Here is a 70,320-nt window from a genome sequence, read left to right on the forward strand (position 1 = left end):
GGAGCGAATCCAGATATAGTCGGACTTCAATGTAGATACCGGGTGGAAATCAAGAAGAAAAGGGGAGGGAAAAAAAAAAGAGATTTTAACCTTAGAAAGAAGTTGATGATGTGAAGATTGAGAGGAAAAATAAAGAGTAAATAGCTCTTACCTAACTAATCGCCTAGTCCGGAACCAAAATGCCCCCAAAAAAATTATTTTGAACCAAAATACCCCAACAACAAAAAAATGTTACAAAACTACATACAGCGCGATAAAATATTCGCTAAAGCACTAACTTAGTAACGGATGCGTTAAGTGCTTTAGCGCGATCTTTTAATGTCTTTATATTGTCCTACACATAGCGCATTAAAATATTCTTATTTATAGGACTCGCCATTTTCCACTAACGACCTCTTATTACATTTTCACTCCTTTTTACGTAGTTTAGTCGTATATTAATCATGCTTTGAGACTCGGAGCTTGATATTTTATATAGAACCTTACTTATATTTGTACAATTAATAAGATAGGCTCAATACATCAAGAATACACAATACTTTGGATTGTCGTTTTAGTGGTTGAAAAGTGCTCGAAGTCCTTTTTTATTTGAAGACTTGTAGTCATTAGCTTTACGTTATTTATCTTTTAGGATTTCGTCTTATTTTTAAATTAATGCTTAACTTTATTTTGAATGTGTCACGTTTTTTTTTTATTATCAATTTAGGATGTGAAACTATAAACAATAATAAAGACTAAGATAATATTTACAAATATGCGAGAAAATATATAATATTTACGATAAATTGTCTGTATTAATGTATATATGTTTATCGAGGATGGGTCCCACATGGTATGCGGGAGCTGTCACTGAGCCTAAGGCTCGTACCATCCCCGCCCCCTCGCCGTCGTCTCCCGCCATACTTTTTTTCTCTTAATAATAGGGCGCTCCAAGTCATCATCTCATCTCTCTTCCCGCAGCGTGCGCCCTTGACGACGAGAATGTGCTTCTTCTTGGGATGCGGTCCCGCTCGCACGGGCGAGAACCTCATGATGACACGGGTGCGGAAACTCGGACTCTTTCGTCGGGAGTTGCCCCGCGAGCGCTTAGAAGGATGAACTTAAAAAATATGTAATAATTAGTACCATTTCTTATTTATATTGAATACATTAACGTTATTTATTTAATCAAACTTGTGTGTCGACGGGCGCGAGTAGGCTCGAGATGGGTACGTAGGCTGCGAGATGGGTCGGTGGTGAATATGAGGTAGTCTCCTGGACGAGATCTTTGTTCGAAGCCCAAGTAAAGGTTATAAAAATTAAATAAATATTTACTTCATATTGAATAAAATTAATTTTAAGTAAAAAACTTACATGCGCCTCGGTAGTCTCATGAGAAGACACCTCTGCCTCGGGTGATGAGAGAAGGCTCCTGAATGGGTCGCTTACGTGGACCACATTTGGTGCCAAATCCTAAAATATGAAAAAAATGAAATAATAAATAACATACATATTTAAAATAAGTAATTTAAATAATCAAATATGTATATTAAATATTGACCTTATATTGAATAAAATATTATTTTTTTTTAAAATAAAAAAGCTTACCTATGGCTCGACAGTCACATGGGAAGACATCGGCGCTCGGCAGACCTATGAGAAAACGCCTGAGTGGGTGGCTCTGGTGGACCCGGCGCGCGAATCTAAAATATAAAATATTACTAAATAATGAGTAACATATATATTTTTAAAATAAATAATTTAAATGAACAAATAAGTATTTTAAATACTAACCGGAATCAAAAACTCATCGAAGTCAAGAATCTTGGCTCCCTCTAAATTCCCACAGGTCGCTCATCAGCTAATGAAGCGCGTAACGCCGCCCAATCAACGTTATCATGCTCCTCGTATGCGTTACGCTCGGTTTATGATGAAGACCGGGTATCTCGGAAGTAAGAGCGCGGCGTAAACGTAAGTGAGTCCCCGGGTGTTGCCCGTCGATGCAGAATAGGCTGCGGATGGACTAGACCAATGAACGCCCTGCGGAATGGGATCGGCCTCGTCGCCTCATCTACCAGATGGTGTCCTCCGCCTCCGGGTCCTCTGCAACGGCGGCACGCGTCCTCTACGCGCACGGCATCCTCTGGCAGCACGACGTCCTCTGCCAGCATGGCCTCCTCCTCTGGGAGCACCACAGCCTGTCCCCACACTGGCGGCGCACGATACTCGGCCTCCGAACGAGGCTCCTCCTGCGCCTAATCTCTCACACTGCCGGATACCCGTCCTCGGATATCCGTGCCATCTCGAACGCGAGCCGCAAGCTCGGGGTAAGGCATATGCTCTAACCCCCGAGGTGCGTAAACGTTGTACGGCCACAATTTGCATTTGTGTTCAACGAGAAAAAAGAAAAAAACTATTTTTTAAAACGTAACAATTAATGCAATTAAATAAATCTAAATACGATAAACTTACCAATGCCTCGTGCGCCGCGAGTGCGGTATCCTACATCCCTAGGGACGCGGGCGGGTTGCCGATCAATCGGCGTGTGATCGATGATACCGGCCCGTATGATAATGCTCGATGGGAGTCGAAATGGGCGACCACGCTAAAGTGCCCGACTTTGTTCTCCCGACGATGGGTGGACATCCGTGAAAACGGAAAATCATCATCGACGGCGGCCGATCGTCCCGTAGTAGTGTCGGAGCTCATGACGGTCGTCGGGGGTATACTGTGTGTGCCCAAACTGTCGAAAGACACGCTCGGGCATGTGGTCCTACGATGTCCGGGTGTATCAATGGACACGCGACCTCCCAAACCTCGACACATACCGAAAAGGCCGGCAAACCATCTAATATAGCGGCGTACGGCGTCCGTATAAATAGGCGCATAACATATAAATACAAATCGGTGACACACAGTAGAAAAGATGTTTAATTAAATTATTAATGTAAATTTAAATAGTTTTACGCGTCGTCGAGTCATATGATCAAGGCCGGTCCGGAATGCGAGAATGCGTGGTGCGTATCCATATCCGGTCAAAACCATTTGTCCACCTCCTCGCATAAGGCATGTCGATCTCGAGGGGTGATGCCTAGGTACGGTGAAAAGGCGACGTCCTCTCACGCCCATAAGCTGTGGCGATAATTAGAAAATACGATTTTTAAGTCGTCGTTTCAAGAGGTTTGTCTACATTAAGGAAGGCACGCTTAAAATATTAGCGGAGAAGAGTAAAAAATCCACACGCGTCTCGCGCGCTGAAAGCCAGACGCTCGGCACGGGCATGTGTAAAGATGCGCCAAAACGCGCCGCCCCCTGTAGTCTCCCAAGCGGTCCGGATGCTCGAAAACGAATAACGTAAGCGTGAGGCACCGGATGAGTTCGGGAGCAAGATGCCCAGAATATAATAAGATGCCCCGAATATAATAACGCGGTACAAACGGGCATGACGATCAACATCGTCTGCGAGTGCGTCCACCCCGGATGCGGACCACTCCGAATAAGTGCGAGTGCACTAATCTTAACCGACGTCGTACGAAATCGGCCCTCGGCATCGGGCGTGAAGTGGGTGAGCCTGAAATTGACTGTCGCCAGCGTTTGACCGGGGAGGAGGCTCGTATCGAGTGTATAGTGGCTCTCCGTCTACCCGTAATCAAGAGGACCTCGACGTCACGAAGTGTAATCGTGGTCTCGCGGTGCGAAGATGGAAGGTATGTATCTCGGCTTCGCCTCGGCCATGGTCGTGATGAGCACCCGTCGTGTTGAACGACCAACGGACACGCGACGGTAGATGCCGCCCCGAAACAATATCTCCGAAGACGCGAGGGTGTGGGGGGTGCTCGCGTAAAAAGTCCGCGCTCTGCGGCTACGGGGACGGAGCCTGGTAGATATCCCTATATCTTGAAGCCCATTAATAACTGCGACGCTATGATTGTCTTGCAAAGACAATGCGATCTATCAGTGGGCCACGGGTGAACGACGGGCCCCGGGGGAACATCGGAGCCCAGAGGAACATCGGGCCGGAGAGAACATTCGGATCCATGAAAGAGTTGATGCAGCAAACTAAATTAGTCATTATTCTTGAAGTGAAAGATAAATTATATTAACTAATTAACAATTTGTAGGGAATATGTGAATTATGTAGTATTATATCTTGTGAATAATTAACATGGGATATGCAGTAAATTTAATATGTGATAGTAAGGACACGTATGTGATGGCAAAGACTTTTAAGTTAATTACTTTTGAATTATGTGATGGCAAAGACTTGTTAAGTTAATTAGTTTGGAAATCGAAATTCGGTAATATTTGCTTAGAACTCGATTTTGAATATGTGATATATTTTTAGTTGACCAAATAGCCAACACGAGCTACGATAAAATTAGATTAAAAGAGTATATTCGTCGACCACATAGTTTCCTACAAACTTTACATTTTTTTCGTTAACTTATGTATTTATGAAAAGAAGAACTTTAACTATTCTTTTTTAGATAATCTTTTTTTATTTAACATATATATTCACGCTTTTAAAATAATATAGATTAACAATTCATAATCATTTACAACTTGTTTGGATGGTTATTACCTATTGTATTATATTATGTTGTTAGTTTAAATACAATGTTTGCTTTGATTGTTACTTTAATTTTATTGTTATGTAACGACGAAAAGGTCTGTTACATGTAACTACGGTTGATCCTATACTGATACAATACAATACAATACAATACAATACGATCTGATACGATACGATACAATGTCGATACAATACGATATATTATGAAGCGGTACATAACAATCATCAAACAAAGTGTTAACAACATAATAATTCATTACCAATCAGCTTCTTTCAATTCATAAACAATATTTAACGGCTAATAAATTCATAATCAATATTTAACAAATAATCAATTAATAGAAATAATAATTCATTAACAATTCATAAATAATGAACAAATTAACAACTCATAAACATATAACAAATTAACAATTCATAAATATTTAACAAATTAACAATTCATAAATATTTAACAAATAATATGAATTAAACCAAAAAAAAAAAAAATCGAAACGAGTGGCAAAAGCCAGCACAACGAATCGAAACAAGAACAAAAAAAAAAATTGATTTTTTTTTTTTTGAGAAAAATAACGGAACTAAATGTTAAGCGTGCTTAGAATATAATGTATATAACAAAATAATAACAAAAGTTCATAGTAGAAAACCTTAATCGAAGATTTTTTGTAGAGTTATTTTTAATCGAGGTTATGTCAGCTTTTTCCCAAAATTCAAACTTAGAATCTTGCTCCTTGACTTGAATATCCGAATCTAAAACTTTTGACGAAATTTAATAGAAAATGACGTTTTTGGATGTGGGGACTTTAATTTCGCCTCTCCAATGGCGTTTTCAATTTTTTTGGCCTTTGGGGACCAAAGTGGTGGAACCCGACGGGTTTTAATGTGGACTACTATAGCGCAGTATTTTACTGCGCTATAGGTGAGAGAAAAATTTCTATAGCACAGTAAAATAATGTGCTAAAGCACTTAACGGGTCTGTTACGGTTAAGTGCTTTAGCGCAGTATTTTACTGCGCTAAAGATAGTTTTGTAACATTTTTTTGTTGTTGGGGTATTTTGGTTCAAAATGATTTTTTTGGGGGCATTTTAGTTCCGGACCCACTAATCGCCCTAGTGATGAACTAGATGTCTTTGGATGTGTAGAGCAGTCGCGGAGCTAAAGAGATGGCTAAGGGGTTCAACTGAATTTTTTTCGCCAAAAAATTATACTGCATAAACAGATTAAAAACAATTTTTTTATTAGTATTATATATGGACAATGGAATCACTTAGCATAAGAAAAAATTCTAGTGTTGTGGTAAAAACAATTCCTCTGCCCTCATGCCAAAGTTATTATAAACTCCATCAATTATGATTCTTTGCACCTAAAAATTTAGAAGGTTTATTGTAAGAATTAAATCGGGTAGATCATAAACAAAAACTCTACTATAACAATAAAATCTCAATCAATAAATTTATTCTTAAGTTTACTTTGAACATCTTGGGAATAAAGTCAGAAATTCACGAACTAAGTGTCTTTTATCCTTCTATGGTTATTGAAGAGGAAGAAGCGAGTTAGCGTTATAAGACGTTGTAAAAGAGAAGTTAACGCTCACCAAAACTGAATAATAACCCCGGAACTATTAACCATGTGTAGTAGTTTTATTTTGAAAATATTTTCTTTATCTTTAATTTTATCAACTGGTCAAGTCAGTCCACGTGGAGCGACTCACAACCCAAACTCAATATCCGACATTTTTTACCTAAAAAAAAAAAAGTTATAAATTACATTTAAAGGATTAGTTGACATTCAATATTTGAAAAGACTTTTTGGATCAATTTTATTTTATGTATAAGTTGTTGCATGAGGGCAAAGGAATTGCATGATCCCTTTACTTTTCCCTGCATAGGTTTCCAGTTTTGTCATTATCAAGCATTGAATAACGGAAGCACCACTTCAATTTTGGATATCAAGAATTTTAATTAAAAATATTTCCCTTTCCTAATGTAAAATTGAATTAAAGAAGTTTCTTGAAACCAAAAGCGTGTACAATTATAGCATTTTCAAATGATAGACATGGATGGTTATATAAATTGACTATGGAATTTTTCAAAGATATGCATATGTTGAACAATTAATGAGGAACTTGAAATCCAATTAAATAAAATTAGTCGAAGGTCTTGTTATTAAAAGAACGTGAACTTTTTTTTCTTCAATTCATATTGTTGATCGTTACAACAACAACAAGGTGAAATCACGTCGTCGTCTGCGAAAAGGAGTAGAGTGTGATGCAGATCTTCTCCTATCAGCAGTGGGGCGGTCGTTTACGAAAAGCGCACTTTCTATAATAAAATAAAGAAGAGATCAGATGGCCAAAATTTAAAAGCATACTAAAATGAAAATAACGAAAACGTAGCGGTGGTAAAATAGTTTGCAAAGGACGGTGCGTCAGCGAGGATAAAATAAAGATAATCAACGTACATAAAATAACATCTTATTTATGTACTATTTGGCAAATATGACTCCTAACATGAGACGGAGAAAAAAACACATAAATTCAATATTAGTTCAGCGTAACTTTATGGGTAACATATTAATATTGAAAATTGAAAATACTCCCTTTAAAAGAATCGATTTGCATGATATCCAGAAAAAAATGACATTCAGTAAAGCCAGAGATAGTTGTCAAAGGACAATGATTCTTGACCTTCAATAATCATTGATGATAGACCCGAAACAAAAATACTTTTACTAGTACTACTATTTTATTAGGCATGTTGAGTTTCACTCTTTCAATAATGTTTTACTATTTCGTTCTTATCAATTAACAGGTTGGGCCGGTCGAATTGGCACCCACTCCAATACTTAAGTCAACGCCTCATTCATTCTCAGTCCATTGAATTCGAGATTTCTGATTAAGAATGGCGATATACTTTTCATTCCATCGTAATTTTTAGTGTAACAAATATAATCTATATTGCAGCTCAAATTAATTGCACATATTGTCCAATTTGATCTAACCGACTTCCATCAATTTATCCCCCGGTTATATCATCATGAGTCCAAAAGCAGCTGTACTATATGGATGGGTGTTATGCTCTATAAAACTGTTCATTTTACTCTCTCGCATTTTTCATATGAAATTTGCATAAAATATCATGTAGACGCTTTCTTCAAAAGCTTGTCCACCTAAAATCCTATCCATCCTTCTCTTTAACCCACTCTCGTGTGCCCACCTTCTATCATGGGTCACACATTTAAATAAGAAAAGTTGTAGATAAAATAACTATTATGAAAGTAAGATGAATGGTTATTTACGCATTCTTAAGAGATGATAGTACTTTTAGTCGAACTTTTAACAAAAACTTCCAAAACATGTACTTTAAAAGGTATAAAAGTTCCAGCAAAAGCAAGAAAAGTTATATCATGAAAATATTTAGGCCTCGTTGCAATAATTGAAGTGATACGATTTTTTTTTTTTTTTTTTTTTGCGTTATATGCAGAGTTTTTAATATAATGAATCAAACATATTTTTTTAGTTATGAGAAATATATTATTTTTAATTCATAACACAAAAGTTTTATATTACAAGTTAAATATTATTACTTGTTATTATTCTTTCGTATGTAATTAACCAAACGACCCTCAAGAATACAAATCAGAACAGTACAAACTTCCCCGCATTTACACTAAATCAATGAATATATGATATTTATTGGAATACACACAACTATATATGATTAATTAATGAATATTTTTATTTTATTAAACCACTTAATTATATAATAAATTGCATTAATATCCAGTAAAATTCATATATTTAGGCGAATGTGATTTAGGGGATGTATATTTCTTTTATAGTTTTTCATTTGATGTCCAGTATCTGCATTGGGATTCGAATAAATTTGTATTCTTGTCAAGAAGTCTCACATCGGGAGGTAACTACGATCAAACTCGAAAGATATGGTTAAGGATAAAAAATAAAAAAATAAAAAAGAAGAAGAAGAAGAGAACTTACCACTGTACCAGAACCGGCTATTGACGGAAAAATACTCCTCCCTCCGTTCCAAAAAGATTGTCCTCTTTTAATTTGGCACAAAGTTTAAGAAACAAAGAAAGACTTTTGAAATGGCAATCCAAAATATTTCGATATTTGGTGTAGAATCATCTTATAATGTTAAATTGTTTTTAAATATAGTAAGAGAATAATTTTTTTGAAACAGACTTAAAAGGAAAGGAGGACAGTATTTTAGGAACATCGGGAGTATATTACAAAATACGGTTGCAAGTTGCAACAACTTAAGTATTAATGAAGTAGCCAGGTCATGACTACTTGTAAAGCATATAGTATTGAGTAAAGAGATATCATAGGCACAAGACAGGCTATGAGTAGATCATGTGACCTACCAATTAATTTTTTTTATTTAACCGTATGTTATTAGGGAGCGTTGATCCATTTAATTCAAATTTGATTTTTGTAGCGCTCATTTAAAGAAGAAATACTCTGTATAAAAATAAAAAGTCTTATTTCAAAACTCGACCGAATTATTTTTTGTAAGAGAATAAAGAAGAGTTATGGCTCAACTCGAAATTAAATAAATAACAACTACTAATACTTAGCTTATAGTTTACTAAGAGTAACAGTTATGAGAATCTTTTTCACTTGCATAATCCTAATATGTTAGGTAAAACACTCTTTGCTTAAGGTATATTTCAAAATGTCAGAACTGCGATATCTGATTACGAATCAAGAATATTACATGTTTTTTGTGATAAAAATAAGAAAAAGATGTCTTGAAAAATAAGATGACCTCATGCTATGCGTAATCTTAAGATGACCTCATGCTATGCGTAATCTTAGGAGAAATATTATTATCTGTAGATAATTCTACCTAGAGGAAGAAAAGAAGAAGATAATTCTACCCTAAAAAAATAAAAAATAAAATTCTACCCTCTCAAGAAAGTTATGGAAAGGCCAGAAAGACTTTTTGAGTGTCGAACAATCACCAATTGCCAATCAGAAAATGATATTTCTTCATTTATTACCTCTTTTTTTTCTTTCTTCTTTTCACTTTTTTCTTTTTTCTTTTTCATTTGATTTGTTTATATGTAGTTATTTTTTATTGCTCTTTTGTTTTACTGTCCATTTGTCCTCTTGTACAAAGTGGACAAATGGGTCCCCTATTTGTTCTCATGATATAAAGCAGGGTGGGTCCAATGTCACGTGCTTCACCTGCTATTTGACGGGTCTAGGGAATTAAATTTTTTTTATTAAACTTATATATATGGAAAAACTTTTATCTTATTCGTCCTATATAATTTTTCGACGAAAAGAACTCAATTAAGCCTCGTTAATGTCCACCTAATTCTGGCCCCTTGTTGTGTCCTAGATTTATAAGATAGTGTGTTATTGTAAACTATTTTGCTAGACTGGTTCATTTATACATTCTTTTTGTGCGGATTGTCCTTCAAATGCGCTAGGCTTCAATTTTTGCCCCTCAAATTGCTGGTCAATAATTTTTGCACTTCGCCTACAAAAATGAATGAAATATTCTTAGATTTTAGGTTCGAATTTCAGCTCAACAAAAAAATTCACAAAGCAAGATTTTGCAAAAGTTCTGCCTTATAAGGCATAATTTAGTTATGACTTAAGGAAAATTATGCCTTATAAGGCAAAACTTAGTTATGTCTTAAGGCGAAAGAGGCATTAAATTATGTAGTTCTGAGTTATGTCTTAGAAGCTAAAAGTTATGCCTTAAGGCATAACTTAGAACTACTGAAGTTATGCCTTAACTTTTGCCTTAATGCATAACTAAGTTCAACCTTATAAGGCATAAATTTTGCGAAACTTTTGCTTTGCGATTTTTTTTTTTTGACTAAACTGAGGTTCGATCTCGGGGTATTTTCAGCTACTTTTTTAGGCAAAGGACAAAAATTAAAGACCGACAATTTGAGGGGCAAAAATTAAAGACCACCCCAAAATAGGGGCAATTGTGCGAATTGCCCTCATTTATATTTCAGTTAGGAGCAAAGCTACAGTTCCGCTTTTGAATTCGGTAAATTCCGATAGTTTTGATCTAAATTTTGTATTTGTGCTAAAAAAAATCTATTTAATATGTATAAATAATTTATTTAAAATTCAATAAGTTACAATTTTTTTAGAATCTAGAGCCTATAAACTCAAAAATCCTAACTCCACTTATGACTGATTTTATTTGGAGTTGTCAACTTGTCATGCGTCAATGTTTCGATTGTCATGTTGGATTTTAAATCTTTTAGTTTTGTGTCTTTTTTGTTTAACCAACTAGTATTCAATATTTTCTAGTAACTAGATTAATTCGAATTCACCTTGCGTAGAATCTATAAACGGGGAAAGTGTACCCTACCAATGTTTTTCCATTCCTCGTGTTTGAATGCAAAACCTCTAGCTAAGGTTAAAAGGACATCATTCAGTCTATCACATTCCCCACTCATTTTTAGCTTCTTGGCTCTTCTCTGAGAAAAGCTCACCATCTTCTCTAGAGAGAGACTATTTGTTAGTTAAGAGTGTGTGCCATGACGGTCGTGTGCTCACACGAGGATGTGTAAATAACATAAATTACCCACAATCGATTCTTACACAAAATCAAACAATTTATTCTTAACAAATACAATATAAATTAAAGCGACAATATATATGAAAACATATATTTTGTTTTAATTAGTTTAATGTAAACGACGAGTGCGAATAATTATTTATCATGTAAAAGGTGAGGAGTGGAGAAACTAAGCCTTAAATAATTAAAATTTGGATAGGTGGAGAGCACCTGTGATTTTGAATACTTAGGGTTTGCGTTACATATGTATATATTTCAGTTCCTATGAATAACAAAATCATTAGTTTTACGAATCTTCAAGCAATTTGAGAATTTCAACGCTTCACATACAAAAGAAAATTTTCTTTTGTCTGTAGAGAAAGAAGGAAGACTAATCCTTGATACTGAAATTTATACTCCACCAAGATATAGGGGATCGTCGATTTTTTAGAAGAAGCATGCAACCCTTGTTAACCTACTCCATGATAGCCGATCCGACCCTAGTAGATAGGGTCGAGACAATAACTATCCCGTACCCCACCAGACAGTGGCGTACGCAGAATTTTTAATAAGCGGTGTCTCTATTTATAGAAGAAAAGTCAAACATATTAATTATGCGTTTAAAAGCAAGAGATTGTTTTGACCCATGGGTTAAGTCTAATTTTAAGCTAGAAGAGGTCTTGGGTTCAAACTATATAACAACAATTTTAAGCAAAGAGCTTATATTTACCAAAAATATGTTTAGATTCAGGTTTGAACTTCCAACATCAATGAGCAAAATCAGGCACTGAACCAACACGCCAAGCGGCATTCAGTGTCAAGGGGTGTGATTTTTTTCAGTATATCATATATCCATAGTATTCACATACATGTTTAGTGAAAAAAAATCCCGCGAAGCAATATCGCTTGACACCCCTTCGTACAACATGGGTCCGTCCCTGCCACCAGAAACAGGGTACCTACAGCCAATACGGCCAGTTGTATAGTAGTGTTACTAGTTGATCTGTGGCTCTTCCTATTTCCCTGCTTCCATGGCAGTACCCTAACAGGGTCAAATATCGTAGTACGTGCCTACAAGCTCCTAAGGTTGTGCATACTGCATAGTAATTGTGATGTCCGGATTACCAGCCGGATGACCATCTTATTATGTCACAATCTCAAAATCTCCATCCTTGCAGAAGAGGGGGGCCACTACACTATTAGAAGTGTGTTGGACATGTTGGGCTCAGCTTGAGTTCTAACATCATTTTTTTGGTGCGGTTTGACCTTCAGAGGCACTGGTTTTTTATTTTTGTCCCTCAAATTGGTGGTCTTTAATTTTTGTCCTTCACCTAATACCCTGAGGTTCTGGATCAAGCCCCACCTCAATAAAAAAAATAAGAAATTTCGCAGGGCAGAAGTTTGGATTTGCAAACTCTGCCTTAGGTAGAGTTTTGCACTGAGGTAGGGTTTTGCATTCAAAACTCTGCATGAGGCCTAACTTTGCTAAGAAACTCTGCCTTGCGATTTGTTTTTTTTTTTTACTGAGCCGGGGTTCGAACCGCAAACCTTATGGTATTATGTGAAGGACAAAAATTAAAGACCACCAATTTGAGGGACAAAAATTAAATACCTGTGCCTTTGAAGGTTAATCGTGCAAATGACCCATCTAACATTGGGCCTGCTGAGAGGCCCAAAATACATTGAAAACACCTATGTGACAAGACCTCCTTTCTGTTGGGTTTACCTAGACGCAAGCTAACTACATTTATTGAGCTCATTTAATTTAGGGACAACTATGTATATATACATCTTAAGGAGAAATATTTACAAAATATGGCGATAGTTTTATATTTACAAAATATAACATTACAAACCCTGTACAAAACATGCTTTTAAAAAAAAAAATTATTATTTTGTTATAATATTTTTTTATTTTTTTATATATTTTTTCGCTCAAAATTTTATGTATGAAATGTGTATATCTCGCTCAAGGCTTAAAAAGTTCGCTCAAAATTTAGTGTATGAAAACGGTATGAACAATGTATGAAATGTGTATATCTCATTCAAGGCTTTAAAAAGCCGCTCAAAATTGTGTGTATGAAAACAATATGAAATTTGTATCTCACTCAAGTCTTAAAATTTCACTCACATTTTTGTGTATAAAGTTCATGTTAGATTTCTGTAAAATTAATATAACTACAACAACATTGTATACAACTTTGATGCAACATTCAAGACTTAAAATAATCGCTCAAATTTTTGTGCATGAAATGTGTATATCTTACTCAAGGCTTAAAAAGTTCGCTCAAATTTTATGTATGAAGAATGTATGAAGTGTGTATATCTCGATCAAGGCTTAAATATTACACTCAAAATTTTATGCATGAGAATGGTAAAAAATGTGTATATCTCGCTCAAGACTTAGAATTTCATTCACATTTTTCGTATATAATGTTCATATTAGGCTTCTAGAAAGTTAATACAACTACAACAACTGTTACATTCCGTATTTTGTACCCTCGGGTAAGTCAAGGCAAGTGACACAAGTTGCTTATGAAAAATGTTAAAGTTGGAATATTAAGAAAGACCAGGGGTAAAAAGGTAAATTCGCAAAACGACTCATGGAAATACGGAGAAAGGCTAGGGGCAAATTTGGAACTACGGGAAATGTTTTTCATGAATTAAGAGAAATTGCTAGAATTTTCAAGAAAAGGGGCCACTTGGCCGTGGACCCCACTTGCAATATTTGGCCAAATAGAATCAAGCCAAGCTTGGGGCAAAATGTTCAATTATTATTGGAAGGGACTATATATATATATATGGGGAAAGATGACTAATTCATCTTATTTCCCCTAGAGTTTTCAAGAGACAAGAAAATCAAGAAAGAGGAGAAACAAGGCTTGGCCATTCGGCCTTGGAGAAAAAAGAAAAAAAAATCGAGAGAAAAAAAAAAAGAGAATTCTCAACTTGTCCTTCATAGCCAAACAATCCCTTGAAGGGTTCCTAGTAAGGTGAAGTGAATTGTGGAGCAAGAAGAACTCATAGTCATACAAGTTGTTAATTTGAGACAAGTGAAGAATTGAGGAAAAGGTAAGGTTTAATTCCTCTTTTGTATGTTATGAGTGTTTATGCATGTTGTGGAGTATGAAAATGGATGAAATTCATGTGTTATGGAAGTGTGTGTGTGGTGCCGTGAGTGTATGTGTGTGTGTTGTGTGTTGCATGAAAGATTGAGTTAGTTTTATGTTGAGTGTATGGAAATATGGAAATCCATGAAACACATGCATATGGAGGGTCGGCGAATAGTAGGTGGTAGGTGTGTGGTGAATTGATTTTATTTAAAATGGAAATTGTTGTTATGGTAGGTTCTATGATATTAGAATAAAGATTTAATGGTTTGGAGGAATGAAAATTGGGTTGTTGTGATTGAATTTGAAAGAAGGAAAAATGTTGTTGTTTCATAAATTGGAAGATATGGGTAAGTAGTATGTAGATGGTATTGTTGGAATATCATGTGAATTACATTGTATTGAGTTATATTGAATTGTATGGAATTGTATTGACTTGCATTGAAAAGAATTGAATTGAGTTGAATTAAATATAAGTGGCTTGTTGGTATTGTTGGTTGACGATTTGGCCGAGTTTCATTCTCGGATTTGTTGAGTGATAATATGGCCGAGTCGAATTCTCGGAGATGTTATATGTATAGGGGAGGTGCTGCCCAAATTTTGTTTATAAACAAGTATTGGTTGAGATTAACAATTGGTAATTGTGACCAAATTGTAGATTTTGGCGAACTTGGAGCTTGAGTTTGGAGACGTGTGCAAAGCGGAAAAGGTATGTGAAGTCCACCTCTCCTTCCTTTGGCATTATAGGCTGAAATCCGACCCTCGGGAAAAGCCCTACTCCTCGGAAACGACACCTAAATTTGTTCCTTTTTCGTTCAATAGAATTGAATCCATAACTTGTGCCTTAAGGTAAAGTAATGTTCAAACGTCCGAAACCTTTGTAAATGAAATCGAAATGCCTTGAAATCTCGTGGATGACCCAATGGGACATAATGACCATGTTTTTATGTTCGTTACTCGAGCCTCGACGTACGTGCTTATCGCTTTCCATGACTTCTTTCATAGAAGCTTTATAATTTTATTTTATGTTTTCTCGTGGTGTTGTCGTTCATTGATGGTCTCGCCTTATAATGATTGTTCCTTCAAGGCGGGACGAAGCGACCGTGGTTATTCCATAAAGTGAGCCTGGGGCTACCGACCTTACGTCACCCCGATGTACACACGACTTTCCTTCGGGTTCTTATGCACACGCTTATATGATATGTACATGACATGTATATGATATGTATATGAAAATGGGGAGGTTTGGGGAAGGGACACATGTTGCGCTATAGACGCATTGCCACCGGTCGGTGGCGTAATTCCATCCCGACGCGGACACACGGCGAGCCGACGCACTTCGCTATGACTTGTTCTATTTTCACATGTATATGACAAGAAATGTTTTGAAAAATATATATAATAAGCAAGCATGACATCCGCACGAGAGGCACTTACAGTACGTATTATCCTTTTATATCGTTATATGATCTTGGGTCCCACATGTTGTTATCGCTCATATGTTACATGCTTCATTGTATTATTTTCATGGCTTACATACTCGGTACATCGTCGTACCGACCCCTTTTCTCCGGGGGCCGCGTCTCTCATGCCACGCAGTAGACAGTTGACGGTTCGACCCCCTAGGAGCTTTTCCAACCAGACGTGCCGAGAGGCGCTCCGCTTGTTCGGAGCTTCGTTTTGGGTACTATTTTTGTATATGTATATGTAGACGCAGCAAAGTCAGCTACTTATAATTACATGTATCGTGTTTAGAGGCTCGTAGACAGATATGTACAGTCAGATGTTTTATAGTTTAGTTGTCCTTGCCGCCGTGCAATATGTCAGCACAGTTGACCACTACTTGTTTATATGTATGCTGCCATCGATGATGTGAAAAAAAAAATTGCTAGTGTTCATACGGCCCACTTAGTAATAAGAATAAGACGTATGACAAGGGGGTGCCCGGTACAAGTATCGGGTACTCGTCGCGGCCCCTAGTTGGGTCGTGACAACAACATTGTAACAACTTTCATACAATATTCAAGGCTTAAAGTTTTCGCTCACAATTTTGTGTGTGAAAATTATATTAAAAATTTTGCTCCTACATACACATTTCATACATTTTTCATACAGCTTTCATACACAAAAATTTGAGGTCATTTTTTAAGCCTTTAAGCAAAAAAATTAATTTTTTTTAAAAAAAATATAAAAATTATTTTAAAAAAAATTAAAATAATTTGTTTTAATTTTTTTAAAAAAAAATATATTTTCTGAAAAAATATATGAAAATCCGTCATGTTTAGTAATATATTGTTATGTTTTGTAAATAAGGAAAACTATCGTCACGTTTCGTAAATATTTCTCCTTAACATGTATATATATGTAGTTTTCCCTTTAATTTAATGTAAATATGTAATTAGGCAGTTAGTGAAGTTTTGTGTCGATTCTCCTGTAAATGCAATGTAAGTCAGTTGTTGGCTTCAAACCTCATTTACCATTTCATCGATTCTTTATGAATCTTTCAAAGATAATTTTTACTTTTATGAATTTTGGCCCCAAGTTTTAATTATTAGGTGGCACGATTCCAATTAGGATTAGCACTGATTAATTGGAAGGAATTTCTCTGAGCGTCAAAACAAGCCCCCAAGTTTTAAAAATATATTTTTGTCCAACGATTTTAAAATATAAAATAATAATTAATCTAAGCTTCCAAACCAACCCCAAGTTTTAAAAAAATACATTGTTGTTCGAATCTAATTATTAATAATTTCCCCAAAATAGAAAAAAACCAGCTGCCCCAACTATTTCTTCTTTTTCACGACTGCCGCCATTAATTCCCTTCCTCTAGCTTGTTCCAGATTGTAAAATTGTTCAAATTCAGCCCTGTCCCCTTCATCTTGCTTGTATTTGTCGCCCTTAGCTCCCTCTACTCGTCCCGCTCCTTCATTTTTGTTTCGATAATTTTCATTCAAATCGTCGAAATTGGTCACCATTAGTGAGTTCCATTGCTTGTGCATTAATCGCAATAGTTATCGTCGTCTATATTTGCACCTGGTAAGTTGTAAAATTCGTTATTCCTGTGCATTTGTGAGGATTTGATTTTGTGGTTTTGCAGATCTCTACAAATTCTTTTTAATAAAAAATTAATTTTTTTCCAGCTATTTCGTGTTTAATCAACCTCAGTGTACAAGATTTATTTGATTGAAGTTATTATAGACGAGTTATTATTTTATTAGTTTAGTTTAGTTGTTATGGAGGACGGTATAATACTAGGGGAGAGTATTTTGGTGAATGGGTGGAGACTTCAGATTGTTGGATTTCGCATTTAAGAACAAAGATGACAAGTACCAATTGAAATTCAAGGTCATGTACATATAAACAGTTGGTTGAAAGCGTCGTTGAAAGTGGTCACTGAATTACTCGCCGAGTGACATGACGATTAGTGTTGCGTCTGCAAGGGAAAAAATAACTCCTGCATTCATAAAGATAGATTATCATGTCCGTCTATATCTTCTTGATATTGCTAGTGATAGTTCTAAACCCATTCTAAGGATAAATGTGACTAAGAGCTTTGTTGGATGTTCAAATGCCACGACAAAGACATCACCCCCTCCCACCACTACCATCTTTTGTTGAAGAATCAAAGAATAATCCTTGTCAAGAAAATGACGACGTTTTTGCCGTTGGTTTCAACAAATATGGTTATCAGAGGATGCTACAACACAACTCAACCAAAGTCTTACAATGACACATGTTGTTTTCATGGGCAAACATCAATGATCAAGAAAGCGTTTGTAAATGCATTGATGCTAGCTTTCATGAAAATAAATTATCAGTCGCGAAAAAGGTGTCAACGCCATACTACAGATACTGGGGAAGCATCTGTATCCAGAAAGAGGAGATATAAATGCTCAATTTGCAAAAAGTATGGCCACAAGAAGACCACCTGCCCAAAAGCTTTATCACACAATGGAGACTAGGGGTGGGCGTTCGGTTCTTCGGTTCGATTTTATCAAACTTCGGTTTGGCTATTTCGGTTTGGATTTTTTGAAGGTGGACACCGAACACCGAACCAAACTAGTTCGGGTCGGTTCTTTCGGTTTCGATTTTTTGAAGTTTGGTTCGGTTTCGATTTTTTCAATTCGATTTTTTTGATATGATATTAGAAGCGATTCCATTTACACTAATTTATATTCTCAAAAGCAACAAAACATAAAACTAACAAATTAAAATCAAAATCAAACAAACAGGATACACAAGAATAGAAAACCATAATCATAATATAGGATTACTAGGTGTTATATACATACAGTAAGAATAATTAAAAAAACACATAAAGGACATACATTAATCTTAAAGACACATCCTAGTCACCTTTCTTTGTTAAGGATATTTGATTTTCTCAACTGAAGTGGAAAATTAGGGAGACAAAAGCAAAAGAGAGCTTATTACAATTGAGTTTTTTTTTTTTTTGCTTAAACTTAATAGGTCTGGACTATTTTAATTTTTTTGGGTAATGTATAAATTTCGGTTTAAATTTTGGTTCTTCGGTTCGGTTTCATCAAAGTTCGGTTCGGCTATTTCGGTTTCGATTTTTTGAAGGTGAACATCAAACACCGAACCAAACTAGTTCGATTCGGTTCTTTCGGTTTCGGTTTCTTGAAGTTTGGTTCGGTTCGGTCCGATTTTTTGATTTTCGGTATTTCTGCCCAGTCCTAATGGAGACTGATTTGTTTCCTTCAAGAAACAAAGGGAAAGCAAAAGGACAACAGGCCGAGGAGACTTTCTCGACTCAACCCTTGAAGAGAGTGAAGGCTGTAAGTTTGAGATCAAAATTTTACCCTTCTCCCCTATTAGAAGGAAAAATCAAATAATAACCTCTGTTTTAGTAATGTTCCTTCAAAACTAGTCCTATTAAGAACTTTTTTTTTTTTAACTAACGAATAATCATGCTAAGGAAGGTAGTTGGAAGTTACTATCCAAGTAATGATGGATTTAAAACTTAAATATTGTAGGATTGAATTGGGTAAGTAAATTCTAAATTGTATATCTAACTTAGTCTATATACATTAGGTTATGCAAAAATGAGTGTGTATATGTACCTATTGTGTTGTGTACATGTATACGTATATTGCACACAATTGACTTCATGGATGATATTCAAGGGTTAGTGTCTGTTAAACTTGGTTTAGGTAGGCTTGGGCAAGTAAGTTTCCAGTCACATCAGTTATCCTTATTAAGAAGTTAAAATCTGTTTTGTTGTTTTCTTTAATTAAGCAATTGATTTTAAGGAAAATATTCAAACTGAGGTTTTTAAAGCCTTACTTGCTACTATATTGCGCAGTGCATAATGCCCCTGATAGAGTCAGATTGCTTAAAAAGTGGATACCTGAACCAAGAGTTTTGGAGTGTGTTCATAATAGTTGCTTATATAAATATGCAACTTGCTTACAAGATGTTTTTACTAAGAAAAAACTTGTAGGAATGATGTTAGTTTCTTATGATTATAAGAAGGAACATGCTTTTGTAATAAACAACCAAAAGCTGAATATAGGATTACACCTCATCTTCTCTATAACGGGACTGTCCGTCAATGGTAGAGCTGTGGTCGGTAGAACCGACGAAAGCAACAAAAAATGTATGGAGTTGTTGGGAGCTCTTCCTCCACCAGAATACTTGGATGAGAACAATAACTTGACTGTAGGTTTTTTACCTTTTGACTGGTTGTATAAAAGTTTGCTAAAATCACCGAACCAGACAGTGATATAGAGCGATATGTTCGGGCTTATTACCTCTATGTCATTGATTGTGTAAGATGCCCTTCTTTTGAGAGACGCAGTGTGATGGTGGATTTTCTGTACTCCTTGAAGGACACATAAAAAATAAATGAATATGCTTGGGGGGCAACAGTTTGGGTCCACGCTTGTGATGCTTTGGAACACAATGGCAATGCTCTTAGTCATTTTCTGATTCAGGTAAGAAAATGTTATTTTATGCTTTGTATGCCTCTATTTTATTTCAGTATTTTCAAATTTTGTTGACTATTCTTAACCCTGAGGGGGTCTTGGAGATATGGAGATATGCCATTTGGTAGACTATTTGGTAGGTCGTTCGCTGGATCCACTCAGATCGATATGTCTCCAAGGATTTGCATAGTTTATCTTATACTTGAGCTTCTACTCTTTTTTTATTTGCCTGAGTTATAAAATAGAAATTCATGCATAAAATAAAACTATTATAATCTTTTTGTTTTCATGTTTGTAGCTTATAGTTGTAGTCTCCTTAAAAGAGATAACTCTTAGTTTCACATGACTTTTTCTAGTTATATTTATTCATGGTAGGGTTCTTTCAAATTAACGAAATACTAGCCATGTGGTTCAATACACAATCTTAGTTCTTTTTGTTGAAAATCTTGTCGACGTATATGAAGATCCGAGTAATAATTCAATGTTCTAAAATATTGGACACAGTTCTATTGTTAAAAGTTTGAAAAATTAAAATAAGAAAAGGTCTTTGCCGAAGAACTAAAGTTAGTTGTAACTTGGGATATTGAATTAAAACTTGGATTGTTTCAGGGAAGAGGTATTTATGGTATTACTAACGTAACCATACAAAAGACAATATTATCTTTATTAATTGTTGAGTTACTGCTTAATTGTGAACTTATTAAAAACTTGGAAAAGAAGATTTATTGCATTGCTAATACCACCATGCAAAGAAAATAATGAAATTCTTTATTAATTGAAAAGGCTAAATAATGAGCACAAGAATACTGATGTTTTTAGGAACTAATTATGACTTTTTAACAAAGATGGTAGTAATTTTTGTGGCAAACAAAATGCCTCTATGGGAGAAATAAAAGTTAGGGAAAAGGAATCAAAACACACTCTAACTTTGGTCGAAATTGCTATAACACACTCCAACTTTGCAGGGGGAATATGACCCCCCTAGACTATTTTTTGTGCATTATTGAGGCTATTATCGGGTGACGTGGACAAGCAAGTGAGCACATGTTGGTTGAATGCGCAAGGGTGGACTTAAAACTGAACAGACCCGTCTCTATTTGTCATGTTGAATTCCAAATAATCCTTCTTTATGTGCTCACTTTTTTGTCCATATCACCTGATAATACCCTCAATAATACACAAAAAAATAGTACAGGGGGGTCATACGACCCCCGCAAAGTTGAAGTGTGTTATAGCAATTTCGGCCAAAGTTGGAGTGTGTTTTGTAACCTTTTCCCTAAAAGTTACTTGTAATTACCACCAAAGGATATGGTGCAGTGGATGTGGCTGTTCCTCCCTTGCTTAGAGGTCTTGAGTTTGAGTCCTAGATATGAAAAAATCCTTGACAAGGAGCGGTTCCCCCCAAATGGACCCTATGCAGCGCGAATTTAATTTAATCAGGGTCCAATGCGGATACCGAACATCGAGGGGAAACCAAAATAAAGATACTAGCATTTTGAGAAATTAAATCAAAAACCTAGAAAGGAGATCCATTATCTTCCTAATGTCACTTTTACAAGAAAATAATTTTGTATTAGAAAAGGTCAATAAACAATACAAGAAAAGATAAAGATTTAATGATTAATTGTAATTATTATTTTATCCAATATACAATGTGCTTATGAAGGATTAAAATATCAACCAATATTTTTCTGTTGGAGTTTTCAGCTTTTATAATAGCATAGATTACAATACCGTCAAAATCCCTTTGGAGAAGCACTTCCGACATATGACTAAAATGTAAAAATAAACATATATATAAAATAACTTAATTTAGGTCATGGTTTAGAGCCTCAACTTGGACATGTATATTTTATTACATTTTTAGCCTCATTTGTGAGTATAAAGATGATGTTGAAAAGAAATAAACCTCTAACTTCATAACCGTAAAATGTCAACTATATTATATTTCCTTTTTATGGAAGAAAAATAAATTCCTTTTCATGTTTTAATGAGGAAAATATTTTTTTTGAATTGTATTTCTAATGATATTATCATTCATAACATTTCTTTGGAAATAAAAACTAGTTCAGAAGTGTTGTCAATATACTTATCGCTTCTTAAACACCACACCTTTTGCCAAAAAAAAAAAAAAAAAAAGAAGAAGAAGAAGAAGTTGCATACGTCGTTGAAAGTGACACAAAGTATGCAACATGCCATGCTAGTGATGGATTTTGGGGTAGAAGAGAATGACGTGAAATTTTCCATAGTAAAGAGCTCTTTTGAAGTCACCATAAGATAATAGATTTTTACAGATTACCGACCTTGTGAACGTATCTGTTAAAAGGCAATACCGGCGGACTTTCTCAATCTTCAATCTAACTTTAAGGATAATAAGATAAGCCAACTTGAGAGCTTAGATCTAATTTCTCTTTCTAACATTTTTGGATTGAGTAAAAGAAAGACAAAAGAGGATCATTATATGAGTACAGAGAGGGGGTGAAATATAAACATGGGCTGATTGGGCCAAATACAGAAATGGGCTAAAACAAATATGTCCTAATGAAATTAACAGCTATTAATTGCTATTGTGGGTGTTGGATTGATGATTGATCTTGTAGAGATTTGTTATAACATAAAAATTTGGTGTGTATTTTTAATGTTTAAGTCCTTTCTGCAGATGAGCATATGGCTTTCATAAACACGGTGCTTTAATTAGGTAAGGGTGCAAAACATAACAGTGATGAAATCAAAGTCATACTTTAATCAGTGGTAGTCACTTTTTTAACTTTCTAAATCAACAAAATAAAGTTTAAGAAGAAAAAAAGGTCTTTCTTATGTTTTTAAACCTTTCGAACTATTGTTTGGGTAGGCAATTGCGATGTTCGACTAGAGACAGAGTTTAAGGAAGAGAAGAACCTTTGAAATATACCAAAATATCATCTCTAGTCTTGTTGTTTAAATATGTCAGGACATTTCTATATAGCAAGCTAGAAGAGCATGCCATTAAAGATAAAATGTGGGGAATCCCAATGTGTTAAAGTGTGGATGTCATATAATAATAAATAAAAGATATGTTACACTTGGACAGTACGAAATATAGTAAATATTGTAAAGGCAGACGTAGCGTGGTTGTGAATCGAACGGCACACAACTTAGTTTTAGAAGATACGAAAGTTTGTAGAGTTGATCATCTAGTTGATCATCTTTCATATCGAACAAAGTTAAAGAAATGTATCGTTCTTGTTTAACAAACTAAAAGCGAGAGGCATCTAGGAATAATGGAAGTTCATGTGGTTGAATTATTTTCAGTATTAATAAACACAAGATTGAGAGAGCTACAAAACCTTGCTAAACTAAAGAATGAGGAAATGATTTAATTGATGTCAAAATTGAACATTGTTATGTTCTCCACTTTGTAATATGTGATGATCACCCGTCTCTTCTGGGATTCATTAGTGATAGATTGTGTAAATATTTTGTAATCTCTTACGGATTTAGAAGTCTAGGGTTTTCTTCTCTCTCTCCTCTCCGCTGCCCTAGCTCCGTCGACTGCCACCTCTCTCTCTTTTTTTTTTTTCCGCCACCATGTCCACCTCTAAATCATCCTTCCACCCCGCTTTCGCCGTCTCCAACATCCGTAATCACATTCCTGTGGTTCTTGAAATGGAGAATGCACAATACGGCACATGGGCGGAATTGTTTAGGATCCACGCCATATCCCATAGGGTCATACACCATATCATCGCACCAGAGAAAGGGAAGCAGGCGGCCCCTCCCTCCGATGACGACAAAGAACTTTGGTCGACCCTTGATGCGACTGTGCTCCAGTGGATTTATTCCACGATTTCGAATGACCTCCTTACAACTATTCTTGAACCTGGAGCAACGGCCATGGAAGCCTGGGATCGCTTGCGTGATATCTTCCAGGACCATCAAAATCATGCCGTTATGCTCGAACAAGAGTTCTCTACAACTAGGATGGAAGACTTCCCGAACGCGTCTGCGTATTGTCAGAGGCTCAAGAGCATCTCCGATTAGTTAAAAAATGTGGGGGCTCCGGTTTCCAATTCCCGCCTTGTTCTTCAGTTTGTTTCGGGTCTCACCGACGCATTCGGGGTGTGGGAACGCGATTCGTCACAGCAAACCATTGCCTCCTTTCCGAGGCGCGCTCCTCGCTCGTTCGGAGGAACGAGAACAAGAGCGATGCGGGCGGCCACTCTACTCCTTCGGCGATGGTGGCTGCCACATGTGGTGAGGGTTCGACTAATTTTTTTGATAATACTCATTTGTCTGGTCATGCTGTGAATACCAGGGGCAAAAATAACAACAACAAAGGCCGCAATTCTGGCCGTCGGAACGGCGCTGGCGGCAAAGCTGGCCGTGGCGACAGCTGTGGTCACAACGGCGGAAATCACCGCCCACCGCCGAGCCGGTGGCCGCGTCGACCCTGGCCGGCCGTGGCGACTTCCCAATTATGCTTGGGGATAGATGCCACAATGGGTCGTGCCACCGTGCCCGTATCCGTCCACTTGGCCGACGTCTTCGCAATGGCCCTCGACCAAACAGCCGGGCATTCTCGGCCCTGCTCCCCGACCTCCCGCGGCGGGCGTATGCGCTGCCCGTTTCGACGCATGTATGCCCCGTCGTCTTATGCTCCCACGGACATCGAATCGGCCGTACGCATACGATGACTTTGAATCCTTCGGACCAGCGGTGGTACATGGACACCGGTGCCACATCTCACGACATCCACGAATGGTAATCTCTCGTCTTATTCTAATTTGAGCAATAATCATCATGGTATTGTTGTTGGTAATGGTCATTCAATTCCAATTCGCGGTTGTGGTCATACTCATTTGCCTCCCCCAAACCCTCCTTTCTCGTTGAAAAATGTCCTCCACGCCCCAAAACTCATTAAAAACTTAATCTCTGTTAGAAAGTTCACTACTGATAACTCGTAATCTCGTTAATTTTGATCCATATGGGTTTTTGTGAAGGATTTTCGGACGGGGATGCCACTAATGAGATGTGACAAAGGGGGCGATCTATATCCCATCACCACCACCATCACAAACAAAGCCAATTCTCCATCAACCTTTTCGCTTTGTCTTCTTCTCTTGGTACGCATGATCGTTTGGGTCACCGGGAGCGTCAGTTTTGAATTCTCTTAGGATAAATAAAAGCATTGAATGTAATAATTCTAGTTGCTCTAGTATTTGTCGTTCTTGCGTGCTTGGAAAACATATTAAGTTGCCTTTTGTTCCATCTAATTCGAACACTTGTATGCATTTTGATATTATTCATAGTGATTTATGGACTTCTCCTGTCTTAAGTTCCATGGGTCATCGATATTATGTTCTTTTCTTGGATGATTTCTCGAAATATTTGTGGACTTTTCCCTTAGCTAGGAAATCTGATGTCTTTGCTAAGTTTTTAGAATTTCGGGCCCATGTCCGAACGCATTTTGAACGAGAAATAAAAAATGTCCAATGTGATAATGGGAAAGAATATGAAAATAATGATTTTTGGCGTCTTTGTGAGTCGAATGGGATGTCTTTTCGTCTTTCTTGTCCTCATACGTCCTCACAAAATGGGAAGGCCGAAAGGAAAATTCGGTCTATCAATAATGTCGTGCGCACTCTTCTTGCCCACGCTTCTCTCCCGCCTTCCTTTTGGCATCATGCATTGCAAATGGCAACTTACCTACTTAATATTTTACCAAGCAAGTTATTGAACCATAAATCTCCCTTCCATGCTCTATATCGTAAGGAACCGACGTACTCGCACCTTCGGGTCTTTCGGTGTTTGTGCTACCCTCTTTTCCCGTCAACTACGATTCATAAGTTGCGGTCGGTCTACACCTTGTGTATTTTTGGGGTACCCATCGAACCATAGAGGCTACAAATGCTATGACTTATCATCACATAAGATCATCCTTAGTCGTCATGTTGTTTTCAATGAGACTCGGTTTCCCTTTGCTAACTTGTCTACTCCTCCACCCTATACATACGATTTTTTGGATGAAGGGATCTCTCCTTATATTTTTCATCACCTCCAAAACCTAAGAATCGCCCTCCATCGCCTCCCCGCCCGCCGCCCGGGCAGCCATCGCTCCTCCGCCGCTCCCGTCACCGCCGCCGGTCCCACGGTGAGCGACCCCATTTGGACCGACCGCCGCCCGGCCTAGCCCGACCGCCGCCCCGTCCACTTGCTCCCCGTCCGACCACCTATCCCCACTCCCCGTCCCACCGGTCACCCGCGCCCAACGGGGTATTGTCAAGCCTAAACGTCTGTTTAACTTACATACCACGGTTATGAAATCTCCTCTACCTCGTAACCCATTGGCCGCTCTTCGTGACCCGAATTGAAAAATGGCTATGAATGATGAATTTGATGTTCTTGTTAGGAATAAGACGTGGGATTTGGTCCCCCGTCCACCTAATGTTAATGTTATTCGTTCTATGTGGATTTTTACTCATAAAAAAAAGTCTAATGGTGATTTTGAGAGGCATAAAGCCCGACTTGTAGGTGATGACAAAACTCGGCGGGTTGGCATTATTTGTGGTGAGACGTTCGATCCGGTGGTGAAACCGGCAACTATCCGCACTATTCTTAGTCTTTCGTTGTCAAAGCATTGGCCTATACATCAACCGGATGTGAAGAATGCTTTTTCTTCACGGTGAGCTCAGGAAGCGTGTATATGCATCGACCCTATGGGTTTTCGGGATCGCACACATCCCGATTATGTTTGCCTATTGCGTAAGTCTCTCTATGGGCTTAGCGAGGCTCCGCGTGCTTGGTATAGACATTTTGCGATTTTGTGTTTTCGCTTGGCTTCTCTAATAGCAAGGTCTGATAATTCGTTGTTCATCTACCATGCGGGGACTGAAATGGCATACATATTACTCTATGTTGATGATATTATACTCACTGCATCCTCAGACGCTCTCCATCGTTCCATCATGGATAGACTTGGTTCCGAATTTGCTATGAAGGATTTAGGTCCTTTGAATTATTTTCTTGGCATTGCTGTGACCCGTCACAGGGGGGGATGTTCCTCTCTTAACGTAAGTATGCCGAGGAAATCATTGATCGCACGGGTATGTCATCTTGCAAGCCCTCTCTCACTCCGGTTGACACAAAACCGAAGGTCGGTGCTACTTCGGGTGCTCCTTGGCGACGATCCCACTCATTATCGTAGTCTCGCGGGTGCTCTTCGGCATCTCACTTTCACGAGACCGGATATTTCATATCTTGTCCAACATGTGTGCTTACATATGCATGACCGCGGGACGATCATATGCTTGCTCTTAAGCGGATTGTGCGGTATGTTCGTGGCACTCTTGATCACGGGTTGCATCTCTACCCATCATCGATCACCGACCTTGTCTCCTACACTGATGCAGATTGCGGTAGCTGTCCGGACACTCATCGTTCTACGTCGGGGTATTGTGTCTTTTTGGGTGACAACTTGATTTCTTGGTCGTCAAAGCGACAACTAACTCTTTCTCGGTCTAGCGCTGAAGCAGAGTATCGGGGTGTAGCTAATGTTGTCTCTGAGTCTTGCTGGATTCACAATCTTTTATTAGAACTACATTGTCCGGTTCGCAAAGCTACGTTGGTATATTGTGACAATGTGAGTGCCATATATCTGTCTAGTAATCCGGTGCAACATCAACGCACCAAACATATTGAGATGGACATTCATTTTGTGCGAGAGAAGGTTGGGCGGGGACAAGTTCGAGTCCTTCATGTCCCGTCCCGATATCAGATTGCAGATATTTTCACTAAAGGTCTTCCTCGTGTCCTTTTGAAGATTTTCGTGACAGTCTCAGCGTTCGTAAACCTCCCGTTTCGACTGCGGGGGTGTGATAGATTATGTAAATATTTTGTAATCTCTTATTTAGGTTAGAATATTTTGTAATATTTTGTACTCTCCTATTTTGAGTAGGATATTTTTGTATATTAACCAATTCAAGGAATGAAAGGAAACTACGGGAAAATATTCTTTCAATTAGTATTATCAGCAGCCTCATTATTCTTAATACAATTACTAACTCATAATATAAGTTCAGTACTAAAATGCATTAAAGATTTAGGTTTAAATTTTAGATTCGCCAATTTTTAGAAACAAAAAGTACAAAGGACTCCATGAGACTTGAGATGGATAAATTAAAGGAGAAGTGAAGCACACGCTTCTTTGAAATGAAGCACACGCTTCTTTGAAATGAAGCACACATTTCAAAACACTAAAAATATCAAATAAGAATGACTTATTTAAATATCCAATATATTATACCTTATGTCAATATTAATTCAATTCTTCAACGTTGAGATTCAAAGAAACAAGCTCTTCTTGTTGGGATATTCACTTTGTGTGTCATTGTTTGAAACACACAGAACGAAGAGATGCTTTTTAATATAGATTCCATATATATAACTGATCTTCTTATCCGGGAGGTTCTCTCTTTAATTTCATGCTTTGATTTATTAACCAGTGATTTGCTCTAAAAAGAAAGAAAAACTTAAAAAATAAAAGAAGATTTTTTTTACTGTTTTCCACCTTTTGAAATTTTAATAATAAGCATACATTTAAAAATTACAAAGTGCAAACATATATGGAAGATATCAACCAGGATATGTTTCTTCTTTTGGTTTTTGCCTCTCTTATTGTCATAAATTCGATGAGAAGAGCAATAGAAATCTAAAATACAAAAAGAAAATGTTCATGTGTTTGTTGGTTAAAGTAAGGTTTTTAATGATTAATTGACGTGCCTGTTCAACACAAACCCGGTGATCATAAATAAATAAAGAAAATGAAAAAAAATGAATTATAAATATTGTGTTTCCGATCTCTAACTTTATGCCGTTGCATCTTGTCACACCCAAACTCATATAACGTATTATTTGCTTTCACATAATAAGCTTTACTTATTTGTCGTTTGGTTTTCAATATTATCAAGCCCAAAAAGGTTCATGCCATGTGCACTTGTGCTATATCTTACAAAACTCTTCAATTTCCCCTTTCATTTCGATGTGAGATTCGCCTAAGGTATCATGTGCAACTCTTCTTAAGAAACTTGAAAACCTTTTTTTTTGACCACTCTAATCGACTCGCCTCTTGATAGACGTCACATGTTTAGATACTTATAAAGCTGTTGAAACACTATTTAAAACCTCTTGGTCTGATCCTCATATTCACGCTCATTATAGGCATGAAATAGATACTATATTTTGTCCACCTCAATCTTCATGTTGCCACATATGCTCTGTTAACAGTCATTTTTTTTTTTTTGTGCAGAATGCCCTTCAAAAGCACTGGTCTTTAATTTTTGCCCCTCAAATTGGTGGTCCTTAATTTTTGCCCTTCGCTAAAAACTCCTTGGTTCCAGGTTCGAACCCCGCCTAGTCAAAAATAATAAAAAAAAATCGCAAGTTAGAGTTTGGATTCGCCAGACAGAGTTTTGCCTCAAACTCTTCCTGATTAGGCAGAGTTTTGCTATCTTTAGGCAGAGTTTGAGGCAAACTCTGCCTTAAGGTAGAGTTTCGCCTTCAGGCAAAGCGAAACTCTACCTTAAGACAGAGCTTTGCCTTCAGGTGAAGGCAAAAGGTAGACGTTTGCATTAAGGCAATATTTTTTTTTTATTCAGTTGAAATTTTGCAAAACTCTGCCTTAAGGCTTACTTTTTGCCCGAATAGGCCTAATTTTGCTATGAAACTTTGCCTTGCGAAACTCTTTTTTTTTATTGAGCCGGAGTTTGAACCCATAACCTCGGGAACTCATAACTTCGGGGTATTAGGCGAAGGGCAAAAGACCACCAATTTGAGGGCCAAAAATTGAAGACCAGTGCCTTTGAAGGACAATCGTGCAAATGACTTATTTGGCTATGCGGGCAAAAATATTTTTTGTTTTTCATTAGAAATAGAAAAATGACTTCTTTTATTATTAATTTCAGTTTCAATTCCAAATTACTTGTTTCAACTAATACTTGGATGTTATTATTAATCTTTTCTAATAAATAAATTAATACAATCATTTCCTGATTTTCTAAAACTATTAATGTATATACTGACTTCATTAAATCACTTAACCATAGTAAATTGCAATGGTTTGGTTACCATTTAATATTGTATACCGGGTGTATAAACACTATTTTTTATCCCTTTTCTTTTTGGAATTTTGTTCACAAAGGAGGACTAAAGGGTATTTTCCTAATTGGTTTGTTTTTTCAAGATCTGATTTTTTTTCCCTTTCACTCTCTACACTTAACCCCAACACTAATCAAGTTCCCATTAAGCAGACCCTTTAGCTTTCTCTGGTAATTCTTTTCAATCAAAATTCTTATTTTTTTCTCTAAATATTCACTACATTCAATTAGAATTAAAGGACATTTTGTTAATTGGTTCTTTTTTGTTAAAGATCTGATTTTTTTTTTCCCTTTCACTTTCTACACTTAACCCCAACAGTTATCAAGTTCCAATTAAGCAGACCCTTTAGCTTTTTCTGGTAACACCATATATCGTTGGAAAGGTATTTCAAAGATCTACAACTTTAATGCTTTAAGTTTTCTCAAGTTCTCAATGGATTTCTACGAAATCGGGCTGGAAGGCAGACCTTCCGTAAACTTAGCTGATTCTACCGAATCTTAAGCGCCTCACCATTCGTCTTGATTTCAAAACAACTATTTCCACCCAAACTCAACCCGATAGTACTTCACATGTCTAAAATGCCACCTTAATAATCATTTAACACATCCACACTTAATCCGAAATTACATAGTGTAACAAGGAGGACTTTAAGTAGGGGTGGGCGTTCGGTTTTATCAAACTTCGGTTTGACTATTTCGGGTTCGGTTTTTTGAAGGTGGACACCAAACACCGAACCAAACTAGTTCGGTTCGGTTCTTTCGGTTTCGATTTTTTAAAGTTCGGTTCGGTTCGGTTTCGGTTTTTTCAATTCGGTTTTTTAATATAATATTAGAAGCGATTCCATTGACACTAATTCATATTCTTAAAAGCAATAAAACATAAAGGCCGATAAATTGAAATCAAAATCAAACAAACGGGATACACAAGAACAAAAAACTATAATCATGACATGAGATTACTAGGTGTTATATACATACCGTAAGAATAATTAAGAAAACACATAAATGACATACATTACTCCTAAAGAGACATCCTAGTTACCTTTTTTTATTAAAGATATTTGATTTTTTCGATTGAAGTGGAAAATTAGGGATACAAATGCAAAAGAGGACTTATTACAATTGGGTTTTTTTTGCTTTAAACTTAATGGGCCTGGGCTATTTTAAGTTTTTTGGGTAATGTATTAAATTTCGGTGCACGTTCGGTTTTTCGATTCGGTTTTATCAAACTTCGGTTCGGCTATTTCGGTTTCGATTTTTTGACGATGGACACCAAACACCGAACCAAACTAGTTCGGTTCGGTTCGGTTTGTTGAAGTTTCGGTTAGGTTCGGTTCGATTTTTCAATTTTCGGTATTTATGCCCGGCCCTAACTTTAAGTTAAGGAGCACTAAAGTGTATTTTCCTAATTGGTTTATTTTTTCCAAGATCTGATCTTTTTTTTTTCTTTTTTTGTTTTTCTTTTCACTTTCTACACTTAACCCCAACGCTAATCAAGTTCCCATTAAGCAGACCCTTTAGCTTTCTCTGGTAATTCTTTTCACTCAAAATTCTTATTTTTTCTCTCTAAATATTCACTACATTCAATTAGGATTGAAGGGTATTTTGTTAATTGGTTATTTTTTGTTAAAGATCTGATCTTTTTTGATATTTGTGTAAATTACAGAAAGAAGCAAAGCGAAAGGGGGAAATGGGATTAGTGTTTTCAAGATTGTTTTCATCTTTATTTGGGAATAAAGAAGCTCGGATCTTAGTTCTTGGACTTGACAATGCTGGCAAAACTACTATTCTATGTATGATTTACTGTATCCCCTTTTGCTTAATTTTGTGATTTAGTATTTTTTCTGGATACTCTTTTGCTTATTGTTGTGATTTAGTGGTGTTTTTTTGGTTGAAAATGGTAATATACTTGTGATTTAGTATTTTTTCTGGATACCCTTTTGCTTATTGTTGTGATTTAGTGGTGTTTTTTTTGGTTGAAAATGGTAATATACTTGTGATTTAGTGGTTTTTCTGTTTTTTTTTATGGATACCCTTTAGCTCCTTTTTGTGATTTACTTTTTTTTTTTTTTTTTTTTTTTTGTTGGTGAAAATGTTAATGTAATGGTAAAGATTTGTGATTTAGTAGTTTTTTTGGATACCCTTTTGCTTAGTATTGAGTTTGATTAGTATGGATCTTAGTTCTTGGACTCAATAATGCTGGCAAAACAACAATTCTCTGTATAATTTACTTGTCTTTATGAGTACCCTTTTGCTTATTTTGTGATTTACTGTTTTTCTTTTAGAAAATGGTAATGCAATTGTGATTTAGTGGGTTTTATTGTTACCCTTTTGCTTGGTGATTTAGTGGTTTTTCTGCATACCCTTTTGCTTATTTTGTGATTTGGATTGCGGGTTTTCATATTTTTTTATTTTGCGATGCAGATCGTCTTCAGATGGGTGAAGTAGTTTCCACTATTCCAAGTAGGTTCTCTTCTTTATTTCCCTTTTTTTTTTTTTTTTTTTTTTTGTTTCAATATTTTAGTGAAATGAATAATTACTTGTGTGTTGAAAAACAAAATGATTACTTGTGTCACTCTTCCTCTAGATTTATTTGTCCCCTTTGTTAAATCTTACCAATATTTCAAACTAAACCAGATATACCTATTCTACTTAAAAAGAAATAAGATGTTCAAATTGACAGAGAGTTAGTATAAGTGGCAATTTTTCGTATACCAATGACCATAGATCTCATTGAAGAATAATTGTTTAAAGACCATATTTTTGCTATTGGAAAGAGAAATGCGATGATCATTTTGTGAAGAGAGAGGAATACTGCTAATGCCTAGTTGATTAGAGATAGATTTAGGCATTTTCTAGTGAATATGAAGTTGTGACTTGTCAAAAAGAAAATGAAATTGTGGCGATTCGCCATAATTTTGTGATCTCTCTCTGTTTTGGTCATGAGATAGAATTGTATTTACAGAATTGTATGTGCCATCTATGGGTTGGAAATTCAACCGCCTTGCACACGCTAGTAAAGAGTACATCAAGATTTAGCTTGAAGCAAACCTCATACTTCCACAGCATTTGGATCCCTACCTCCACCTTAATCATTGAGCTATAACTTCATTGCATTTTCTTACTTTTTTTGGATAACTGTGGTGTCCGGGCCAACTTGCGAGCACCTCAACTAATTCCACTACATATTCGTTACCTCCACCAATATTTTCTTACATTGTTTAAGTGTTGAGAGGATAAGGGTTTTCATTTATAACCTTTCTCCATTTTGTTTTGTAATGGATGGTTTGAAGAGAGGATATGAGTTGAGGTGTTTGACCAAGTTTTTAGGAAAAAAGATAAATGCTTTTGAGTAATAACAAAATTTGTTTTCCAGAAGTTGAATTAGTATATTTTCTTCGTAACACTTTTGGAACCTTTACAAAGCACAAACTGCTTCTCTAATATTAGCAAAAGCTCTTTTCAAATTGATTAGCCAAACACAAACTACTACTTTCCAAAAGTACTTTTTCAAAAAACACTTCTGACTAAAAAGCACATTCCAAAATAAGCAAATTTTAGAAGTTTGGCCAAACAGGCTATTAGCTTGGAAGCAAACCCATACTTCCATGGGATTTGAACCTCAGCCTCCGCCTTTTGATCATTGAACTATAACTTCATATCATTTTCTTACATTGTTTAAGAGAAGAGAGGATATGAGTTTTCTTTTGTACCTTTCTCCCTTTGTTTTGTAATGGATCGTTTTGTTGATATTTCTTTATTTTTCATGATGCAGCAATTGGATTTAATGTTGAGACCGTGCAGTATAACAATATCAAGTTTCAAGTTTGGGATCTAGGTACGTTGATGAATTAAAGCAAACTTGTCCTAGTTTCATTCTTGGATGCCATTTCATGATCTGAGGAAATTTTTCTTGAGCGAAATTCAAACTAATGGTCTATATGTTCTGAATTTTTTTTAGTAAATGTTATAGTAATTGATTGCTTTAGGACATTTTCTAGTCAAAATATTCCTGAAACTTAGCTAGATTTTGTTTGAAAAAAATTGTTTCTCTTCTGCCCACGTTTTGTGATGAGCTCAATCTTTTCCAGCTTTAATCTCATATCATAATACACTCATTTCATGCTCTTTTCTGATACTTTTTATTTGTAGTAAATGTTTTTTCGTGAAATTCCCTTAACTTTTAACTAATTTTGTCAGACAGGAACTCTTCCGTTCGGCCCATTTTTCTAAAGTTAGCTCAATCTCTTGCAGCTTTTTGCATAAGACACTAATTTCATGTCCCTTTGATGCTTTAATGTGGCTAAATATGTTCGGTGGGGATGGTCATGGGCTAATAATTCAAAATAAGTAATCAGTTCGTGTAATTTGTAAAACTTTCATTCATCTCTGGCTGCATTTTTTTTTTGTTTTTTTGTTTTTTTTTGTTTCTTTAAGATTAAGACATCTGAATCTGAATGCACATCTGAATGATTAAGATGTTGTCTTTAGATCTGAACACCGAATGATTAAAACTGTTTGTTTTCTCAACATCTGAATGTGTATAATTTATTTATATTTATTAAACATAACAAATATGATTCAAATAAAAAGTAATTAAATGTCAAATCAATAAAATATTAAAAAATCTTAATTGCAACAAAATAAAATCATAAAGTGCAATTCCCTCATTGTGTTGTTGGGGTTGAATTTAATCTTTGGAAATTTTTCTGCATTCCTACTCAATTGGGTGTAAATTATACCCAAGAAACATCTAGTAATATCATAATGAAAACTAAGGAGGGAAGATTTGAGAAGATAGGAGGAAAAAAGACACCCCTTAAGTTAAGATTATATCAAGGAGGATTCTGCCTGGATGATACTGATGCCCAGATACCTTTGACGAAAGTAACATAGGCAGATTCAAGTCACCATTCTATTGCAAACAGAAAACAAAGAAAAAAAAAACATATAAAGCTTTGCAAAAAAAGAGATCTTGTAAAGATTTTGAAACCTACTGTTGAAGAGAAAAAGTTTTGCCTGGTTGTAGTTGGAGAGACAGAGGATGGGCTTTGGGTTGAGAGAGAGAGAGAGAGAGAGTATAGCCTATCTCTTTTCCGTAAGTAAAATGGTAGCGTAGAATCTGATTTTTTTTTTTTTTTGGAAACTGGTAACTTTTAGCGTAGAATCTGAATGTTATTCAGATACTGACCGATTCAGACTTATTAAGACCCATTAAGAGATTTTAAAAGACAAAAAACAAATGCACTTAATGGGCTGAGATCTGAACCATCCAGATTCAGACGCTAATTAGGTGCAAACAAATGAGGCCTAAATTAAGCCTCGTGTAAGCATCATCCAGCGTATTGTATCCTTAAGCTTGCACCCACGAGTTTGGCCAATGGGTCAATGAAGTGGGAGGAGAACCATGAGGTCTCAGGTTCAAGGTCAAGCGGAGGCAAAAAAGCACTAGCTGATTTCTATTTATCTGCCTAAGCCTTGGTGGCCATAGTTACCATAGACTGGTATTGGTGGGAGGTAGGTACCCGGTGGAATAGTTGAGGTGCGCGCAAGCTGGCCTGAACATTTCCTCAAGCTTAGTAATTGAGGTGTATGTCTTGAAAAGGGAGGGATATCCTAGTGGGAAAGATACTCCACCTCCAACCATAAGATTGGGTGTTGAGTCACCAAGGGAGCAAAGAGGGAAAGGACCATGGATGGCTTCTGGGGTAGGCTGTTTGGGGAGGAGCGGAGTTTACCATATCCCAAAAAAGTGCATAGCTTATTCAACTGAAACACAATCCTTTATGAAGCAAGGAAAATAGGAAAAACAAAAGGAAATTATTCAATTTAGCAAAAGACTAACTGTAATGTAATATTCCCTCTGTTTCAGTTTACGTGAACCTATTTCCTTTTTAATTTGTTTGAAAAAGACTGGCCCCTTTATAAATTTGAATATTAAATTTAAACTTCTCATTTAGCATTAGTGAGAAACTTTTATAGCCACAGAAATGTTAGGGCATGTTTAGGATTACAAGTTTTAAAAATCTTATATTCATGTTATGGCATGTCTAAAACCACTAGCTCCAAAGTCTTCCTTTCTTTCTTAAACTCCTTGCCCAGTAAAATAGGTTCACATAAACTGAAATAGAGGGAGTATCATGAAACTTAAACTGCAAACTAGCATATTTCAATGTGACGAAGTGAATAAACAAAGGTAAATCGATTAGAGGCTCCTAAAAAATAAAAGAACCTATTAAGCAACATACTGCTCTTTTGGTACAACGAAGATTGTGTAAAAGGAATTAGAGAGCGTGTCCTATTTATTGTTTCTTTTTCCTTAGTAGTCGTGGCATTGTATGTTATGCAGTTCCATTCTGCACATTAATGCCTCTTCCACCTTAAACATAAACTTGGTTTCTTCTTTTCTTTTTTTACTGAGGGGCAAATACAACATGATTATGACATCTAACATTTTGTAAGATAGCAATAAACATCAGGGGCATGTGCGGGCTAAACTGATTTTCTTGGGCCAAGCATATGGAGATTCTTTTTGATAATGGATGGCGGTAGACTCGAAACCATGACTCTGCCGGTTCTAATACCATATTGAAATATGTGGCTATCTCATCCCGTGTTATTAAAGCCATCGCTTTGTCGCTTGAAGCGATGTGAAGCAAGGGGTTATCGCTTTCAGGGTGAAGCCATGCGCTTCATATAAATCTGCACTTCAAATAATGATGTGCAAAGTGATCCCAAATAGAAGCAATTGGTTCGTTGAGTCTCAACTTTGAGGAGTTGGATAAATATCGACATTATCGTATAATTTGATACTGAAATTTGCTATTTTAATTGCAATCAATTATTATGGTACTAAATTCATATATCTCTGGTGTTTTTGAATGTGCACTTTATTCTTGCTTTTTCGCTTCAAGCCCCTTGGACCTTGTTGCTTTTTTGTGTTTTTCGCTCTTAAAAGCACTGATCTCATCTAAAGGCTTAAGCTATCAGAGAGAGTACACTTTTAATTACTTAATTATGTCTTTAACAGAGTTAAATATGAGAAGCAATGTGTTTGATTTTATATTTCAGTTTCTCTGTCAGTCTCGGAATATTAAATGTTTCCTTTTCATTTAAGCTGGATATAAGATCCCAAGATATAGGTGGAATGAGATTTCTCCGTTATTGTCCTTTTACTGTTTTACACTATACTTTGTATTGGACAAAAAGTGATCATATGACACTAGTTGGAAAAAAAAAAAAATTAATTGTCTGGGATTCAGAAAACACTTTGCGTAAAGCTATCTAAATGGTTAACCTACACTGGAAAAAGATTCGAAGTCTTGGAACTTATCTCAAGCCAATTCTGAGCACGTAATCTTACTTCTTGCTGCTTAAAAGAATCTGCAGTTTCACGCGGTGGATGAATATTCCAAGTCTTTATATCATCAATTCTAGCTTGCTTTACTGCGAGACTTGCTGATGATTGCCATTAAACGACTTCACTATTCAATTCGTTATTTTGTGAAGTATCTGATTGCCTTAGGCCTTAGCTACATTTCCAAGTGGTGGTTACACTTTCCTCATCAAGTTTGTTGTGCTATATCACTAAAGTAAACTGTGACATTGTAATAAAAAATGAAGTGTAATCATGCAAATCTCTCTGATTGTTCAAACCAAAGACCATTTTTAGGGCTCTTCTCATTTCCTCTTATCTTGTTTCTCTCTTTTTTTTCTTTAAAATTACTTCTTTATTTTTCTGGATGTTTCTTGACAGATTTGCTTTTGTTGCTTTCTTCTGCATAGCATCTTTCTACTTGTTTTTTCTCTCTACCTAAAACCAACAATACAGCTTGCTTTTAATAATGTTTCTTTGTTTTTCTTTTTTCTTAAAATAATGCAGGGGGGCAGACTAGTATCAGGTAACTTCTATGGCTCTCAGACTTTGTACTAAAAAGAAATGTAGAAGTATCTTATATCTGTTGTATCTATCTTGAAATCTACTATGTGCATGGTGGTCTGGTGGAAGTTGACCTCATTAATTAATATGCTCGTCTCCAGTGCTACTGTTCCAGCCTCGTAATCCCAAATCAAACTATTCGACACGTGTCACAATGTTTGAATAAATGTACTCTTGAAATTCGATTTATTCAAGAATTGATTTGTTCTCAATATATGCAGTATCTTTCCTTATCTGGAAATCAAGTCTGCTGATTTTTAGGACTTCTGCATTAAAATTATGCAGCGAGACACCCACTTCCGCTTCTTTAGCTTATAGAATGTTTTACAGTAAGTATAGGCAGATCTTATCTACTATCAGTGTGACCCAAGAGTTGGGCATCTTCCTGTTATAGTATACTTTAGAGCCAACAAAGCCTCATAATGTTTATCTCATCTTCTTTTGATACTGTGTACCTACTATGTCTGCTCTTTTGATTGGCATCATAACGTTTATCTCAAATCCAACTTCGTGATTTTTCCAAATGTGGAAAGGTCCTTCATGGGTTCTTTTGCTGCTTAGGCCATACTGGAGGTGCTATTTTCCTAATACTCAAGCTATAATCTACGTTGTTGACTCAAGTGACACTGATAGGCTCGTGGTTGCTAAAGAGGAGTTCCATGCCATATTGGAGGTAACTTTTCCTTGCTGCTCTAACATATATATTCTGCTTTTGATTTTATTAGGTTCTTACTGTGAACAGTTGATGCTAAACATGACATGTCTTTTTATTTTGGCATTCTGATAACACACTGTAAATACTAAACTAACTTAGATTTACCAAAACAACAGCTAGTATTGCAAAGGAGATGCATCTGTGTTTTTCACTGTCAAGTGAAGGAATTCTGAACACACAATAATACCTAAAAAAACTGACTTTTAGAATGTATAAACTTGTGAAATATCAAAAAGAAAGTTAAGCAGAAGCATAAGGTGAAACTGTAAGGCGAGAATGTAGCAAAGAAGGAGAAGAGATGGCAGATTGTCCCAGCAAGCATATGGTGGACAGTTTGGAAGGAGAGAAATCAGAGATGCTTTGAAGATAAGCAGAGCAGCATGCAGAAGATGATAGGTCAAACAGTAGATACTTTGACAGCTATAGACTGGTTGTAATCTAGTGGAAATAGTAGGGCAATGTAAACTGTAACACTTTTGAAGGGGGACTACATATTTGGATGTAGTTATACCTGTGGATATATAGATTAACTGTTACCATTCTCAAAAAAAAAAAAAAAAAGAAGGTGAAACTGTAAAATGTATGGAATACGTAGTCTCATTCCTGCGATGAATGGAAGCAACATAATACTTTTTTTTATTTACTTTTTCCAAGATTGTTATGTAATGAATCAAAGATCTAGTAGATAATTCCTAAACACAAAGCTGCATTTAGGTAGTGAGGATTATATAGCCGATCTTGATTTGTTTGAGATTGAGACATGGTTGTTGTTTTTCTTATGGAAGTTCAAATCTCTCAAGAGTGTTTTTTGAGTTGTAGTTAGCCTGCAACCTGAAAGTGACAAGTGTCCTTCAATCCAAAAGCTTTGCGAAAAGGAACTTTGTAAAGGACTTGAAAATGGAAAAGCCGCTCCCACATGCTTTAGTTTTCCATACTGTCAATTTTGCACAGTTAAAGATCCATATTGTAGCGAGTGGCGAATAATCACTATCTATGCTAGAATTGCATTCGTGTGGGTGCCAGAGGTGCAACTTTTTAAGAGGAGTTACAAAAATTATAGAAAGTTAGAAACACAATCTTTTACTACCAGGAAGCCATCTAAACTTTTTTCTTTTGCATCTTCTTCTAATTTCCAGTTGAGCTTTTATTGATTTGTGAGGAATAGCAATTACGATGTGTGTAACTTGGATGAAAATTGTCAACTGTATTTCCTTTTTTTCCCCAGGAGGAAGAGTTGAAAGGTGCTGTTGTTCTCGTATATGCTAACAAGCAGGTTTGTGTCCTTGCTAGTTTGGTCCACTTGATCCTGGAGTAAATGCAATGTTACTTTTCATTATAAAGCTTGTACTTTTGCATTAGTATTTAGTCTCAAAATTGCTACGTAGTTCTTCTTTTGCCTCTAGAGATTTGTGTGCCAATGTGAGGATAGAGAACCTCTAGTTTGTATTAAAGACAAACTATTGGTTATTGGAATGAAGTAGGGCTCAGTAGAGCGCAATTGAAAATAGATGATTCATATAGCAGCCTCCAAATAGTTTGGTATTAATAGCCTGTTTGGCCAAGCTTTTAGGAAAGTGAAAAGGGCTTATTTTTTATCAAAAACTGCTTATTTGAGAAGGTTGAGGTGTTTGGCCAAGCTTTTAGAGAAAATAAGTGTTTTTGAGTAGTAGCTAATATTGACAAAAGTGCTTCTCAAATTGATTAACCAAACTCAAACTGCTACTGTCCAAAAATATATTTTTGTAAAGCACTTTTCAAAATAATCGGTTTTTGGAAGCTTGGCCAAACAGTCTATAAGGTGTAGTCGTCGTCGTTCTTTCTTTGCCCCACTTGCACTCTCTGTCTGTCTCTGTCTCTCTCTCTCTCTCTCTCTCTCTCTCTATCACACACACACACCCGACGTGCAGATACGCCAACACACATCTTGACTTACATTAGCCGCTTGATCAGATAAGCATGTATCTGTTCACATTCATTTATTTGGAGTCTTCAATTGTTGACAGGATCTTCCTGGTGCACTCGATGATGCTGCAGTGACTGAGGCCTTAGAGTTGCACAAGATTAAAAATAGACAATGGGCTATTTTTAAGACTTCTGCCCTCAAAGGAGAAGGGCTCTTTGAGGGCTTGGACTGGTGAGCTCAAATTCTAAGTTCTTGTTCATGCTCTTAACGGCAATTAATCATATATAGCATGAACACAGCCATCTTTATTGAAACACTGATTGGTCCCATTGGTCATATCACTCGCAGTCCTTATTTGTTATGTCAGTCCATGTTATGTCTGGGGTTTATGTGCTGTCACCATTTGTCGGTAGACTTTATGAATAATTCTGGATTCTGCCTTCCTAATTTTGCTTACTACGAGGGAACATAAAAGTAGAAAGGATGCTCGTGTTATATTTTGTTCTCACTTGTCATTAATTTGGTTCTTTGGTGAGAAAAAAAGGCAGCCCGGTGCACAACATCCCGTGTTCACCCAGGCTCGGGAAAGGGCCGCACCCCAAGAAGATGTAATATAGGCAGCCTTCCGTGAATCAAGTATTAGTGGCTGATTCCACGGCTCAAACCCGTGACCTATAGGTCGCTTGGAGATAACTTTACCATTGCTCCAAGGATCCTCTCAATTGAGTTCTTTGGGAAAGCGATTATTTAATAAAATAAGATTAGTAAACAAAGTGATATATGTCAAACTTTGTAGCCTATCAGGATAAGAGGATCCAAGGCCATGTAAAGCATTTTTCAGCCTCGCTTTTTTTTTTTTTCCGCTCTGCAATGATACTTGTTATCGCATTTGTAGTTCCTTGTGAAATGTCTTCATGTGAGTAGAACACACACAAAAAGAGAAAAACGCACGCGCGAACACATGCTTAGAACATACCAACTATTCTCATGTACTTTCTTGATTCTCTTAATTGTAGGTTGAGTAATACACTCAAATCCGGAGGTGGCTAAATTTTTGTTGAAGATGCAGATAGACAGTGAAGACAGACGAGAGAGAACTTGGTATAATGTGTGAAGCGATTCCGTCCTTCGATTATTTTCTAATTGCCATAGATTCTGATGTGAACTGCTCGGATAGAATGTTTATACTTATCACAGATAATGAGAATATGAGGCTTTATTCTGACTCTCTTCATAGATTACACCTATTCACTGCGATGCATTGTTGCAAAGAAACATCAATGGTTTTGCTTTTAACTCTCTTTTTTGTTTTTTCTTTCCTGTTTTGGTTAATTTATCTTTGCTTTTAACATACTTTTTTGTGGTAACCACACAAAAATGATGTTTCAATTCAAATTGGTTGTGCTTGTTGTATGCAATTATGAAAAAAGCTCTGTTACTAATTGAAGTGAGACTAAATATATGCATTATGTGTGTGTTAGCATAAGAGTAAAGTTGAGGTGAGATCAGACAGGGTTGCGGTGCTTAAATGCAAACAATTTGTGTATTTAAGCTAGGTGTTCTAGGAGGATGGTATGATTGATGAGGTTATTAAACATCGACGGAAAGGATGATTGACATGGAGTAGTGTTATTAGAATGATATGAAAAGTAAATTAATTTCCGAAGTGAAAGGCTAGTTCAATGGAACGATTAATAATGAGTTATACCTGAGTAAATGTTAGCCTCTAATGTCCAATATATCCAAAAGAGGAGTTTTGCAAGCATGCGGATGTTAAGATGGATGTGTGGTCATAGAAGATTGGAAAAGATTAAAAAATGATCATATTCGGAGACTCTGCAAGTCCACACATATATAGAGGATAACAAAAGAAAGTCACTTTGACCATTAGATGTACTGGTTTGTATGTGTGAACCATGGTGAATAAAAGTATTAAAAGAGAATGAGATAGGCGTAAAATCACAGAAAACATTATTGCAAAAAATCCTACAATCTCTTGGAATCTACACACTTGGAGTAGTATAGGGGAATAATGGAATAAAGAGGATTATATAATTATCTTTTAGGCATGTCAAAGGGGCTTCCATACCCTTATAGAACGTGGAGAACTTGTAGTGTGAGATTTTTACTTTATAATATTGGACTGAGAGTCCGAAGCACTCCCACAAAAAGCGATTGCAAACGCATAAATAGCCGATTTTGGGATCTCCATTTAAGCCACGACCTAAGTCCGACCAGGTTAACAACAACAACAACATACCCATTGTAATCCACAAGTGGGGCCTGAGGAAGGTGGAATGTGTGCAGACCTTACTTCTACCATGAGAGGTAGAGAGACTGTTTCCGATAGATCCACGACCACGACCTAAGTCCGAAAAGATTGCCCCATATTGCATGATAAAGCAACACGGAAAATCAGAATTTAGATCGCTGATCCTAACTTGTTTGAGATTGAAGCGTTGCATAATAGACAATAGATGCTAGAAGAGGCAGATGTGCATAAAGTTATACAAATCGAACTAACACTTATAATGTTCAAATTCTAAAATCGCTACATATTGCTTGATTAGTTATCCATTTTTCACAACAAACCAAGTTTTAAACATGATGGCACTTAGATAAAGCCATTCAAATGCAATCATATGCTTTACTCATCATGATGTTTAACATTATGCCTTTTCTAGTGCTTCCATTTTGAAGATAATAATATGGTTTAAGTGTAATATTAATTGAACCAATGAGCACCAAATATCAAATAGCTATAACAAAATAAAAATGTAAGTGATATTAAAAAGTGTAATATTTAACTTTCTGCATAATCAGTACTATGAAAGAATATCTGGAAACCAACAGTGAGTAATTACACACTGCGAAAAAAAAAAGTAAGTTCATGCTAGTACTGTCCAAAGTGTTACCCTTGGCCTATTTATTTTTTCTAATTTTCCATTCTACTCATATTTATTAACTACCATGCTAAGTTTTAAACTCTGGATCCTTACAATGCTGATTGAAGAATCATCTCAGCAAGTTCCTGCAATATTTTGAATAATAAAATCAAAGTGAGATCACAGAGAAATCAATTGGCTATGTCTGTTTACTACCAATTGCATTCTAATATGAAAAATAATCTTGGAAGGTCTGAAAATAACATGGAAGATCTGATAAGTTCAAACATGTGAAAGAAACTAAAATTAGCAAGAAACAATGTCTGTTTACTACCAACTGTTGAGGAGAGATGGTTAATCACTTTAAAAAGAAAAAGTAATTGGTGTTAAAGTTAAAACGAGTATTTAAAAGTTCAATCGTGTTCGGACATTCATTTCACTTGAAAAAGAGTTGATGTACCCTGAGTGAAAACCATTATTATACTTGGTATACTTTTCAAACAAGTTTTTAAGTATTTCACTGGTATTTAAAATACTTGAAGTTCAGTATTTGCAGATAATGACGTCCAAATCATCATCCATAAATAATAAACTTCAGTATTGCGAACACTGAAATATTATTTATGGCAACTTTGTAAGCATGACCGTTGTCTTTAAAATGTCAATGTAAAATCAAAAGATATATGGAACCCGCCCCGAAGGGACAAAATCGAAGAGATGTAGCCACAAAATATGAATTCAATAAACTAAAGATGGTCTCACCTGCTTTCCAGAAGGAACTTTAGGTTCTCCCCATTCAATCGCCTTCTTCTCAAGCATTTCAAAGTCAGCCTTCCCAGCCTGTTGGAAAACGCGTAGTTTTATTCGCACGCATTAGAGAATGAAACACGGAAAACAGATTGAAAACAAAAAGGTGATAGTAGTAAAACAATACCTCAATTGCAGCACCAAGCTCTGTGTCAAAACTCTGATATCGCTTTCTGACAAGCTCGCTCAACGAGCCATCCTGTTTGCAAACAAGAGCATTAAGTACACTATTGCATTTTTGACTTGTTATATTAGTTGATTGATCATCATTGATCAATCCATTTGACAAATGAATTCACACCATCTTGCCAAAATTGGTTAGTAGTTAAGAAAGGAACACCACCTCAATTAGTTTGGCAGCATTTCTTAGGCCACGGGCCAGAGTGTCCATACCAGCAATGTGAGCAATAAACAGGTCTTCAACATCAGTACTCTCCCTCCGCCTATTATGACGAACAAACAACTTCTTATTATTATTCAGATAAGAATCCTCAGAATCATAAAACTGAACTATTACTAATACTAATATTGTCATAACCTGTCTTTGTAAGGTGAGAAAGGGAGGAATGAGGAATAAACTAAACAAACAAACCACGGATATATCGAAGCAACCTTCTCTTAAATTCAAGATCTTCTGGCAGGCGTTTTCCCCCGATTCAATCGATGGATTGAATTGATTATAGAAACATGAGTTTAATTAGTCGATTTATTAGTGAACAAGGAAAATTTCAAAAGCTTTAAGCTCCTTATAACAAACAAACATGAATTCTCTAAATATACTTTTGTGATACGACAGACAATAATACATGTATTGTCTTTGGATTAGTTAATCCATCCGAATGATATTGACTGATTTGTTGCTCAAAGATGTGTAACATATGATGGGTAAAGTAAAGATAATCAGAGTCAAACATTCTTGTTGGAAAAGAAAAGGTAATAGTGGAGTAGGGAACTAACAATTTTGCATCGAAGTTGAATCCTCCTGGTGCCAATCCTCCCTGTAGATACGAAAGATCAGCTGTTAGGATATAAGAACTAAGCGAGCTTTAACTGATTCACACTCGTCAGTTTTCTCGTAATCAAACAACATATGTCTAATCACGAACATTTTTAATAACGGTTTGCATCACCAATGTTGCTTCCGCGACATCCATCAAAAATTGATCGGTGTCCCAACCTGCATCAGAAAGAAGCTTTCATAAATCATAACCCGAAGTCTTGGGGTGTTACACCAACCACAAGGGAAAAAATGAACATGTTTAATAAGTATTCTCATACCGGTCTGGGGATCGCCACTATTTGCGTCAATGTTGCCCAGCAAACCGTTAATTCTTGCTGTTTCAAGGTCATGATGACAGCTGCAAAACACAAGTAGGTTTTAAGAAGGTGCCATAGTCATGCATACTTATAGCCTGTTTGGCAAAACTTCCAAAAATATGCTTATTTTGGAAGTGTTATATCAGAAGTGTTTTTTAGAAAAGTACTACTGGAAAGTAGCAGTTTGCGTTTGGCTAATCAATTTGAAAAGCATTGTTGCCAACATTAGAGAAGCAATACTGTTTATGGGAAAAAGTACTTTTTCCGCTTCTGGAAAAAAATTTCCGCTACTACTCAAAAACACTTATTTTGTTCCTAAAAGTTTGGCCGAACACCTTAACTCTCTAAAATAATCACTTTTTTCTTACAAAAGCTTGGCCGAACATTCTATTAAACAGAACAGATCAAGTCCAACCAGACCGGTAGTTTGAGAAGATTGAATTCAAAAGGGGAGCTTAAAAGAAGAAAAGAACACAAACCTGTGACCAGCCAAAGTGGCATGGTTACACTCAATGTTTAATTTGAACTCTCCTGCAGAAAATGCAAATCCAAAATCATAAGAATTCCCTCTTACTCGAAAGTAAGAATTTAATCACAGAGCTCCCATGCCACTTATTTGGAGAATGCACTTATGAGGAAATGGGGAATGAATTAAGTACCGATAAGCCCATATTTGCGTAAGAAATTAGCAGATGTTGCAGCATCCCAGTCATACCTAGTGTAACATAATAAGTAATTTAGGCAAAAGTTTAGGAAACTGTATTAGAAGAAAATGAATCACGTAAACTAAACATACTGGTGTTTTGTTGGCTCTTGGGGCTTTGGTTCAATAAGTAATGTTCCTGGAATCAAAAAAAAAAAAAAGTGAGGCTAATTTACAAACTAATAAGAATCACGGCTAAAAGATGTCAAATCAGAAAGTAACTAAAGTATTTAAAATAGCTTTAAGCTCCACAATAGAAAAGTAAATTCTACAATATTAGAACAGTTAAGTTGAAATACCATTGAAGCCAATCTTCTTTTTGTAAGCAACGGCAGCTTCCATGAACCTCGCCTGCGAGGAATTAAAAATCACATCTCCTCAGTACTAAAATTCCTGGTTCAGTCACTAGTGCAAAACATTGGATACAGAGGCGGATGCAGAGTATTTTAAAAGTGAAATTTACATATTTGAACTTTGCTTGTAACTTTTAACATAGCAATCTCACCATATGGTCAAGTTCTCTTTCCATATCTGTGTTTAGGAGGCTCTGGTAACCTTCTCGACCACCCCAAAAGACATAATTTTCTCCCCCAAGATAATGGGTAACCTGAAAATGAAAATTAGAGTAAATCCTACTTCAAGTACTGCATTTGTTTATATAATCACGGTTCTTGTTCAATAGTCGGATATCTCATAATTCAAAGCCACATAACGAGGAAAGCAGAAGTTCGAACCTCAATGGCTTTCTTGACCTGAGCAGCGGCATATGCATATACACCTAATTCAGGACTGTAATTCAACATTTCCAGAGTGTGAACGCTCTTCTTATATACAGTGTGAATCAAAGGCAATTTTATACTAAATCATACCTAGTAGCAGCACCATGCATGTAACGAGGATGGAGGAACAATTGAGCGGTACCCCACAAAAGATGAATTTTATCTCCCTGTAAATCACAGTTGAACCTCACATGTTTCTTAGAAGAACCATTAGAAAAAACATGACAAGATGAACTAGTAAAACTGGTATTAGCTTCAAGAAGGCATAGCAAACTGTGAGAGAAGGAAAATCCCTTTTTCATTGAAAAAGTTATGATCCTTATGCCGGTTTGTCCAAGCTTCCAAACTATGCTTATCTTGAAAAGTGCTTTTTCTTATAAGTTCTTTTGAAAAAAAAATACTTCTGGAAGTTTTGTTCCCAAAATCTTAGCCAACCACCTCAACTCTCTAGAATAAGCGCTTTTGGCTTCCCAAAAGCTTTTGACCAAACTTGCTATTAGTTGGTTTACTACTTAATTGTTCATTAAGCTAATAACTCAGTATTACCTGAAGCTCTTTGGCAAGAGCCACCACTTCATCCAAGTTTGCATTTGTTTCCTACAACACAAACCATATATTTTGAGTTAATGTGAGATTCTTTGGGTAAAAAGAGAATTTATGCTCATATAAGAGAGGACAGACGGTAGATCCATCAGAATTTAGAAGTAAAGGGGGAATAAAAGGTTTAAAAACATCAAACATATCTGATTTAATGTTCTCTCAAATTTACCTGAATGGTCTTTCCCTCCGGAGCGATGTCCCTATCATGGAAGCACCATCTTTCCACTCCAAGTTTCTCGAGGAACTCAAAGTTTGCTCTCACTGTAATTAGTAATAAGAGTGAGAAAAAGGTTCTGTTCGAAAGCTACTTAGTAGGCTTGGGGACATAGATTTGGTTGAAATTTGAAAAAGAAAACGTTCAGACATTTATCTGGTTGAAGTTTGAAAAAGAGTGTTTTGACGTCAAAGTTGAAAATTTGTACTTGGAAGATGAAGTTGTGTTTGGACGTAAATTTCATGTGAGAAAACGTTAAAGTTTTATGAGTGGGAAAGAAAAATTCACTTGAAAAACTGGTGAAAATCACTATTTCAAACTTGAATCTCTTCAAAAAGTCAGTCCAATCACCAATGTATAACCAAACACTGTTCTGATCTTATTTTATTTTTTGGAAAAAAAAAAGGGGGTGAAAAATTTGTATGGACAAACGGGACCTTAGTATTGCTACTAAATTGGAAGAAATAGTAATCGATGAACTCACGTCTTCTCTTGGCCATCGCCAGGGAATTGGTACCATCTTCCCACGGCCACGACTTTGTAGGAGCACCAAATGGATCAGCTCCTGTGCCACGGAACGTATGCCAAAATGCTACGCTAAATCTCATCCAATCCTATATCAAACAAAGAAATTACAGGTACAAAATAAATCAAACCGTCTTCGCCAAGAATCCTAAAAGCAAGTGATCATTATTCACAACTGACCTTCATCTTTTTTCCAAGAATCTCCTCCTCAGCATTGTACCATTTAAAGGAAAGTGGATTCTTACTAGATGGACCCTAAACATTAGCAATTAGAATTCAGTAAAATAACATATCCCAATCACATACAAATTCAATACTTAAATTGATGTAACTAATGAGAAAAAAGTGAATTCGGCATATATTATCATTATTACCTCATACTTAATTTTTGGAATTCCAGGGAAGAACTCCCCTTCCCATTCACCTGAATTACTGCCACAATCACTACCAAGATCAGCAGGACAAGTTGGTGGAGCAGAAGCAATCTGCAATAGGGATGACACCAATGTACATAATGAGATACATCTATTATTTTTGATAAAATAAGAAATGACAAAATGAAACACATATATAGAAGAAGTCGAAATTCATAGAATTGACAAAGCAAAACATAGATTTAAGAACTCAAAAAATATGCATCAAACATTTCTATAAAAAAGTCGTTTTCCCGATATTTTTTAGATAGTGTTGTTATAGAGAACATATAATATAACAACATATGAAAATCATTTTCAAAGTAAACTTGGCCGGTATAGTGAAATATTGTTATAGAGGATGACTGCTATAGAGAGGTTGTGTACTCATGAAAATTATACGAAGAGAGATATCCAAAGGTGTGAATCGGGAATTCACGTACCACTATAGTTGAGACCACATTTAAAAAAAGAAGGAACAACAGAAACTTTCCAGGATTACTTTCTCTCATCTTTGTCAAACCTGCAATACACAACAAATAATTAGCCAATAGTAAAGTAATATCTGCAATTCAAAGAGTTCTCAAATACCACAACCCACCCTGGAGTACCATGACAAAATTATCATCATTAGTAGCCAATATTTACAAAACCAAAATTACCCTTTATTAAAATCAACAAATAACTGCAAAATCAGAACTACACTCATATATCCATCTAAAAATTGAAAAAAGAAAGTAGTCTAATTTTGAGAAATTGCACGTAACTAATACAAGCATTAACTAATACACTTTTTTTGTATTAACAATCTCCAAGTAAACCAAGATAACCAGAAAAAGAAAAAACCACTCACACCCTTCATTAATCTCAACAAAAATACTCCAAAGATCAGAACTTTACACTCATAACCAATCAAAAATTACAAAAATAAGAAGAAAAAAAGTAAAGGCTCCAATTTTTAGCAATTTCAAGAAAATTAACCCCACACACATCCTTTATAAATCTCAACAAAATAACTCTATAATCAGAACTACACCTATCCATCTAAATTTTGATAAAAGGTAGTCCAATTTTGAGCATTAATCTGCAATGTCACCAATCTCATAACACACTAATCTTTATGATTAAAACATATCCTAACCACAAGATTTTTTTCCACCAACAAAAAATCTCCAAGTAAAACAATATCACCAGAAAAATTAAATCATACCTTTTATTAATCTCAACAAAATACTCCAAAGATCACAACTTTACACCCCATAACCAATAAAAATTACAAAAATAAGAAGAAGAATAGAAAAATCAACCCATACCCTTTATTAAGATTAGAAAAAATATTCCAAAGATCACAACTTTACACCCATAACCAATCAAAAATTACAAAAATAACAAGAAAAAAAGAAAAATCAACCCATACCCTTTATTAATCTCAGCAAAAATATTCCAAAGATCAGAGCTTTACACCCCATAACCAATAAAAATTACAAAAATAAGAAGAAGAATAGAAAAATCAACTCACACCCTTTATCAAGATTAGCAAAAATATTCCAAAGATCAGAACTTTACACCCATAAACCAATCAAAAATTACAAAAATAAGAAGGAAAAAAAAAAATCAACTCATACCCTTTGTTAATCTCAGCAAAAATACTCCAAAGATCACAACTTTACACCCCATAACCAATAAAAATTACAAAAAATAAGAAAAAAGAATAGAAAAATCAACTCATACCCTTTATTAAGATTAGCAAAAATATTCCAAAGATCACAACTTTACACCCATAACCAATCAAAAATTACAAAAATAAGAAGAAAATAAAAAGAAAAATCAACTCATACCCTTTATTAATCTCAACAAAAATACTCCAAAGATCAAACTTTACATCCATAACCATTAAAAATTTACAGAAAAAAAAAAAGCTACAATTTTTTTATCACATTATAGAAAATTCAACACTAATCTTCATAATTAAGAATTAATACAGAGAAAAAAAGATCATAACTTTACACTTATAACCAATCAAAAAATTACCAAAAAAAAAAAAAAAAAAGAATAATCTAAAACAAGATCACCAGAAAAAATTAGCTCACACCCATTATGTATCTCAACAAAAATACTCAAAAGATCAGAACTTTACACTCACAACCAATCAAAAATTACAAAATTTAGATGAAAAAAAATAATCCAATTTTCAGCAAAAAATAACTCATACCCTTTATTAATCTCAACAAAAATACTCCAATAAAAAATTACAAAAAAAAAAAAAGCCCCAACATTTAGCAATTTCAAGAAAATTCAACATTAATCTGTATAATCACAAATAATACAGAGAAAAAAGATCAGAACTTTACACTCATAACCAATAAAAATAAAAATAAACTCCAATTTTTTTTTTTATATAAATTTTGAGAAATTTCACTATTTAATCTGCATAATTAAAAATGATTAATGATTAAAGAGGAAAAAAAGGCTTACCAGTAGAGAATTAGAGATTGTTTTTAGTTTTCTTGATTCAATAAAAGAGCAAAACTGTGTGTATATATATTGATAGAGTGTGTATATATAGTAAATAGTATTTAATGGTTTTAAGTAGTTTTTAAATTGATAAGGGAACCACAAATATTAAGGATTATGATTTATCCATATCCTTTTTTAATTAATAATAATATTTGAATTGTTTAAGTTGGACTAGAATTGCAATCATTTAAAGGTTTTTGATTTAGATAAGGTATCAAACAACTAAATTAGACACGTGGTCCTGACGTGTTTTCAAGTCTCATCTCTTTTGAGTTTGTAAAAAAATTGAATATTTTTATTTGGAACTGTTTAATTGTATTATAGACACAAAAAAAAATTATTCACCGTCATTTGTTCGGATATGTTTTAAATGTTATATAGTAAAATGCATACATCATACAACTGGCCTGAATTGAAGCCGAAGACTTATTCGAGGTCAAGGTTGATATTTTCAGGGTCATGTCTGGCCTTAATCCAAAAGGAGATTGGCTAGGACGAGGAGGTCGGCCCCTATTGAAAAGTAGGAATTTCTACGGCGATTTTGTCGGCAAACGCATCTCGGGCTGGATTGACTAACCTAACCCACCCTTAAGGAGGCTTTTTCATAGTTGGGTGTTCGCTTTAGTGTGATTTATGAAGGCTAGACTATATTTATAGAACATATAATATAACATAACATTGAAAAGTGGTTCCAAAAAATATTTAACTGAAATGTTGTTATGGAGAATAGTTATTATAAAAAAGTTTGACTATATTATCCAGATTTTGGTTTTGATGGATTTTAGGTTTCTTGATTCTATAAAAGAGCAATACTTTAGCTTCACACGATTCTATGCAAGTGACAGAGTGTATATATTGTACAAAAACTTATTGGCTATTTTAAGTAATTTTAAATTCAAAAGGAAACTGCAAAGATTAAGGATTATGATTTATCCATATCCTTTTCTAATTAATAATATTTGAATTGTTTAAATTGGACTAGTAGTGCAATATTAAAGTTTTTTTATTTAGATAAGGTATCTTTTAGATATACTTAGACACGTGCACATGATATGGTTCCAAGTTTTTGTGGGATTAAATTGAGTATATTGTTTATGTTGTTGAAAATAAATTAAAAAAATTATGTAGAACTATTTAATTATATTATAGACATTTTTTTTTCTTAAAATTCTAATACGGTTTGATTAATTAATCTACATATGAAATATCTATCTATCTATATTATTTTAAAAGCATGAATTTAAATGTTGGTTGATCAAAATATCCTTCAAATAATAAAAGGCTTTTATGCTCTTAAATTTATAAAATATTTGCTTAATGAAGAAAGTTAAAGATGGTTGTAATCGTAAATATTTAAGCTTCCATATCTGCTTCGAATTGAACTAGAAACTGTAATTTAATTAAAATTAAAATTGCTGACAAAACCCACTTTGGTTACACTTCTAATATTAGCTCAACTTAATTTACTGCAAATATGCATGGTAGACATGTACCTTATATCCTATTTTTTTGGACACCAACGACTAATTAGCGTGCCTCATATTTGGATAACTTGATTTCCTTTAATTCTTCTATTTGATTTCCTTTATTTGTTAATATTAACTGTTTCTATTTGAGTTTTGAAACTAAATTTCTGTAAATACATATTTGTGTTGGTGTTTTGGTTACGAGGAACTATTTCTTATTTGTCGTTTATTTATGTCTGTGATGGTATTTTTCTAATTATTATTGCGAATAATGCAACAACTTATCTTGATAGCTTTGTTCATAGCGCAAGTTAATGAGTGAAGGTTGTCGAGGAGAATTACTAAGTCAGGTCTTTCTACGAATCTTTTATTACAATTTTATCAGCTATGATCCGTTTCACGGATAATAGACCTGTATTCAAACATTCAATTATTTGTATGTATATTATGAAAAAAAAAAACATGAGAATGATGACGGGGTTTGTGTTTTTTAACTGAATTTCAAGTGAAAATTTGTGGTTTCATGTGGATTTTTGAGTTTTTTTTTTTTTTTTTTAATGATAAGTGGATTGAATAATTTATTTTTCTTTTTAAGTAACGTGTTTGATATCAGCACGTTAGTCAACACATGCTTTTGTACTCTTTGTCAGCATTACATGCTCTTCTTTTAGGCAAAATAGTTGGTTCTTTTTCCTTTTCTTTTTATCTTTCTATTTTCTTTTTAAAAATTAAATTAAACATAAAAATAAACATAATACCTAACTATTTTTAGACTACCAAAATTTGAAAAATTAAATAATTAGATTAAAACAAGAAATAAGTAACAAAAATACTAAGGTCATTTTATTTTATTTTTCTTCTTTTTTTAAATTTCATTCTGTTTTCAAAATATTTTTTGTTTTTTATTTTGCTTCATAATTTAGTTCTACACACTTTTTGGCTTATTTTTTTTGTTCTTTTTGTTCTTTTTTCTCTTTTCATTTTTTTAATTTTTTTTATAATAATTATCAAAAAAAAAAAATTATTCTAGCATGTAGTATACCAAAAAGGTAGTAGTTGAAGTATATTGTATACTATGATACTTACATGGTATATATCATATATTGATAGGGTATCATATACGACTGGTTCTTTCCTTAAAAAAAAAAAAAAAACTACTTGGTCCTCTATAATACATGCTATATACTTTCTATTGGCATGGTATCATATAGGACATTTCGTTCAATATTCCTTCAGAAAAACCCTCATTCCTCTATGATACCAGCTTAATATATATCATATAATGACAGAGTATTATAAATGACAGATTCATTCCTTCAAAAAGATTCACTCTTTAGTCCTACATAATACTCACATGATATATATCATATATTGATAGGTTATCACAAAGGATTAATTCATTTTTTCAAGAAATCACAAATCAATCCTCTGTGATACCCATAGGGTATATATCATATACTAAAAGGGTACCATAAAGGACTGATTCATTTTTTCAAGAAAACATAAATCAACCCTCTATGATACCCACCACATGGTACATACTCCATCTGTTTCAATTTATTTGAACCTATTTCCTTTTTAGTCCGTGCCAAAATGAATGACCTCTTTCCTAATTTGGAAACAAATTCACTTTATGAATGATTTGACCACACAAATTTTCAAGGCTTATTTTGAACCACAAGTTTCAAAATTCTTCCCCTTTCTTAAATGATACCAAATGAATTCATATAAATTGAAAAGGAGGGAGTACAATATATTGATAGAGTATCATATAAGACTGGTTTTCCTTAAAAAAAAAAAATACTACTATGTCCTCTATAATACATGCTATATACCTTATATTGGCATGGTCTTATAGAGGACAATTCGTTCAATCCTAACATTCAGTCCTCACTTAGTATATATCATACATTGACAGAGTATCATGAATGACAGATTCGTTCCTTCAAAAAAATTTACTTCGGTCCTCCATAATACTCACATGGTATATATCATATATGGATAGTGTATCATAAAGGATTGATTCATTTTTTCACGAAAACACAAACCAATCATCTATGATAACCACATGTTATATATCATATACTGATAGGGTATCATAAAGGAGTGATTCATTTTGTCAAGAAAATAGAAATCAATCCTCTATAATACCTACATGGTATATATCATATACTGATATAATATCACAGAGACTAATTCACTTCTTAAGATTTTAAAAAAACACTTCTCAGTTACGACTTCTTTATTCAGATAGTTTTATTACGTTTTTTTTATTATTTGGCCATGTCTTTTATAATGCTTTGAACTGCTTTTCTTTATGCCGAAGATCTACCAAAACAACTCTCTACCTCTCAAGATAGGAGTAAGATCGCGTACACTTTACCTTCTTAAGACTCCATTTTGTAAAAGTTTACTGGGTATAGTAGTTGTTGTCTTAATGACATAGTTTATTGGGACTCTCACACTTTCCATTTATGAAAAATCTCATTTAAAAGGATAATTTTGATACTTTAGATACATTTTGCTTATATATCATAATCTTTTTTAAATTTTGTAAAATATTTGCTAGTTAAATACTGTTACATCGGTATTTCCGTTCACAAATATTGAGTCCCCGTGCGTCACTTGGATTTATTTGATGATTAGATATTCTGTTATTTGTTTACTTTTTGCATCCAATATTTAAGACAAATGGCATAGTCACCCCTCCTTTCTTTTCTTTAAGTCACCCCTCTTGTTTCATTTTAATACTTTTTATTTTTTGTTTATTTTTATGTTTGAGTCACAAGTATCATAAATTCAAATCTTGGTTTTTGCTCTGAGCATGATCATGAAAATCCAAAGAGAACTGCATGGGCATGGCATGAAGTAAAGTAAATATTTACATGTACGAGATAAATTCTATAAAAATTCTTAGTAGGGAGGCTTCCCCAAATAGGCCCCGCGAATTCGGACATAGCGGGACTCCAATGCCGAAACCGGAAACCGGAAACTAGGTGGGAAACTAAAAAAGAAAATTCTAACAACAATAGCCCATGTACACCAGTTCTTTGAACTACATTATTTTCTCATCAGTAACTATGCTATGACTAGTACTTGAAGCTAGTATTTCTTTTTCTTACGTAAAATATTTTCTTGTGGTGATGGTCTCCTTTTTGGGAGTAGGAGATTTCTTGCCACATAAACTTTAAGTGACTGTCTCCTTTTAGGAGGAGGAGACTCTTTGTCACATAAACAGTTTCCCTATAAATTGCTGATTGTTAGTGAAGTGCTCATTAGGCACAATTTTTATACTAACATCAGTGTTCAATAGCTCAGTTTCCTTCATAATATGCCTATATGAATTTTTTTGACAAGTTTAGGGGGTCGTTGATGTATTTGAACTTGTTCTTAATAACTGTGTTATCCGAATCAATTTGCACACAACATGTCTCGTTGTGATTTGTTGTTTTCCATGTCACGGATGTTATATGTTATGCGTCTTGTTTTCTAGCTGATCGTTCGTGAAGTGTTTACTAGGCACAATTTTTACTAACATCAGGTATTCAATAGGTCAGTATATGATTTTTTTTTATTATTTTGACTAATTTAGGCCCTATTCTTAATACAAAATTCTAGTAAAGTGACAAAGGGGATTCAAAAATTGCGGTAAGTCATATGTTCAAATTCAAAGTGTAACGTTTTTGAATGCGTTGAATAAATTTCTGGTTCCGCCACTGTTCATGACACAACTTGCTACAATCCAGATTTTGTTATATTGACTGAAAAAAGAGCTAACTTGTTTTTCTATGCAATCACCAAATTAAATACTACACAGAGAGATCCTGAATTTTCACCCATACACCAGAGCTTGGTATGCCAAAATGTACTACAAAGAGCAAGTAGTATCCTGGTGGTGCAATTTCTTTAGTTGATGGACCAAATGCTGTAAGCCTATAAGTATTAGCAGAGAGAGTTAAAACCGCGACCCTCTTCAACACCACCATTCGTTGGTTCATCGAAAAAGAATGTGTGGTGAATGAAGGAGCGATGAGCCTGAGCGAAACAATCCCCATTCTCAAGAATCTAGGCACAGTGAAAGTCACTGAAAATTGCTTTTTGTATATCAAGATGTTATCGATGGAGAGGATTTTTGGTTTTAGAGGCTCGTATTCGAGGGCCAAGAATGGTGGCGAGAAGGCTTCCAGGCTTAGGTCAGTTGGGAATTCCACATTAGTAAAATTGTAGAATTTATGTGGATTGCTTCCTCCGACTAGAACTCGTCCATCGGTCATCAAAATGGCTGTGGAATGGTAAAGGCGGGGTCTCGGTGATGCTTCCATGACCGAAAACCTGTTGTTTTCCTCCCTATAAGGCCGGTAAATCACCGGCTTAGTGACAGGGTATCGCGCGTTATCCCAGCCTGCTGTCCCCACTGCTGCACCATTTATGATGAGAATATCCCCATTGGGTAGTATTACCATATCACTCATGACTCGTGGCATTGGCATTGTCTCCATTTTCCAGATACCAGGATTATCGCTGACACTGATTCGTCCACAACTTGAAAGGGCGTTTAGGTAAATGCCATAGGTTCTGAGTCCAAATGAACGACGAGGCGCCCCTCCACACACCATGATTTCGGTTCGCATAGGGGCGTTTTCGTCAAGAGGAAGTAAAACAGCTGAGCCAGTGCTCGGATAGTTCCTAGGTTCATCACCAGGAATTGAAGGCAATTCCCTGACAACCTTATTTTTCTTGTAATCAAGAACTATAGCTCGTGTATTCGCGAAAATGAAAAGGTTTCCATCCGGTAGTAAGAACACAAACGGATACAAGTTGTTCTCGTGGTTCCCGTCTCGGGTATCACTAAGAAATTGTAGCCAGAAAGAGGGATCATTGGAAGTTTTCGGGTAGAACTCGTAGTTATGTTGTCTTCTTCCCCCGATCACGATTACTCGTCCATCAGGAAGGATGTGGTCAGTTGAATACCATCTTCGTTGAGTCAACATCCTGGGAAGCTCCACCCAATCACAATTCTCGCCCGTGCAAGGCGCTAAAGTACGTATAACGTGATCACCATCATTGTATCCTCCGGTTTGGACTAACATTCCATCCGGGAGGACAGCACCAGAAGAGCACCACGTGTCCGTTTGGACCATTAATGGACGGAACGTGTTGCTCCTGATGTCGTATAAAGCAGAGTGAGCAGAGCAATCTTTGTGTAGGACTAAGTCATGGCGATCATAGCGACAACGGCCCCTTGGAAGTGATATGTTAGAACGGCCAAAATCCGTTCGATCAAAGATAACTACCTTGTTATTTCGCAGGAGTTGCATGTGCATGGCGGATACACCTATACTTCCGTGCAACAACTGCCATTCACCTAGGATTCCGCTACGAGAAGCCAGCATCTGAGAAGTTGCTGGAGGTTGAAAACTGAAAAATGTTACTAGAAAGAATAGGAAAATGATGGTTTCTTTGTCCATAAGTTAGAAAGGAATTAGGAAAAAAGATGTAGGATTAATTCTTGGTGTTGTTACTAGTGTGAGTTTGGTAGAGTTTAGGAGTTGGATAGTTAGTGGACATATATTTATATATTACTAAAAGAAAGTATTGAATTATTCAAGCTGAATTGCAGTAGAATTCAAAGAAAATGACTGTGTCTATTGGCACAAGAAGTGGATTCTGTTTCTTCATGTGTCCAGAAAGTAAGGAGCTGCCAGAATTTTGCTGAATTGCATTAATGAGTCTAGCTGATACAAGCACTACCTATATACTAGTGTGTCGACTAAAAACCTATATTGCTCAGACTCTTCAAAAAATACTGCCATGGATGTGTCAGACAATATAAAACTATGAATTGGCAGAGGATCTGACATGGGTACAATCCCATTTTTAGAGGGTCCGGGCATCATAGCTAAGGATTAGGAACGGCTCACCCTAGTTTTTCGAGGATCTGAGCAACATAGCTAAAAACTAAGGACAAAATATCTTATTGCTCGGGCTCTTCAAAAAATACTGTCGGGTGTCTCTCGGATCCTCCAAAAGTTATATATTTTTGGATTCCCTGACACGGGTGGGCCAACACTTTTGGAGGGTCCGAGCAAAATAGCTAAAATTATCTCTCGAAACTAAAACATAATTACAAAATCTTCCAGGCCTTTTCATTGAAAAATGACTTATGAAGGGAGATGGAGAATGAATTAAGCACCTATAAGCCCATATTTGCATAAGAAATCAGCATAAGTTGCAGCATGTCATATCTAGAACATCAGAATAATTAATTTATGATAAGTTTAACAGATCATATTCCAGATAAATGCATTACATAAAATCAGACAACATACTGGTGTTCTTTTGGCTCCTCAGGCTATGGTCAATTAGCAATGTTCCTGGAAAAGAATTATAAAAGTGACAGAGGGTCTCTGAAAGGTTCTTTTTTAAAATAATCGAGAAATCTTTGAGAGCCAGTGGCGCACAGTTCAAATCTTGGTGGATAATAAGTCCACCTCTCTGCTCTTCTCCGGTTAAATATCAAGCTTTTGTCTGCGGCGGATTCGAACCTACGACGTGCGCCTAAACCACACATGACGCGCTGCACACTTACTACGAGACTAAAGCCTTGGGAAAAGAGCCTTTGAATTAATAAGACAGATATATAGTTTTTTTCCGTCTTAAGAAAAGGAAAATCTTATTATTTTTTAATCACGGTGGTGTCTGGTCCAGCTTGCGGGCACCTGGATCGTTTCATGGGGTACTTACTACCTCCCACCAGTATAGGTACAGAGTAACTATGCCTACCAAAGCTCGGACATTCTATATTTATCCATTTGAATTAGGAATTTTGTGTCTAACTCTAAGCGGTCCTTACCTACAATATGAGTTGTGATATATATCTATGCCAACAAATCAATTTTTTCTTGGTGAATAAAGAATTTAATTACCAAAGGGGGGGAGGGGGGGTATGTACAGCTCAACAAACAAGTAAAGGAAAGGAGGAAAAAAGACTAACAGGAACTGGACATAAACAGTGTCAGTTCCATAATCCATCTAGCAGCATCCCATCTTCATAACACCTTATCCTAGCTACACATGGTAATAATTGTGATGTTACATCCTTTCTGGCTAACTGGGAATTCTTGATCAATCTATAAAAATATCTCCTGCAGAAGCAATCTAGTAATAGCAGTGGGACCAACTTTGGTTTCTTTCTTGCCATACATGGTATACACTTCCTGCTAAAGCTATCCTGCATAGTTGAGCATTAGAGTTTTTGCCATTGTGGTGTGCAAGTATTTTATTTATATATATAATCAGAGTTCTTGCACAATAGTTAGTATCTCATAGTGTTAGAAAAATGGGAAAACATAATCGAAGAAGAAATGGTTCTAGGCGTGGATAAGTCGACTTTCCTTAAATAGATATTGTCCGCATACAAATTGAGGAAAATACAAGCAATTTCCTTCGGAATACAACAAAGCCCATGTTTATACCTGCAGATATTTCCTGTACTACTTCAGGGGTGTTCCTATATTTATAGATTTAAGAGATGACTTTTCAGAATAGTCATGCTTTTTCACGAACAGATGTGTCTATTCATTTAAGACCTCCAAATATTTAAAAATATCTAACACATAGTACTACAAAGTCACAAGACAAGTAAATCAGAAGTTCCAACTTCCATAGCTCTCTTAACATGACCAGCAGCATATTCAAATCAGTATATATATCTATATATATATGAAAAATCAATTTTCAAAAATATTAATTAAATCTGAACCCATAATTTCAAAAGTACAATAACTTTAGTGCAACCTTAAGGTTGAGCTTATCAAGTTTAATCCTAGATGCGACTCTGCACATGCATATACACCTAAAATAGTGCAATAATTCAACATTCATAAAATGTGAGCACTCTTTTCAAAATACAAGACAAAATCACAGGCAATTCTACAAGAACAATTGAGCGGTACCCCCGAAAGGACGAGTTTCAATTCCCTGAACCATATTTATATAAAATTAATCATGCTAACACAGTATATCATATAAACATCATCACATGCTAACACACACGCCTTTGGTTGGAAGCGTCTTACCACTTAAAATGGAACTTTCCAGTAGGACCCAAAGCAGATACCGGACGGAAGCAAAAAACAAAATAAAAATGTAAGTATGTCATTAGTTACTATCAGACACAAGCACTTGACAAGGACTTAATTTTTGAATTAATCCATTAGTGTTCAATAGTTGAGCTATATATTCCATTAGTTACTATCAGACACAATCACAAGACAAGGACTTAAGCTCTTTAATTTTATTTGTTTACTTCAATCAAAAAGCAAATTGCATTATTTATCTATGGCTAACAGAAAAAGCCTGCCCAAAGCAGTTCTTTTAAACTCCATTATACATTGTTTTCTCATCAGTGACTATTATAGTCAATCCTATGACAAGGACTTAAAAGGAGTATTTCTTATTCTTAATTCGCAGTGTTCCTTGTAGTATTTGTCTCCTCATGGAAGAAGAAGATTCCTTGTCACATTAAAAGATTCCCGAAACTTTTTAAAATATCAGTGCAATTTAACCCGCTGTAGAAAATTACTGCCTTATTTTCCAGATTACCAATTCCACTTGTTATGACTTGTGAGTACTATCTACCATTGTCTTGAAAAATTTACACCGACAGTGTATAGAAGTTAAACTCAGTCAGCTATATAAGCAAGAAACAAGCTACATTCTTCTCTTACATGTTCAAGAGAAGACTTTGTTTTACTAGAAAATGCTGAATATAAAACATAGTTTAACATCTTATTCAGTTAGGATTTAACTTACATTCGCCAACAGTACAATGAAAATTTTATACTATCAGTGCAATTTAACATATTGTAGAAGGTTACTGCCTTATTTTCTGGATTACTAATTCCACTTGTTATGAGTAATTATCTGCCATTATTCTAGAAAATTTTACACTATTAGTGTATAGAAGTTAAACTCGGTCACTTATATAAGCAAGAAACAAGGTAAATTCTTCTCTTACATGTTAAAAAAAATGAAATATTTACACTATCTACGGGATTTAACCGGCTATAGAAGGTCGCTGTCTTATTTTTCAGATTATTAATTCCACTTGTTATGGGTCATTATCCGGCATTTTTGACAAAAAATTTACACTATTAATGTATAAAAGCTAAACTCAGTCACTTATATAAACACCAAATATGCTACATATTTCTCTTACATGTTCAAGAGAAAAAATGAAAATTGCCAAGATTTGTGAAGAGCTTATCAAGCCATCATCCCCAACTCCAACTGAACTTAGAGGCCACAAAATCTCTTTCATAGATGAAATAATACCTCATTCATCAATTCCACTCATTTTGTTCTACAAAAAGAGTGAAACCATCACACAATCACAAATATGCAACCACTTAAAGACTTCACTCTCACAAACTTTAACTCAATTTTACCCTTTGGCTGGAAGAATGAAATCCCAATATTCAATTGATTGCAATGATCAAGGAGTTTACTATCAAGAATCCCAAGTGGATACTTCACTTTTAGACATCATCAAGAATCCAAATGCCAATGAACTGGTCCAACTAACACCTTATAATTCAGATGGCACCACATCAAATTTTCAAGAACTTTTAGCCATTCAAGTTAACTTATTTAATTGTGGTGGCATAGCAATTAGTATCTCCATTTCACATAAAATTAGTGATGGTTCTAGCCTTTGCACGTTCATCAAGAATTGGTGCAATGCAAGTGAAGGATTAAGAAGCAACAACAAATGTTGCACAGACTCTCCAGAAATGTTGCCGCACCCGACTACTTATGGAGGATCTGATACGCACCCATCGGCATTTTTGAAGAGTTCGAGCAACATAAGCAACAACAAGGTAAGAAAAGACTCGATTTTCATTTCCTTGTCATCATTTTTTCCATCGAGAGGGACAACTGATGACACACCAGACGAAAAGTACGTAGCAATTCAGCCAGTACCTGAAAAGCTAGCAGTAAAAAGATTCATTTTTACTGCCTCAAATATAGCTAAAATGAAGGCTAAGTTGATCAATTATGGTTACAATGAAAACACGACACGTGTAGAAGTAATTATAGCTTTATTATGGAAATGTTTCGTGGCTGCAAAAGGGTGTAACACTGTTGCAGCTATCCCAGTGAATATAAGACAAAGGATAGTTCCACCCTTGCCTAAAAATTCATTTGGTAACTTTTTCTTAGTAGCAAGTGCTATAGCAAATGTGGAAAATAATTGGTTTTCTTTGGTTGGGAAAATAAAGAATGCAATTGGGAGAATTGATGGTAATTACGTGGAGAATATTCAAGGAGAGAATGGTTTTGAGTTTGTTAAGAGTAATTTTAACCAAATTGGAACATTGATTATGAGTCAAGGGGATAACGTTCAAGTATTAAGAATTGTAAGTTGGTGTAATTTTCCAATTAACGAAGCAAACTTTGGATGGGGTGAGTCTATTTTGACTATTGTGGCAATTACTGGGGTAAAAGATAATATTGTTTTATTGGATTCTGTAAAATTTCCTGGTGGAATTGAAGCTTGGGTTGTTATGGCTGATCAAGAAATGGCATTGTTTGAATTGGACGAGGAGTTGCAAGATTTTACTTCATTAGATGCAAGTTAATAAGCTTTTTATTTTGTCTAATAAGTTGTCACCCTAATTGAAGTTGATCTTTTACAAATCAAGATATGTATTGGTGATTATGCAAGTCAACATTCAGATTGAATATATGAATCATTGTTAAAATTCATCTGTTTTCTTTCTTATTTGTTTTGCTATTTATCCACATGGAAAGTTAAAATATTTCTTTTGTCTATACTAGTCTAATTTGTAGAAATAAATAAGTTAATTATCATTAGTGGTGGATAAGCAGGACAATGTAATATAAACATATAATAATGCTAAGAGGGGGTACTCTCCAAATTTGTCACTTTCCTCAAGGAAATTAGGTAAGAAATATGCATGTTGGTTTAGTTTTGGTTGTATGGTTGGCATAATAGTATAGTATAGTACAATAATGTCAATATTCTATAAAATTTATGCATTGGCTATCCTTCTCAAAGTACATAAATAAACAAAATAAAAAATGTCTAAAACAAATATAAATAAAACTTACTTTTTTTTTTAAAAAAAAAAAAGACTAACTCGTACAATGACACAAACAATTAGTATTTTGTTCCTGCAGATGCGAAACGCACGTATAAAAATGAAGTAGTCTAGGTACGAAATGCTTTACTCTCAAAGTGAGACTTTCCGACACGAATTCGAACTAGTCGGATCTCGAAGGATATCCACCCCATATATAGAATCAAAAAGAGAAAACGGATGTTTTTGTACATATTGCTTATTTAATTTGGGACACTTTAACTTTATACTAACACATCTCCCCCTTATATGTTTTAACTTTTATTAGGAAGCGCTTAACCCAATCTTTGAGATTTTCGGTGCCGAATTTAGATTTAATCAGACTCTAATATAAGTACCAGATACGTTCTCTTTTTCATTAGTTTGCCACGCATCTGTATTATATTCAAGATTAATGGGCACTCTAAATGGAAATATTAGTTTGTTTTAATCTATGTACACAAATCAAGACATGCCTAATTATAGACCACTCAATCAGACAAGTCCCAAATTTTCTTTTCAGAAAAGTTAACATTGCTTTGAGAACTCTGAAACTGAGATGCTGTGGAGAGACTTAATAACTATAACTATAGCATGCATGCCACTCACTCATAGCATTACTATACCTTCCTATTTATAGCGGGTTGGTTATTTGTCAGCACCATGATGCATTTGGAAGCCTTCAGCCAAACAAGTATTTTTACAGAGAACTGACAAAAAATTCCATTAACTACTGGCCGTTTTGATCCAAAAAATAACTGCGTATCTCACTTCAGAAACATTAAAAAGTCTGAAGAAAAAAATTACAAAGTCTCGCCAGCCATTCTCTCCACAATTTCAACTACTAGCCAACCACCATGTTAATGTCTTTGATTCATTCAAAATTCACCACATAATTCAAATTCTCCCTAGACCTCAATATGATCAAACAAGAGAAAGCACCGTTCACAAGCAAATTATTTATATATAGCACACAACGTCGACAATAACAACAATAAAAACGCCTAAGAACAATAAACGCCTGGATGCCAGCAAGCTTTTATATAAAGCACATACAACATCAACAACAAAAACACCTCATACCAAACAGTTTTCATATAGAGCATACAACATCGATCAACAACAAGAAGAATGCCTCAATCCACAAGAGTCCTTTGAAACATAAAACAATAACAATGAGAATATGACTTCTTCATGATAGGGAAGTATCAGCTTTGGAAGAACAATAGGAGAAGGTGCCTTTGTGGAGGTTAAACTCACCATTGATCTCGCCAATAACAATGTCAATGGCGAAAAGGTAGAAATCCATCAACAAAATAAAGTGCAAATGAAAGAAAATGAGAAAATATATTGCAAAAATTCTGATCAACGAAAATCTTGTGAGGTTCTTGAAGATACATTCACACATGATATACATACAAGACACCAATTTCGTGGCTATGCTTGTGACTAGGACTTAGCAAATGGAGTACCATAGGTGTTACTGATAAGTTAAAGGAGCCATCACAAAGACAGCCAATCCTCGATGACAGAAACTTAGAGATGGAAATTATCTATCATATGTTCAATCACATCTGCGCCATCTGAATTTAGCCAATAGGTCTTCACCTAAATTAAACAAAAAATAATAATAATAAGCACAATAGAACACTAGAAAGAGATTTCAAGAAGACAATGATACAAAATTCACATTTTAGTTGCTAAGGGGTGTTTAACACGCCAAAGTATGAGGAAAAATATATGTTATAGTACATGTTGCTTGACTATAGAAAGTATCAGCCACAATAATGAACCTAAAGCTTGCCTGGATAGTATTGTGTGCAACATATCGTTGTCTGCTTTCATGAAAGCTAACATCAATTCGTTCCCATGGCACTTGCGTAAGGCCTTCAATCATCTCCTCTATATAGGCAAAAGAAAGGTTCTATGACAACACCAATGACGCAAAAGTCGTGCAGCAAATAAAAAAATACCAGACTATTACTGAAAGAAGAAAAAGGAAGGACAAAAGAAGAGTTGAATACTGAATAAAATGTACTATTTGTCAATAAGATGCTAGTAAATCAACGAAGTCCTCTTCTAAAATCTCTGGGAGCATCATGCCAAAAGAATGAATAGCCTTATGACCTAATTTTGCTATTAATTACATTAATCTGTCTGAAGAATAAATAAAGGACTAAATAGATCGACTATCACAAACAATCTGCATTATTACTATTCTTATATATGAACAAATGAAGGATAGTCCAGAAAACAGTCGAAAGGACCTCAGTTTCCCAAGTTTTATTATCAATTTAACGAGTAATTCTAATTGGAAAATTTTCAATATAAAGTATTTTAAGAAGTTAAAATAGATTAAAAAGAGCGTTGCTGGCATCCTACTGCTCAAAATTCTGTGCATATCAGGATTTACTTCTGAAGTTTTTTTTTTTAAATGAAATAATACTATTAAAGGATAACTTAAGGGATGATATCAAACAATTTTCTGCCTGTGGGACCAGAAAGCATTACTGATCTCCAATAAGAAATAATATATATCATAACCTTTAGTACCGAAAACGTGTGATGCACGTGTTAACTAGAGTTAAAGTAAAAGATGGAGTAAGTTTTTGTTATTATGATTACTTTATGTTCATTTAATTTCTTTTGAGTGGGGGCTGGGGCATGCTTCAAAAATAGAAGTAAAGGGTTTACAAACCTTCTAAATCATCCATTTTCTTCGCTTCCAGTGAAGATACTTTATCGTAAACCTTCTCAACGTTTACGATATGTGGGTATTTCTGATCCTTTATTTGAAGGTTAGACTGGAGAAGCATGAAAAGAAACCCATTTACATATACAAGAAGAACAAATTAATACTCTTAACAGATAATGAAGATCAGTCAACTGAATATCAACCTTTGGAAGTTCATTCTGACGGCGGATTGACGATGTTCTCCATCCAACAACATCTTAGAGATGAGTTAAAGATAAAAATAATTCCAGTTCCAGTAAATTCCATATAATCATATGTCATGTAGAAGCTGGTACTACAGTCTCCACATGGTACGTAGAACCAAATAGCCCTAGAAAAAGGTTAAGACAAAGGGTTCTAGTTTTACTAGCCTATATATTAACTATTGGGAGGTTTGCAATCAGAAAAAGTTCAGACTATACGAACTGTATTTGTGTATTTAACGCATATAAATTATAAAGAGGCCTGAAAAGCAAAATTGAACTCATAGGATACGGTCATAGTTTGCGTTTGCATATGCCACTCGACGCTTAAATGAGCGTAATCCTGACCTATACAGAAAGCCAAAGACAATGTTACAAGATAATGCATTTGCCACTTCCTCTAATAGAGAAAAAAAATTACTCCCTGGGTTTCAATTTGTTTGTCTTAGTTTGACTGGAGATGAAGTCTAAGAAAGTGAAGAATCCTTTTGAATTGAATCTTTGTGTCTTAAGCTAAAGATATGTATAATGTACTAAAATGCCCTTTAATCTTGTGGTCTTAAACATGTCATGTGGGATGTTGAAATTAAAGAGTTGTCAAATAAGGAAAGAGGCATTGTTTTTGAACTAAAAAGGAAAGTAAGACGAACAAATTGAAACAGAGGAAGTATTAAAGTTGTACTGACATGAACTTGAGATCATCTGAATCATTGACCATCCTAAGGAGAAGAGGAGGCTTCCCATTATCTTTATCAGTGAGGAATAGATGCTTTCCAGATCTCCCGACAATCCAGTGAGCAGTTTGTGATGCCCCTTTCTCCAGCAAAGGGAGACCGCAGAGAAGTGGCAGCTGGATAAAAAGAGAAAAATTACAAAGAGAAGCACAATTAGTATAGTCTTTCAAGGTAAAAAATAAAGACAGGTATGCTCGCAAAGGAAGGACGGAGACAAATTTTTTTCTTGTTACCGAAGCGATTCCACCCCCCTCCAACAAAACAAAAAGAAAAATAACCAGAAAAGATGGTGATCATCCTTCTCTAATGAAGTTGCTTGCTTTAGTAATTTAGTCGGTAAAAATGGGAGCAATCAGAAAAAGTTAAATGAACAACTAATATCCACTAGTCCCAAGAATAAAACTTGAAAATGGAAGCCGCATACATATTTCCTTATGTGAAGCTTCTAATAGCTGCCTATGCTTTGCCTAACTGAACTGCATTTTCAGTAATTAAGCATTTGAAGTAGAATCACAACAATGAAGTTCGAAATCCAGATAGTACTCCCTCTATCTCAATTTATGTGACTCTTTCCTTTTTAGTCAGTCCTATAATGAATGACACATTTCTACATTTAGTAACAATTAAAATGTCTATTCTACCCTTAATGAGATGATTTATAAAACACAAATGTCTATGGCTTGTTTTCGACCACAAGTTTCAAAAGTCTTCCTTTCATTCTTAAACTCCGTGCCTAGTCAAACACCTTCATATAAATTGGGACGGAAGGAGTAATAGCTAAGGTTACAGAAAAAATCAACCATTCAAGAAACTGTGAGATAGTGGAATTACCTGCTTATGCCCTCTTGAGCCCAGATGCGGGGTTGCAACTGTTATGAAGTTCACAGGTTCCAATCCAGCAACAGTTTCTTCAAAAGACACATTCCCTTCCCTGATTAGGCAGGAGCCATTAAGATCAACTATTTCTGTTTTCGTTGGACGTTCGTACAGCCTCCCAATAGCATATCTTGCTACGAGGCCACCCAAGGAGTGAGCAACAAAAGAGATCTTGCGCACCCCAGGCCACCGTTTGATCACATCCTCCACCTGCTCTATAAAGCAGCAGGTTTTTTCCAAGCCTCAAATTACTTATTCTAACAGACTTATGCTAAAACAGTATACATTCCCTAAGAACGACAAAATGACAAAAATGGTCCCTTATATTTGGGGATAGGTTCAAAATAGTCCCGGTATTGGTCCTTTAAGTTTGTCAAAAATTGACACTTTTGGTCTCCGTCAAACATTTAACGAACTTTGTCTGTTAGATTTTGACGGGAACTGTGGTCCCATCAAATCCTAGAAACTGCAACACAAAAAACTATACCAGACAATACATAATAGACCAAAAATAACAAAAATTGCATCGAAAAAAACACACCAAACTCTAGAAAAGGACCAAAAATAGCAAAAACATATACCTCCAAATGTGAGTTCCTGCTAAATCCTTTTCTTTTCACAGATCTCAAATCTATCGGACATAGGCCGTAAAATATTTAACAAAGTGCTAACTTTTGACAAACTTAAAGGAACAAAACCGTCCAGAGCATACTTTAGGGACCATTTTGAACCTTCCCAAACATAAGGGACTATTTTTGTCATTTTCTCTCGTAAGAAGTAAGAACCTATAAATATCAGAAAGCCATTAGCGAAGTACCTCTTTTGCAAGTCTCTCGCCCATCTGGTCAACACCATCAAAGGTCAACCTAGAAGAATTGCGCTCACTACCTGGTAAGTCACAAGGTCTTATCGTCAGTTCAAACAACTTTAGTTCATCTCAATGGCTAAGATATGCAACGATCAATCGCCATCACAAAATACATAGAAAGGAAGAAAAATCAAAATCTTGGATAGTATTATTAAAGGCACAATTGAGCTGTACTTAAGCCTTAAAATTTACTTCAATGCAGGATGTGAAATTTGCCTCACTTAAGCAGCAATGCAGGCACTTATGCGCTAACTAGTGTTTTCGCTTTATGGGCTATTTTCTGAAGATTTTACCTATCACCCCAACAAGATGGAAAGATAATATTGGTAATGTGTAACAATGTTTCTAATGTAGATCTCCGATATAGCAAGATGTAAGCTATATGCATAACCTACTAGTTTGTCACAACATAAAGTGATACAGTCCAACTGTAACTTATGCAAACCAATTGATAAATTCCAACTTCACATTTACCCTGAGATTGATATCAAAAGTCCCCACTTAATTGCCAAATTATACTGACCAAGGAACTTACATATTATCCGCAACGATGCCTAATACCCTATTCATGAGATCACCATGACGAACTTTTCAAAAGTTCCTACAAACATTCCATATGCATTTCATCTAAGTAGTAGACCCAAAGTATCAAATATTTGTACAGGATAAGATGCACCCACGCAA

The 70,320-nt window shown here is 35.3% G+C and overlaps 6 protein-coding genes across 8 annotated transcripts in view; 3 read left to right on the plus strand and 3 right to left on the minus strand.

Moving 5' to 3' along the window:
• The first annotated feature begins 23,710 nt into the window (after window positions 1–23,710).
• On the plus strand, window positions 23,711–24,253 carry LOC132040946 (uncharacterized). Its single transcript, XM_059431639.1, has one exon. It carries the CDS (start codon window positions 23,732–23,734, stop codon window positions 24,182–24,184), a length of 453 nt encoding a protein of 150 aa, XP_059287622.1. The 5' UTR covers window positions 23,711–23,731; the 3' UTR covers window positions 24,185–24,253.
• Window positions 24,254–30,358: 6,105 nt separating this feature from the next.
• Window positions 30,359–42,147, plus strand: LOC132038919 (ADP-ribosylation factor 1). 2 transcript variants are annotated; one of them, XM_059429412.1, is made up of 9 exons: window positions 30,359–30,465; window positions 31,961–32,087; window positions 32,719–32,757; window positions 34,070–34,132; window positions 38,177–38,195; window positions 38,795–38,906; window positions 40,174–40,221; window positions 40,952–41,082; window positions 41,868–42,147. In XM_059429412.1, exons 2-9 carry the CDS (start codon window positions 31,985–31,987, stop codon window positions 41,899–41,901), a joined length of 549 nt encoding a protein of 182 aa, XP_059285395.1. In that variant the 5' UTR covers window positions 30,359–30,465; window positions 31,961–31,984; the 3' UTR covers window positions 41,902–42,147. The 2 variants fall into 2 exon arrangements, with proteins under 2 accessions (XP_059285395.1, XP_059285394.1); XM_059429411.1 differs by lacking the exon at window positions 30,359–30,465 and adding an exon at window positions 31,674–31,824.
• Window positions 42,148–43,611: 1,464 nt separating this feature from the next.
• On the minus strand, window positions 43,612–51,725 carry LOC132039532 (xylose isomerase). Its single transcript, XM_059430005.1, has 21 exons — window positions 51,570–51,725; window positions 49,538–49,617; window positions 49,056–49,166; window positions 48,862–48,936; window positions 48,641–48,770; window positions 48,112–48,203; window positions 47,889–47,939; window positions 47,433–47,509; window positions 47,298–47,352; window positions 47,069–47,170; window positions 46,863–46,914; window positions 46,657–46,702; window positions 46,520–46,575; window positions 46,340–46,391; window positions 45,822–45,901; window positions 45,650–45,720; window positions 45,501–45,541; window positions 44,887–44,986; window positions 44,671–44,742; window positions 44,499–44,576; window positions 43,612–43,882 (listed from the first exon to the last, which is right to left on the minus strand). Exons 2-21 carry the CDS (start codon window positions 49,604–49,606, stop codon window positions 43,847–43,849), a joined length of 1,446 nt encoding a protein of 481 aa, XP_059285988.1. The 5' UTR covers window positions 49,607–49,617; window positions 51,570–51,725; the 3' UTR covers window positions 43,612–43,846.
• A 4,952-nt stretch (window positions 51,726–56,677) lies between these two features.
• LOC132040697 (aldehyde oxidase GLOX) lies at window positions 56,678–58,696 on the minus strand. The gene has a single exon (XM_059431354.1). It carries the CDS (start codon window positions 58,543–58,545, stop codon window positions 56,887–56,889), a length of 1,659 nt encoding a protein of 552 aa, XP_059287337.1. The 5' UTR covers window positions 58,546–58,696; the 3' UTR covers window positions 56,678–56,886.
• Window positions 58,697–62,249: 3,553 nt separating this feature from the next.
• LOC132039659 (stemmadenine O-acetyltransferase-like) lies at window positions 62,250–63,847 on the plus strand. The gene has a single exon (XM_059430160.1). The coding sequence runs from the start codon at window positions 62,278–62,280 to the stop codon at window positions 63,718–63,720; it is 1,443 nt and encodes a 480-aa protein (XP_059286143.1). The 5' UTR covers window positions 62,250–62,277; the 3' UTR covers window positions 63,721–63,847.
• Window positions 63,848–65,551: 1,704 nt separating this feature from the next.
• LOC132039011 (lipid droplet phospholipase 1) overlaps window positions 65,552–70,320 on the minus strand; it is a 9,718-nt gene continuing 4,949 nt past the window's right edge. For both annotated transcript variants that reach the window (XM_059429539.1, XM_059429540.1), the window contains exons 3-10: window positions 69,586–69,656; window positions 68,724–68,978; window positions 67,845–68,008; window positions 67,451–67,506; window positions 67,120–67,172; window positions 66,920–67,025; window positions 66,026–66,123; window positions 65,552–65,829 (exon numbers count right to left, since the gene is read on the minus strand). In XM_059429539.1, coding sequence (XP_059285522.1) covers window positions 65,758–65,829; window positions 66,026–66,123; window positions 66,920–67,025; window positions 67,120–67,172; window positions 67,451–67,506; window positions 67,845–68,008; window positions 68,724–68,978; window positions 69,586–69,656 — 875 coding nt within the window. In that variant the 3' untranslated portion in view covers window positions 65,552–65,757. The remainder of the gene's footprint in view (window positions 65,830–66,025; window positions 66,124–66,919; window positions 67,026–67,119; window positions 67,173–67,450; window positions 67,507–67,844; window positions 68,009–68,723; window positions 68,979–69,585; window positions 69,657–70,320) is intronic.

Source organism: Lycium ferocissimum, chromosome 12 (genome assembly GCF_029784015.1).
Source record: "Lycium ferocissimum isolate CSIRO_LF1 chromosome 12, AGI_CSIRO_Lferr_CH_V1, whole genome shotgun sequence".
Lineage (NCBI taxonomy): Eukaryota > Viridiplantae > Streptophyta > Magnoliopsida > Solanales > Solanaceae > Lycium > Lycium ferocissimum.

Bases quoted from the DNA above. Each gene is read 5' to 3' on its own strand.
- LOC132038919 (XM_059429412.1), top strand. From the start codon at position 31,985: ATGGGATTAGTGTTTTCAAGATTGTTTTCATCTTTATTTGGGAATAAA. The intron at 40,222-40,951 runs GTTTGTGTCCTT...AATTGTTGACAG, and splicing joins TCGTATATGCTAACAAGCAG to GATCTTCCTGGTGCACTCGA. The intron at 41,083-41,867 runs GTGAGCTCAAAT...TCTTAATTGTAG, and splicing joins CTCTTTGAGGGCTTGGACTG to GTTGAGTAATACACTCAAAT.
- LOC132039659 (XM_059430160.1), top strand. From the start codon at position 62,278: ATGCTACATATTTCTCTTACATGTTCAAGAGAAAAAATGAAAATTGCC.
- LOC132040697 (XM_059431354.1), bottom strand. From the start codon at position 58,545: ATGGACAAAGAAACCATCATTTTCCTATTCTTTCTAGTAACATTTTTC.
- LOC132039532 (XM_059430005.1), bottom strand. From the start codon at position 49,606: ATGAGAGAAAGTAATCCTGGAAAGTTTCTGTTGTTCCTTCTTTTTTTA. The intron at 46,703-46,862 runs GTATTTCAACTT...TTTTGATTCCAG, and splicing joins AAAGAAGATTGGCTTCAATG to GAACATTACTTATTGAACCA. The intron at 46,392-46,519 runs GTACTTAATTCA...CATTTTCTGCAG, and splicing joins ACGCAAATATGGGCTTATCG to GAGAGTTCAAATTAAACATT.
- LOC132040946 (XM_059431639.1), top strand. From the start codon at position 23,732: ATGTCCACCTCTAAATCATCCTTCCACCCCGCTTTCGCCGTCTCCAAC.